At 37.3% G+C, this 72,089-nt stretch overlaps 1 protein-coding gene and 1 non-coding gene across 2 annotated transcripts; both read left to right on the forward strand.

Annotated features, from left to right (window-relative positions):
- Positions 1-2,316: 2,316 nt before the first annotated feature.
- On the forward strand, positions 2,317-5,469 carry LOC112733114 (probable pectinesterase/pectinesterase inhibitor 51). Its single transcript, XM_025781987.2, has 2 exons — positions 2,317-3,829; positions 4,705-5,469. Exons 1-2 carry the CDS (start codon positions 2,794-2,796, stop codon positions 5,379-5,381), a joined length of 1,713 nt encoding a protein of 570 aa, XP_025637772.1. The 5' UTR covers positions 2,317-2,793; the 3' UTR covers positions 5,382-5,469.
- Positions 5,470-42,734: 37,265 nt separating this feature from the next.
- On the forward strand, positions 42,735-42,842 carry LOC112738453 (small nucleolar RNA R71). The gene has a single exon (XR_003169413.1). It is a non-coding gene; the product is annotated as a small nucleolar RNA R71 (small nucleolar RNA).
- The last annotated feature ends 29,247 nt before the right edge of the window (positions 42,843-72,089 follow it).

Genomic DNA, 72,089 nt, shown 5'->3' on the forward strand with positions numbered 1-72,089 from the left:
TAAAGTTTTAATGAGGCATATTCATAATGGACATTCAAAGGGGAATGTTGTAATATGAATGTCCAATCAAATGAATTTGGGCGGTGCAAAATATTAATTGTGAATGGTGCTTAATTTTTTCAGGATGAACTCTACATTAATACAATTTGAAAAAGGGACTCTTGAACAAGTATAAATAGGGTATAATTTGTAATAATACCTGCCTAGTTATAACAATAATAAACATTCTTATTTCTCTCAATTTGTACACTATAATATTATAAATTCTCTTTTCTTCTCTCCCTCCGTGAGTGTTAATATATAGGCGTTAATATATATAATATTAATATATAATTTATATTATTGTAAAATATTAATTGCGATAAATGTATATTTTATATATATATATATATAATTTTACAATCAAAATATGTCACATATCATTTTTTTATTGCAATTAAAATCAAATTTTTTCCTTCAAAATTAAAGAATTTTATCATCATTTCTACTAATTTTATAACCAAAATATATCACATGTCATATGTCACATGTCACTCTCTCGTTACAATTAAAATCAAATCTTTCCCTCCAAAATTAAAGAATTCTTCCCTCATCCCTACTAATTTTACAACCAAAATGTGCCACATGTCATTCCCTCATTGCAATTGAAATCAAATCTGTTCCTTCAAAATTAAAGAGTTCTCTCTCCTCCCTCTCCCTTTATCTACCTTTTTCATTCCTTGAATCATTCTATCTCTTTTATATATCATTATCAATGAATAATTATAAATTTGATAATCAAAATGTGTAACATGACATTCTTTAATTATATTAAAATTAAAATTAAAATATTGAAATTGAAATTAAAATATAACTATATTATATATTGTATTATATTATATATTATCAAAATATGTCACATGACACTCTTATTAAATTTGGGAGAAAATATTTTCTTCTAAAATTAATAAACTCCCTTCCTAAATTTTTTCGTATACCCCTTTTTCTTTTTTCTATTTCTCTCTACCCTTCTCACTCTATATATAAATCTGATATATTTATATATTATTACCTAATTTAATAACTAAATGTGTCACATGACATTCTTTTATTCAAATTGAAAAAAAAAATATTTCCTTCCAAAATTAATAAACTCCCTTTTAAAATTCTCTCAGCTATCTCTCTCCCTTTTTTTATTTTTCTCTACTCTTCCCACTCTATATATAATTTGTAATTTATATTTTATATTAGTAATTTAACAAATCAAAATATATCATCAGATATTTTTTATTATAATTAAAATAAAATTTTTTCTTTCAAAATTAACAAACTCCCTCTCTCAGTCTTCATCTTTATCTTTTTCTCTCTTTTCTCTTATTTTCTATTTTTTCTATCTTTTTATTCTGCAAAAAATAAAAGTAACAAAATAGTATAATTCAAATAAAAAATATTATTATTATATAATAATTTTTTTTAGTTTTTTTATTTAGTTTTAAATTTTCACTGTTTATCTTTCTAGTCTATATTTTTATTTTTCTTCTTTCAAATATTTATTAAATATAACTTAGAGAGAATGCTAATGTTATGATTAAAAGTTAAAATCAAGATTCAATTGTTTAAAAAAAATTTAATTTTTGGGTTTATTTTATAACTATCAATATAATTTTTTTCATGCTAATATCTAATAATATTTTTATATATATAGAGAAAAAATATTATTTTTAAATAGCAAGCATAAAAATTAATTATTTCTATTTGTGCAACAAACTTAACACCTAATCATAAGTATACAAGTTAAATCATTTCAAATTTTAGATAACGAATATTAAAATTAATTATTAGTAATAAATCAAACTCTTTCACGCCAATGAGTAATAGCTCAAATGGCATAGTCTCCCCATACTCAATTAAGAGGTTGCGGATTTGAGTCTCCTATCTTTGGTAAAAAAAAAAAAATCTTTCACATGAAAATAATAACTAAAAATCTTATTATTTGATTTTTTATTCACGGAGATCCTGATCTTCTTAGCTAAGGAGGATTTTTATCCCCTACGATCTTTTTGTAAAAGTAGTTTGATTTTATAAATCTTTTGTGCTATAATCTATAATGTCAAAACAAAACCGACATAATTTTAAAAGATTTATATTCCTGTAATGTACGGATAAAAATACTAGTTACTACTAAAATTATCTAATTATACTTTTTTATTTTATATTTATTATCTCTACCTTATTTATTTATTTATTTATTTTACAACAAGAATGAATTTAATTGTGTCTATTTGATTTGACTCAGTCGGATCCATGTTAATGGCATAATTGGATTACCTTGCTTGTAAACACCTCTAATAACTAGTCACCCAAAAAAAAAAAAAAAAAAACCTCTAATAACCGATGAGTGAAATTGAAGTGGGTGCTGTGTGCTCGTGACTACCATTTCAGCATTTCTGGCCGACACTCGCATTGCAGCGCCTGAGCCTGAGGCTGATCGTTGATGAATAAATGATTCACCGAACCCCAAGTATGGCCGAAATTTCCACACCAAATACCACCCACTCGTGACTCCCACTGCACTTTGTACTGTGGTGCGAGCCACGTCTACATTCCTCCATCCCCAATTCCCCATCTCCCAATCAAACCCGTGAATCCCTTTCTCAACTCATCAATAATATTAATCACTCATCACCACCCCACCCCATCCAATCCAAAAAAATCAAATTACATTATGGATTACTCCATATTTGGAATAAATTAATAACAAATCTAAAAATGTATTAAGTGACCAAGACCTCCCACTTACTTATAAGCAGCATCATGTCCACAACCAAATCTAAACCCATATTCTTGTTCTTCACAACCCCAACTTGTGCCATGGCCTCCCTCATTTCCCTTCTCTCCCTCTCCCTCCTACTCTTCTTCACCCTCTCCTCCGCCACGCGCCACCACCACAACAACAACAACCACAATTCCCACACTCCCTCCACCCCCACACCCACCCCCATTGCCGCCGTCTCACCCGCAATCCAACAAGCCTGCAAGGGCACGCGATTTCCCCCGCAATGCGAGTCCACTCTCTCCCAATCCACCACTCTCCCGCCCAACCCAACCTCACTCCAGCTCCTCCAATCTGCCATCTCCGCCTCCTCCAACAACCTTAAAACCGCCCAGTCCATGGTCAAGTCCATCCTCGACACCTCTTCCGACAGCCGCAACCGCACCGTCGCCGCCACCACATGCCTCGAGGAACTCGCCAACTCCGACCACCGCCTATCCCAAGCCGACGATGCCCTGACACGTGACAAGACCAAGGACGCCCGCGCCTGGCTTACCGCCGCCCTTGTCTACCAGTACGACTGCTGGAATGGCCTCAAGTACGCCAACGACACATCCAAGGTCGGCGAAACGATGTCGTTTATCGACAACCTCACCCAACTCTCAAGCAACGCGCTCTCCATGGCCTTCTCCTACGACGCCTACGGGAAAGACCTGGCGACGTGGAAACCTCCGGCGACAGAGCGCGACGGGTTCTGGGAAGCCACAGGATCTTCGGGCGGAGGTTCCGTACCAGGGTTCCCGACGGGCCTGAAGCCGGACGCTACGGTGTGCAAGGATGGCAGCAATGGGTGTTACAAGACGGTACAGGAAGCGGTTAACGCGGCGCCGAGTAACGGTAACGGCGGAAAGAGGTTCGTGATATACATTAAGGAAGGGGTATATGAAGAGACCGTTAGAGTTCCGTTAGAGAAGACGAATTTGGTGTTCTTGGGCGACGGCATGGGGAAAACGGTAATTACTGGCTCTGCTAACGCTGGCCAGCCCGGCATGACCACTTACAACTCTGCTACAGTCGGTAAGATTTTCCTTTTCCAAAATAATTATTATTAAACTTATATTTTTTTTCCAAATAAATTACTCTATATTTAAAAATATGATTCTCTCTCTCTTTTTTTTTTGTATTTGTATAATCCTCAATAGTCAATATAATAAATCTGTTAGAAAGAATTTGAATCTTTTGAATGGTTTTTCTCCCATATTTATTTTTGATTATACTTATAAAATAAATAGTAAGAAATTACAGTTTATTCTTTAAAGTGAAATTCAAACTTTAGATAATTCAGATTCTTTTTTGAATATATTATATGTAATTATAAATATTAAATTAAATGAGATAAGTGTTAGTCACAATGAAAAAAAAAAAGTGTTGTATTTCTTAATTATGGTTTCTATTTTAATTGATTCCATTTCATGATGGATAATTGGATATTGGTTGCTGAACATATCCTTAGCATTAATTGTTTCACTTCGAGGGGTTTTCCGTTTTCTTGATTTACTAAGGAATTTAACGTGAATAGATTTGGTTTATGTTTGTGTAACTACTAGCTAGGTGGTATACTGGTGGTGGTGAGTCATCTTCATATTTGGTTTATTTTTCTTAGTCCATAACAAACAAAAACGGAAAAACCCCACACTCTTGAATCTTGATCATGTGATTGTGGGCCATTCTGTGCTGCTTAAGTTCACGCACCGGCTTTTGTTTGATTTGGAGGATTCATGTGCATAAATGCTTTCGCTGGCTTAAATATCAATTATTTGTTACGAACTACATTTCAGAATCCTTTTTTCTGGCATGATTTATAAAGTTGAAAGTTTCCTTTGCTTTGTCAAGCCTTTTTTAACATGTTCAGTAAACATTAACTTTCATTTGATGTGAATCATGTATGGCAGCGGTTCTTGGGGATGGGTTCATGGCGAAGGATCTCACAATACAGAACACTGCTGGGCCTGATGCTCACCAAGCAGTGGCCTTCAGACTAGACAGCGATCTCTCAATCATTGAGAACTGTGAATTCATAGGCAACCAAGACACACTCTATGCTCATTCCCTGCGCCAGTTCTACAAATCGTGCCGGATTATCGGCAACGTAGATTTCATCTTCGGCAACTCGGCCGCCATCTTCCAAGACAGCCAAGTCTTGGTGGCTCCAAGGCAAGTGAAGCCGGAGAAGGGGGAGAACAACGCTGTGACGGCGCACGGCAGGACAGATCCTGCACAGTCAACGGGGTTTGTGTTCCAGAACTGCCTGATCAATGGCACCGAGGAATACATGAAGTTGTATCATAGCAATCCCAAAGTGCATAAGAACTACTTGGGTAGGCCTTGGAAAGAGTACTCTAGAACAGTTTTCCTGAATTGCTTCTTGGAAGCATTGATCACACCCCAGGGTTGGATGCCATGGACTGGTGACTTTGCTCTCAAGACACTCTACTATGGAGAATTTGAGAATAAGGGACCTGGTTCTGATTTGTCTCAGAGGGTATCCTGGAGTAGCAAGGTCCCCTCGGAGCATGTTTTTGCTTATTCAGTGCAGAATTTCATCCAAGGAGATGAGTATATTCAATAAGGAGCCAACACTCCTAAATTGTAATTTAATAATTAGCTTGTTACTTCATATATAAACTATTACAATACAATAACGAAATATAGTTTTATTCGGCCGGTCCTACATTTGAAAGATCGATCTATATATAATATTCTTCTGGCATATTTAAGAGATCAAGTAATAGCTATTATATGATCGGACTAAAAGAAAAGTCAGTCATGTGGGGATGAATATAACGCGTTATGGGCTCCACCGTTATCAGCTATCACAATAGATGGTATGATATGATACTACTATCTTTCAAGTTTCAACAAAGTAGCACTTGTAACCCTTCTTTCTTCCACGATACAAGCGAGATGGTAGAAACTAAAATGTGAAAACAGTAAGGTATGATTGTCCATTGAGATTTGATAAGAGACATGATGATGAATGGTTTGAGTAATAGATAAAAAGAAGCCCGTTTGCTTGTACGTTATTTATATATGATGAAGTTTTAACAGCGGCCTTTGCCGCTTTGGGTAGAGCGGCCCCATCACCCTCTCTTCATAGGAATAATGTTGTCTTTCGTCCCATCCTGCCTATGTCCCTTTCCAATTGTTAATTAACTTATGTAGAATGACAGAACCATTTTCTTAATTAACTATAGAGTCTAGACGCTAGTCCAATGATCCTAACATACATTAAATAATTGGTGGCGCTTCACCCTCCAGTGGTAGTATGGTTAGTTCTTTTTAATAATAAATTATTATTCAACAACAAATTTGACTCTCCCTCTCTCCCAGGCCACTCTGAAAATTGACGGTACATAGTGAATGAGTGGTCATTCCACTACATTTGACAATGCGATTGGGTGTACAATAATTAATTACTAATTATTCGGAATATTGTAGCTGGTAATCACGCACAGTGTAGTAGTTATCAGGTAACCACCCCACTGTAGAAATTTTCTCGCTGTTAATCATGATTGCTCTTCAAAAAATAGTATATGGTTGAATTAACATGTGTTTGTTCAACCAGCTATTGCTCTGTCCCCTTTTACATTGTGTTTCGTGACCTTTTAGACTTTAGTCAAATGTCTTTGTATCTAATTTTGAAATCCATTCCATATTATCATATGCTAATTTTAAATTTACATGGCTCAATGGAAATCAAATTAAAGTTTGGTGCTGACTTCAGTAACCAGCTAATCACATGGGTATGTTTGGTCTACAGTCTACACTATTGATCTATTTTACCCCGTTTCCCACTATTCTGGTAGTAACTAATTCCCTTTCAAAACCCTTTCCATACGCATTCTCATAAATCAATCAAATTATTGATCAAGTGTTTGTTTGAAGTTCAAACGGCTTACCTTCTTTCTTTCTTTTCTACTTTGGTTTGACGAAGACCTACTATCTACTTACCTTCTAAACCAGTGCTGCAAATTAGGGAGGAAGACGGCTAAATAACAAAAGGATTTTTTGTTGTGATATGGATGGATGTTTGTTTAATGACTTGTGAGATTTTTTTGGTAAAATGGACAGCTCAGATTTTTTTATAGTGAATGGTTCAAGTTTTTAATATGAACTGAATTTACTGAAGTTTCAAAAAGTAAATTTTATATCTATATAAAAGAAAAGCATAATCAAAGATACATACATATCACAACAATAATGTATAAAACATTCCTCAGTCTTTGAAGTAAATTACCGTTTCTATTTACGAAAGTTAAAAATGCTCAGACATCGAAGAAAGAAATTACCATTATACATATAAAATATGGGTTCTGCACAATAAAATTATCCAAACACTAAAAAATCACTTCCAAATTATCCTTATCATTATCACATTACTCTCTCCCTCTCCCTCTCCCTCTCCCTCTCCCTCTCCCTCTCTTTCTCTCTCTCTCTCTCTCTCTCAAACATACGTGTTGTTATAATAAAGACACCAACAACAGTAACAGAACACATCAAATAGAGAAGAACCTGAAAACAATTGAGCTGGCACAACTACATCATCGCAGAAGAAATAGATCTAAGGACATAAATTCAATCCGTAAGGTGCAAGTCTACCATTTCGTCTTTGCTCTTTTCTACATTCTCCAACAACAACAACAGCACCAGCAACAATGATAAAGGGATAACAGAAAATGAGAGAAGAGATGAAGGGTCTCAAGGGTACCATTGCAGAACTAGGCATTGAAGTCATCGGTGATGGTCCTCAGCAAACTTCCCACCTTCTGGTTCTCTAGCAACAACAACCACCAGTGGATGAAATTCTCCTCCAATCTTCTTGTGAAGCCACGAAGTCCAGTTTTAGTCGGAGACCGCGTCATCGTGCTCTGCAATGTCAGCTCATCGTGGTTGATGGAGGTCGCGCGATGGTGCTGATAGTTGGTGAATTGAAGTCACTGTGGCTGATGGAGGTCGCACGATAGTGCTTCAAGGAGTTCAGCAAGTTCAAGAGTTTTGGAGGCAGAGATAGGGTTTACTTCTCGGCGAAGCAGATCGGGAGTGGGAGGGTATCAGAGACCTTGGAAAGTGGAGGAGAAGGCGTAGTGGTAGTGATTGTGGGTCACTTGGCCGTTGTGGTAGCGTTGGGGGAGGTCAGCAGCGGAAGTTTATTGTGAAGAGAGTTGGGAATGAGAAAAATAGGGAATGGGAAAAATAAAGAAAGGGAATGCGAAGAGAGAGAGTGGGGATCATGGTAGTAGTGGTGAAGAGAATGGTAATTTGGGATTTTTAGGTAATTTTTTAGTGTTTGGTTACTTTTGTTTTATAGAACCCATGTTTCATGGGTACAAATGGTAATTTCTTTCTTTTATGAGTAGATGTGTTAGCGTTTTCAACTTTCGTGAGTAGAAATGATAGTTTACTTCTCTCTTTATATATATGTATGCAACAACATATAATATTAGTGAATATTAATACTAGAGTTCTATATTTATACTTTATTTTATATTTATTCTATCTTTTTTATTTATTTATTTTACAACACGTTATCAGCATGGGACTCTGATCAAAATTAAGGAAGACACATGTAATAAATTTTTATTATGTCAAAACTCCCTCATCTTAAATTTAATGCTCTTGATATATTTAGAAACAACTACTTATCATAGATATTGGATGTCGAAATTCATCTTGATTCAATGGATCATGGAGATACCATTAAGGTTGAAAATAAAGCATCACAGAAAGATAAAATCAAAGCCATAATTTTCCTTTATCATCGTCTTGACGAAGAATTGAAAAATGAATATCTCACACTAAAGGATCCTGCAGATCTGTGGAAGAACCTTGAAGAAAGGTATAATCGTCAAAAGACAATGATACTTTCTCAAACTTGATATGAGTGGACACATTTGCGTCTATAGGATTTTAAATCTATAAATGAATATAATTCAGCAATGTTCCGAATTACCTCACGAATGAAATTTTGTGGGGAAAAGATAATTGATAATGACATGTTAGAGAAAACTTTTTTGACCTTCCATGCCTCGAATGTGCTCCTGCAGCAGCAGTATCGAGAGAAAAAATTTAAAAAATATTTTGAGCTAATTTCTTTTTTTTTTGAATGAGAAGCTCAACACAACAAGTGGAGCAAGGAAAGTATCAAGGAAAAAGCAAAGCAAAGCAAAAGACCAGAATAAAAGCCAACATAGAAATCCCTTTGTCATCTCCGGCATTGCCATCAACAACAGAAAGGGTCAGCACCTAGCCACTCCTTATAATTCAGAAAGGATAAGTTGATAATCTCCTCAACCCCTTTCCCTTTGTTCTGAAAAATTCTCCGGTTGCGTTCCAGCCATATGTTCCAAATGATCGCACAGAAGCACACCATCCATCGCTTGCACTCTTGTTTTGTTTTTGAGTTCTCAGTCCAACTTTGAAAGTGCTCCTTTACTACACCTGGACACACCCATTGCATTCCAACATATGATAACCAAGCACACCATACCTGCCAAGAAAAACTGCAACCAAGAAATATATGGTGGCCATATTCCACACCATTGTTACATAAAACACATAAATTATCTCCTTGGTGTATGACTCCAAGTCGACTCAGCCTCTCCTTGGTGTTGACTCTGCCAATCAGGACAAACCAGACAAACAACTCTACTCTGGGTGGGACAAGGCCTTTCCAAATGGTCCTTGTAAAACTGTAGCTTGATATATCCTCCGGGGCTATTTCCACCTGCAACACCTGCACAAATGAGTTAGTAGAAAAAATTCCTTGTTTATCATACTTCAATACAATTCTATCCTCTCTTCCAGGATCAAGTTTAACCAGCCTCAGAGTGTGGTGAAGCTGGTTCACTAAATCCAACTCCCATTGGAATAATTCTCTCCTCCACTGAAAATTCCAAATCCAAGCTAACCCATCCCAAAAACCACAATCCCCTATCATTGACCCTGTTTGGTTTGAAACTGAGAAGAGCCTTGGAAAGCGGTCTTTCAAAGAACCTCCCTGAATCCAGACATCCTCCCATAACCGAGTTTGTCTTCCGTCACCCACCTCCATGGACAACCCAGTAATCATCTTCTGCCTGACTTCTTGATTCTTAAACTGTAGCTGACAAATATCCTTCCACGGGCCTCCTCGGATAGGTAGCTCTTGGGATGATAGGAGCTCATTTGGATTCAGGTTGTTACAGGAACAGACAACCTTCTTCCACAACGGACACTCCTCCCTAGAGAACCTCCACCACCATTTAAACAGAAGGGCTGAGTTCCGAATCATGGCATCCCCAACCCCCAATCCGCCCAGCTTTTTAGGAGCCTGAACCACTTCCCATTTAACCAACGCCATACTACTCTTTCCATCCTCTTTACTCCATAGAAATCTCCTTTGCAAGGAAATTAATTTCTCTGCAACAGCCTTCGGCATCTTATACAGGCTCAAATAATAAACCGGTAGACTATTTAACACAGCTTTAATAAGTACCAACTTACTGGCCTTATTGAGGATCATGGCCTTCCAGAGGCTGAGCTTCTCCTCCACCTTGTCTATTACAGGCTTCCACGTCTTAGCCAACCTTGGGTTTGCTCCTAACAAGATGCCCAGATATTTAACTGGTAGATTGGCTTGCTTGCAACCCAACACTCTGCACATACGTTGTACCCACTCCTCATCACAGTTAATAGGAATTAAGCTTGATTTATCAAAGTTGATACTTAGACCTGACATCAACTGAAAGCACCGAAGCAACCTTTTGTAGTTCTTGATTGTCTCTTCCTCAGGAGGGCAGAATAAGACAGTATCATCTGCAAACTGTAGATGCGACAGTTCAACATGATCTCTCCCAATCAATAACGGTGAAATGCGACTGTTTCTCACAGCCTCTCCAATCATCCTATGTAGGACATCAACCACAAGTACGAAGAGAAAAGGGGACAAAGGATCCCCTTGCCGCAGGCCCCTCTCCATCTTAAAAGGCTTGGATGGCGAGCCATTTATCAGAACTGACATAGAGGATGTGCTTACACACTCCATAACCCACCCCCTCCATCTTTGACCAAAGCCCATCTTCTGTAATACAAGGTCTACAAAACTCCACTTGACTCTGTCATATGCTTTCTGGAAATCAAGCTTTATTACTACCGCTTCCTTCTTCCTCTGTTTGATCCACCGAACCGTTTCACATGCGATTAGAGCCCCATCATAAATCTTCCGACCCTTCACAAAAGCACTCTGTGTCTCACCTACTAAACCTGGCATCACACCTCTCATTCTCTGAACCAGCATCTTCGAAATTACCTTGTATACACACCCCACCATGCTAATCGGACGCAGATCTTTGATTTTCTTAGCACCAGTAAACTTGGGGGCCAACGCCACCCACGTGACATTAACATTAGGCGGCAACCGTGAAGATTGGAAAAATGCCAGAACCGCTGTCGTGAAATCCGAACCTATATCAGACCAACACTTCTTTATGAAATTCATGTTGTATCCATCACATCCTGGAGCCTTAGACGATTCACAATCCCACACTGCCTCTTTAACCTCCTCAGGTGACGGTAGCATCTCTAAAGCAATAGAATCCTCCTCGCTTATCCTTTCCACCAGCCCATCTCTGAACCCCACCTCAGGAGACCTCTCTTGATGATATAAGTCTTTATAAAACTCCCTGATGGCGAGCTTAATTCTGGCTTGATTCCTTATCATTCTACCATTAATAAGTAAAGAATCAATCCTGTTATTTCTCCGCCTAGTAGAAGCTAAGTTGTGGAAGTACCTCGTATTTTTATCCATGTCCCTCGCATGCCTCGACCATGACATTTGCTTCCAATGGAGTTCTTTCCTCACATACCATTTCTCACAACAAGTAACTAGCGCCTTCCGTCTTGCTTCCACTGTCCCATCATAGCTCCCATTGCCGACCATGTCATCAATCTTCTGAATCTCTTCCTCAAACCTCAAAATTTTCTTGTCCATATCACCAAAAACTTCTCTATGCCATCTCCCCAAAGGAACCGTAAACGCCCTTAGTTTATCGGTGAATGGTATCTCTCCTAACCCTCTCCATTCCTCCTTGACCAACCTTAAAAATCCCTCATGAGTAAACCACGAATCCAGACTTCTGAATAGCCTCGCACCGTCTCTCAGCCTCTTCTCTTCCACTATGATAGGGCAATGATCTGACAAACCCCGAGGACCTCCTCTCAAGCGAGTCTCCGGAAATGCCTCAAGCCATTCCAAACTAACCAAGGCTCTGTCAATACGGCTGCAAGACTGTCCCCTGAACTATGTAAACTTACGGTCAGAGATCGGTAGGTCCACCAAGCCCATGTCATGCACCCAATTCTTGTAGTCATGTGCCGACAAAGGTAAGCTTTCTAATCCTCGCCTTTCTTCCACCTATCCAATCTCATTAAAGTCTCCAAAAAAACAACAGGCGTCAGGGCATAAACCAGCCATGTAACTCATCTCCTCCCACACAGCAAGTTTCTCACCTCTAGTGTGAGCACCATAAACCAAGAAAAAAGTACAATTAATATTATTCTCTGACAGGACCCCTTCAACACATAGCCATCGCTCACTTTTATAGCAATTTCTCATTTTAAAGAACCCATCATCCCACATTAATAACAACCCGCCAGATGCACCCACGGACTCCACATACTCCCATCCCACACAACCGTTTCCCCATATTTTCACAACATCAAACCTTGTTACTAGCTGTCGTTTAGTCTCAACCAACCCTAGCATATCCAACCTATACTTCCTCTTAAGTTCTTTCACCATCCTTAACTTCCCATCACCCCTTAACCCCCTAATATTCCATGAGCTAATAAATTATGAAGTGCGACCAGCAGGTGCCCCCTATTTCTTGAAGCAAATGCGGCAAATTATAACCCCAAAAGAGGCAAATAAAAAGGTTTTGATAAAAAAAAAGTTATGGAAGAAAGAAAAATTATTTTCACAAGAAAGAATTTCACCAGAAGTGGGATAAAAAAAAGAAATAATGGGCAAAATAAATCAACAGAGAATAAATATTTTCGTTGTGGTGAAAAGGGTCATTGGTCGCGTACCTGTCATACCCCAATGCACTTAGTTGATCTTTATCAAGTATCCTTGAAAAAGGATGATAAAGAAAAGGAAACAAATTTTGTTTAAAAAAATGTTGCTGCCGATCACACCACTCATTATGAAATATCTAATTTCTTTAAAGATTCTGAAAGAAATATTGGTCATTTGATCAATGATAAAAAAGTTTAATATTTGGATTCGTTAAGTTCATGTCAATAAATAATATAAGAAACTTCTTATTAAGTTTTATCTCCTATGTATTTGAATCAAATATAATGTATATAAATAATGTTTAATAAAATATTATTGTTTGTGATTAAGAATTTCAAAATCACTAAATATATTAAGTTTTATAATAATAATAATAATAATAATAATAATAATAATAATAATAATAATAATAATAATAATAATTAAATTTTTATTATATGATACTATTTTTATATACAATAACAAACAGTTCCAATCAAGAATACAATTTTATCGCGCATGTACCTGTATTTATTTTATGATATGATCTTATTATTATTATTATTATTATTATTATTATTATTATTATTATTATTATTATTATTTGTTTTTAAAAAAATGGTAAGGACATATGATGAAGATATTTGTCTTGTTGATAGTGCAAGTTCGCATACCATTCTTAAAAGTAACATATATTTTACTCATATTGTACCAAAAAAAGAATTTGCTAATACAATTATTGGCTTAAGCAATGTGATAGAAGGCTCTCGAAGAGCTATAATTTTATTTTCTGAAAAAAAAAATTATAATAAATAATACACTGTTGTCTACTAAATTTCTAAAAAATTTGTTGAGCTTAAATATATTCACAGAAATGGATATTATATTGAAATAATAAACGAGAAAAATCAAGAGTATTTATATATCACAACTCATGATTCAAATAAAAGAGGTTATATTAGAAAGAATTAAGTACAATTTTGATCCCTAAAATATAACCAAAAAATTTTATTTGTCTCTAATATTTTTTTTTATATAAGATCTTTCCTAAGGTCCAGTTTGATTTTAAAATCATCCTTGAAACAATTATATTCTCCCCTTACCCTATCACCATCTCACTCACTTGACTTCGTCCTCTCCCTCTCGATCCTGCTCTACTTTTTTTTTTTTTTTTCTAAATGGAACGAAAATATTTTCGACAAAACTCGGCAACACCAGCACCGTGACCCACGTCGCTATGATGGCTCGGAGAGCCCACACCATCATGATGCCACAGTGGCAGCCACCGTCACATGCGCAAGAGACCGTGGAGTGCATGTGGTTCAAGTAGTGTTGGGTAATAAGTGATGTAGTAGTATAACATTTGTAGTTGTATGAAGCACTACTGGAGTTATATAATATATAAAGAATGTAAAAGGTAATGTAGCCAATGTGCGTCCAACCTCAGAAGAAACATTTTTTTCTATCACAGCTTGAAATTCTTCCAATTAAACACCATCAAGATTGCAACCGCTTTATAAAGGGACTTGAACAAAATATTATAAAGGGCATGGTGGTTTGGTCGAGGCTGAGGGCGATGGACTCAAGTTTGGCAACGGCGATGGAGTGAGTATCTTGATCGGAGAGCTTGGTGAGGCACTCAAGGACCCTCTGCTTTACGCTCTGCAGTGAAGGCATTGGTTTTGACAATGCCGGAGTTGACGGTTGCGTTGGTTGCCATTCTTCTCGTTGTTCTTCTCTTCTCCCTTCTTCCCTTATGCGATCCCCTCTACTCTCCTTTTTCTCGTTCTCTTTCTCTTCTCTCTTTCTCTTATTTTTTTATTTTTTAATTTTATAATTTTTTTAATTAGAGATAGTTTGGTGATAAAATTTGAAATTTAAGTAAAAAGAACGATTTTAAAATTAAGTTAAATTTTAGGGACGATTTTGTATGTAAAAAAAAGTTGGGGATGAAAAAATTTTCAGCCTATACCTTAAGGACCAAAATTGTACTTAACCCTGTTAGAAAAGTTACCTTCACTTTCTTCTAGGTTATATTATACTAAAATTAGTGTAATTCAATCACATGCCTTTATAAATCAGAAGTTTATTAGTCCAAATGATTTCATAATTTGACATGATCGATTGAGTCATCCTGAAACAACCATGATACGGAGAATTATTGAAAATTTCCATAAACATTTACTAAAGAACCAGAAAATTCTTAGATTTAGTAAATTTTGTTGTGCTGCATGTTCTCAAGGAAAACTAATTTTAAGGTTATCACCAGTGAAAATTGGATTTGAGTCTCCTGAATTCTTAAAAAGGATTCGAGATGATATACGTGGACCTATTCATCCACCATGTAGATCTTTTAGATATTTTATGATCCTATTAGACGCATCTTCGAGATGATAACATATGTGCTTATTGTCTTCTCGCAACTTGGCGTTTGCGAGATTACTTGCTCAAATTATTCGATTAAAAGCAAAATTTTCAGAAAATCTAATCAAAATAAATTGTCTTGATAATATTGGTAAATTCACCTCTCAAGCTTTCAATGCTTATTGTATGACCAATGGTATAAGTGTTGAACATCCAGTAACTCATGTTCATACACAAAATGAATTAGCAGAGTCACTTATTAAACGATTAAATGAATATTCGCAAGGGTTATACTCAGTCAAATTACAAAGATCTTTATATGGTCTAAAGCAATATAGACAAATGTGGTATAATCGTCTTACTGAGTATTTGGCCAAAAACGGATTCAAGAATAATGATATCTGTCCATGTGATTTTATAAAAAAATCTGCATCTGAATTCATTATAATTGCTATATACATTGACGATTTAAATATCATTGGAACCTTTGAAGAGATTCCAAGAATTATAAAAAGCTCTAAAAAAAGATTTTGAGACGAAAGATCTTGAAAAGACTAAATTTTATCTCGATCTGCAGATTGAGCATATAAACAATGGGATCTTTATTCACCAAATAACATACACAGAAAAGATCTTGAAGAGATTTTTTTATGGATAAGTCATATCCATTTAGTACCACAATGATCGTAAAGTCTTTGGATATGAAAAATGATCAATTCCATCCTAAAGAAGAAAATAAAGATATTTTTGGTTCTGAAGTACCATATCTCAGTGTCATTGGAGCACTAATGTATCTTACTAATAATACACGACCTGATATATCATTTCCTGCAAATTTACTAGCAAGATACAGTTCCTCTCAAACTAGAAGACATTGGAATGAAATCAAACAAATCTTTTGATATTTTCATGGAATAGTTAATATGGACTGTTTTATCCATGTGAATCCAAGTCACAATTAGTTGGCTATGCAGATGCAAGATACTTGTCTGATCTACACAAAGAAAAATCTTAGATAGGATACTTATTCACATATGGTAATACAGTTATGTCATGGAGGTCTACAAAACAGACGATAGCAACAACATGCTCTAATCATGCTAAAATACTTGCAATACATGAAGCAAGTTGCGAGTGTTTTTGGCTCAGGAGTTTAATTCAATATATTCTGTCATCATGTGGACTGACTGATTATAAAATAGCTTTAACTATTCTTTTTGAAGATAATACAGCATGCATTACTCAACTTAAAGGTGGATAGATCAAAGGAGATAGAACAAAGCATATTTCTCTTAAATTTTTCTTCATTCATGACCTTCAAAATCAAGGAACAATTAATATCCAATAGATCTGATCAAGCGATAATCTGACAGATTTATTTACAAAGTCACTTCCAAAATCCTCCTTTGAAAGATTGGTACATCAGATTGGGATGCGCCAATTTCGAAATATTAAATAATGTCGACAAGAGAGGGAGGCTGTACTCTTTTTTCCTTGGTCAGGTTTTTATCTCTATTGGATTTTTCTTGACAAGGTTTTTAACGAAGCAGTTCTCATCACAAAAGATATTATACTCTTTTTCCTTCACTGAAGTTTTTTTCCATTGGATTTTTTTTAGTAAGGTTTTAATGAGGGATAATCCTAAATTAACATCCAAGGAAGAGTGTTACGATATAGATGGATGCTCATTTATTGACTTGTGACTTTTTTCATAAAATGGGCGGCTCAGTTTTTCTATAGTGAATAGTTCAAGTTCTCAATATGAACTGAATTTAATGAAGTTTGAAAAAATAAACATTTAACCATATAAATAGAAAAGCATAGTTTGAGATACATACACAACACAACAACAATATATAAAACACTCATCTTTCTTTATATATATATATATATATATATACACGCTGCAACATATAATATTAGTGAATATATATGAATCATTTCTATTATATTGAGATAATAATATAGTGAATATTAATATTAGAGTTTTCTAATTATATTTTTTATTTTATTTATTTATTTTACAATATCTTTTACTTTTTTAACTTCCATTGTTTTTTGGTTCAACAATATTTCATAAGGATAAAATTACCGAAAATTATTAAGAATGCAAAGAAAATTGTCCCATATAAAATGCAAGTGGTAGTTGAAGAGGAAAGGCGCTATCAGTTGACCGCACCTTGGGCTTTTCATTGTTTAGGCCTGATTAACAGACCATTTCTATTTACAAGCCTTGCTTGAGTTTTATTTTATTATTGGGCTTTGGATTATCAAATCATTTGTCAGACTAAAAATAAAACTTGTCGAAGCAAACGGTTTGTAATTAGTGTTACTGTGAGGGTTTGTGTATTTCTTTGAAAAAGAAAGGAGGGGGGATTTGTATCTAGGGGTGTACGTAAATCGGATTGGATATGATATCTACGTTGACAGAGGATAAATATCGGTAAAGAATTTCTCAATAAAATCGCGTTACAAGTATAGTTCTAAACTGACATATAATCATCGGTCAACGTTTAAATTGTTTGTCACAATACAAACAAATAAAAATAATCGAAGTATTTAAACCTCGGATCGTCTCTCAAAGGAATTGCAGGGAAGTGTACTTATTATTGGTTGTGAGAAAGTATTTTTGGGGTTTTTGAATGATGAACAAAGAGAGTAAATAACGAGAAAATAAACTAATAACTAAGAAAAGTCCTAGCAAGGGTTGAGAATTGGAATTCTTATCCTCATTATCATCATCAATTGTGATCGTAATTACCTTTTGCTCTCACTTAGTTAACCTCTAACAATGGAAGGAAAGTCAAGTGAGCAAAATCAACTTAAGTTCACAAGTCCTAATCAAAGACTAGATTTAGTGAAGTTTAAGCCAATTAGCAACTTTCAATCACCAATCAACAAGAGACTCTGACAATTCAAGAGTCTCCAAATTACTCAATCCAAGCCAATAACACAAAAATCTATTTTAAAATCCAACCAAGTATTTTATCAAACACTTGGAAGGCACAAAATAAAAATATAGAAAATTAACAAGAAATAGTAAATTCTAAGACTAACAATTGCAAGGAAACAATAACAACAAATTAAAGAAAGCGACAATAAATATAAAATACCTTAAAATGCATTAAAAAGGAAATTAGAATCAACAAGGAGTGATGAACAATAAAGCAACAAGGTAAAGGAAACAACATATAAAACTAAGAAAGCAAAGAAGTAATAACAAGGAATTAAAAGAGGAACTTGAATCAAGATAAGAAGTAAAATCTAAACCTAGATGAAACTGAAAATAAAAGAAGAAACCCTAAACCTAGAGAGAGGTCTCTAGTATTCTACATCTATAACTAAAGTGTATGAATAGTGAAAAGTGTCTGTCCCAACTCCATTCCCGGCCTCTTGTCTTCATTTTCGGGCTTGAAACTGGGCCAAAATCAGCCCAAAAATCGCCCCAGCGTATTCCCTTAATTGCAGTATGTGACGCTTGTCACACGTATGCGTCAGCCACGTGTACGCATCAGCCATGCGTACGTGTCGTTTGAACTCTACACTGGCACGCGCATCAGCCACGCGTTCGTGTCATTTGGACTATGGCTTGGTCACGCGTACGCGTCATCCATGCGTATGCATCGTGACCAGCTTCTCAAATCTCAAAATTCTTGTGTTCCTTCCACTTTTGCATGCTTCCTTCCCATCCTCTAAGCCATTCCTGCCCTATAAACCTTAGATCACTTAACGCACATATCACAGTATCGAATGATAATGAAAGAGGATTAAAAATTAATGATTTTAAGGTCTAGGAAGCATGTTTTCAATCATAGTACAAAATTAGGAAGGAAACTTAAAAACATGCAATTTACATGAATAAGTGTGAGAATAGTTGACAAAATCCACTTAATTCAATCTAAAATATACCATAAAATAGTGGTTTATCAATCTCCCCAAACTTGAACATTAGCATGTTCGCATGCTAAACTCAAGAGAAGCTATAAAGGGATGACGAGGAATGGTAGGATTTATTAAATGCAAACTATCTATATGAATGCAACTAAATGCAAAATGCTTCTACCTACTTGGTTAAAAGTAAATCAATCTTCCAAGAACAAATATGAACTGAATTCCATTAATTTAAATCTCAAAATGAAGTACAAATAAACTTGTAATAAGAAAGCTCATGAAACCACGGAACAAGGAATTGAGCATCAAACCCTCGTCGGAAGTGTATCCGCTCTAGTCACTCTAGTGTTTGAGGGTTGATTCTCTCAATTCTCTACTAATCTTGCTTTCTAAGGTTTGCCCTTATTCTACCAATAAAAAATATTTAATGCATGAATACACATATCAAGAGGTCTTTTCATGAGTTGTAATGGGGTTAAGGCCAAGGTAGGAATGTATTTGGTTAAGTGGACTAAAATCTGAATCCTTGATTAACCTAAACTTCCCACCTAACCTAAGACAATCCGTGTAATCAAAATAGAAAACCTAACTACCCATTAGCTATGTTTCCACATATTCATGCTTTCCAAATTTGAGTACAATGCATATGCATTGCTACCACCATTTACTTTGGGACATTTTGTCCCCTTTTTATTGTTTTCTTTTTCTCTTTTTTTTCTTTAGTTTTTTCTTTCTTTTTTTTTTCTTTTTATTCTTTTTATATATGTGGTGGTTAATATACATATACGAGAAATCAATGCATATGATTAAGGTATTGAATGCAAGAATATGTGCTCAGCTATCTTTTTCACATTTTCACAAAAATATACAATACCCAATTTCTAAACCAGATGTTCCCATACCCAATTTTCTCACACTTAAATTGTGCACACTCTCACTAGTCTAAGATTACCAAGGATTCAAATTAAGGACATTCATTATTTTTTGCTTAGTGTTAGTGATGTGCTAAAATAAAGAACAAATGGGGTAAAATAGGCTCAACATTGGTTTGCAAAGGATGATGAGAGGTTAAGGCCATATGGGTATGTGAGCTTTAGTGAAACAAAGGCCCCAATCACATAAAGACATTCATACGTCAAACTATAGAAATATAGAATCAAGCAAGACAAAGATCACAATCTTAGAGAGAACAACACACACCAAATCAAAATATTGGTTGATAAAATGTAACCAATTAAATAGGCTTAAAATCTCACTAGGCTTGTGTAAAACCATGTTCCAAAATAAATTTCTTCAAGCAAGTTCAACAAAAAATTTAATTTAAATTAGTGAAATGCCCTAAAATGGTTTCTTGGAAAAGAAATCATCACTTCAACCAAGTAGTACTTAAATGCAAGCAACTAACTACACATGCAATCTATCATGCAATGCAACAACAAACTAATAAAGAAGATTAAGAATTGATGTTGGAAAAGGAAGTAGTTACCCACGGAAGTCAGTCTCGATCTTCCCACACTTAAAGATTGCACCGTCCTCGGTGCATGCAAAGATGAGCAAGGTAGATTAGGGTGGGTCGCTACAACTGATGAGCTTCTTTAAAGAATTGTGCACAGGGACTTGTTGTGCACCCCATTTAGAAGCTTTTCCCTTCCCTTCTTGGTAGCTAGCCTGAAATGGGAGAAAAAGATGGATGATTAAGCCTAAAAATAAAACAAATAGAATATAGGTAGGAGCTAATGCCAAATAAGAGTGGAATTCTCAACTACATGGTAGCTACAACATGTAAGTGAGAAAATAATGTGAGCAAAGGCATATCAACGGTGCAAGAATTGCAACAATGAGTAAGAAAAAGTGGGCCATGAAAGACAATGTGAGTTCATATCAATGCACAAAGAAAGTAAGTATCAGTAGAGATTAAGCATTGACCTAAAAAGTTCATCACCCAAATCAATATGAAACAAGTCATGAGGAACCAAAACAGTGCAAGAAATATTCAATAGTTGAGTAAGAAAATTCAACACTAATGGAAAGAGAGCAAACTTAGAAAAGAAAATAAAAACAAGCAACAAATTTAAAATGCAATAAATGAAAGGATGCGAATGCACTAGATAAAAGGAAATGAAAGGGGATAGAAGAAAGTAAGAAAGGAAGAAGAAAGAAGAAGAAAAGAGAGAAGAAAGAAGAAAGAAATGGAAAGAAATAGGGCAGGAAGGCGAAGCGCGTGCATGGGTCACACGTGCGCGTGACTGGTGCACGAAATTGTGATGTCCAGGCTCGAACAATCCCTGGCAACGTGAGCAACTTAGTACGCGTAATCGTGATTACACTTTAATTACATAAAATTCATGGCTCTTTCTTTCCCTGGCAATGGCGCTAAGAACATGGTGCCAATACCATGGTTCACAACTTCGATACAACTAACCAGCAAGTGCACTGGGTCGTCCAAGTAATACCTTACGTGAGTAAGGGTCGAATCCCACGGAGATTGTTTGTATGAAGCAAGCTATGGTCACCTTGCAAATCTCAGTTAGGCAGATATAAATTGATAATGGTGTTTTCGAATAATAAATAATAAAATAGGGATAGAAATACTTATGTAAATCACTGGTGAGAATTTCAGATAAGCGAATAGAGATGCTTCTCATGCCTCTAAACCTCTGCTTTCCTGCTATCTTCATCCAATCAGTCTTACTCCTTTCCATGGCTGGCTTTATGCAAGGGCATCACCGTTGTCAGTGGCTACATCCCCTCCTCTCAGTGAAAAATATGCTCACATGCTCTGTCACAGCACGACTAATCATCTGTCGGTTCTCGATCATGCTGGAATAGGATTCACCCTCCTTTTGCGTCTGTCACTAACGCCCAGCACTCGCGAGTTTGAAGCTTGTCACAGTCATTCAATCATTGAATCCTACTCGGAATACCACAGACAAGGTTTAGACTTTCCGGATTCTCTTGAATGCCGCCATCATTCTAGCTTACGCCACGAAGATTCCGGTTAAGAGATCTAAGAGATATTCATTCTAGCTTATTTCATGTAGAACGGAAGTGTTTGTCAGGCACGTGTTCATAGGGGAGAATGGTGATGAGCGTCACACATAATCATCACCTTCATCACGTTCTTGGGTGCGAATGGATATCTTAGAAGCGAAATAAGATGAATTGAATAGAAAACAGTAGTACTTTGCATTAATCTTTGAGGAACAGCAGAGCTCCACACCTTAATCTATGGAGTGTAGAAACTCTACCGTTGAAAATACATAAGTGAAGGTCCAGGCATGGCCGTGTGGCCAGCCCCCAAAACATGATCACAGGATCAAAATACAATCCAGGATGTCTAATACAATAGTAAAAGGTCCTATTTATAATAAACTAGCTACTAGGGTTTACAGAAGTAAGTAATTGATGCATAAATCCACTTCCGGGGCCCACTTGGTGTGTGTTTGGGCTGAGCTTTAGCTTTCCACGTGCAGAGGCCATTTGTGGAGTTGAACGCCAGTTTTTGTGCCAGTTTGGGCGTTCAACTCTGGTTTTGGATCCTTTTCTGGCGCTGGACGCCAGATTTGGGCAGAAAGCTGGCGTTGAATGCTAGTTTACGTCATCTATTTTTGGCCAAAGTATGGACTATTATATATTGCTGGAAAGCCCTGGATGTCTACTTTCCAACGCAATTGGAAGCGTGCATTTCGAGTTTTGTAGTTCTAGAAAATCAACTTTGAGTGTAGGGAGGTCAGAATCCAACAGCATCAGCAGTCCTTCTTCAACCTCTGAATCTGATTTTTGCTCAAGTCCCTCAATTTCAGCCAGAAAATACCTGCAATCACAAAAAAACACACAAACTCATAGTAAAGTCCAGAAATGTGAATTTAACATAAAAACTAATGAAAACATCCCTAAAAGTAACTAGATCCCACTAAAAACATACTAAAAACAATGTCAAAAAGCGTATAAATTATCCGCTCATCACAACACCAAACTTAAATTGTTGCTTGTCCCCAAGCAACTGAAAATCAAATAGGATAAAAAGAAGAAAATATACTATAAATTCCAAACTATCAATGAAACATAGCTTCAATCAAATGAGCGGGACTTATAGCTTTTTGCCTCTTGAATAGTTTTGGCATCTCACTTTATTCATTGAGGTTTAGAATGATTGGCATCTATAGGAACTTCAGATTTCGAATAGTGTTATTGACTCTCCTAGTTCAGTATGATGATTCTTGAACACAGCTTCTTTATGATTCTTGGCCGTGGCCCTAAGCACTTTGTTTTCCAGTATTACCACCGGATACATAAATGCCACAGACACATAATTGGGTGAACCTTTTCAGATTGTGACTCAGCTTTGCTAAAGTCCCCAATTAGAGGTGTCCAGGGTTCTTAAGCACACTCTTCTTTTGCTTTGGACCTTGACTTTAACCGCTCAGTCTCAAGTTTTCACTTGACACCTACACGCCACAAGCACATGGTTAGGGACAGCTTGGTTTAGCCGCTTAGACCAGGATTTTATTCCTTTAGGCCCTCCTATCCACTGATGCTCAAAGCCTTGGGATCCTTTTTATTTACCCTTGCCTTTTGGTTTTAAGGGTTATTGGCTTTTTACTCTTGCCTCTTGGTTTTAAGAGCTTTTGGCTTTTTCTGCTTGCTTTTTCTTTTTATTTTTTTTTTCGCCTATTTTTTTTCTTTCTTTTTTTTCCCCTGCAAGCTTTGTTTTTTGCTGCTTTTTCTTGCTTCAAGAATCATTTTTATGACTTTTCAGATTATCAAATAACATGTCTCCTAGTCATCATTCTTTCAAGAACCAACATATTTAACATTCTTAAACAACAACTTCAAAAGACATATGCACTGTTCAAGCATACATTCAGAAAACAAGAAGCATTGTCACCACATCAATATAATTAAACTAAGTTCAAGGATAAATTCGAAACTCATGTACTTCTTGTTCTTTTGAATTAAAACATTTTTCATTTAAGAGAGGTGATGGATTCATAGGACATTCATAACTTTTAAGACATAGTTACTAACTACTAATGATCATGTAATGAAGACACAAACACAGTTAAGCACATAACATAGAAAATGAAAAACAGAAGAAATAAGAACAAGGAATGAATCCACCTTAGTGATGGTGGCGTTTCCTTCTTGAGGAACCAATGATGTCCTTGAGCTCTTCTATGTCTCTTCCTTGTCTTTGTTGCTCCTCCTTCATTGCTTTTAGATCTTCTCTTATTTCATGGAGCATGATGGAGTGCTCTTGATGTTCCACCCTTAGTTGCTTCCAATAATTGTGTGGAAGAAAATGTATCCCCTGAGGTATCTCAGGGATCTCTTGATTTGTAGTCAAATATTCTACCACTGAGCTATAGACCCTTGATGGAAGCTTTTGTCTTCCCTTTCCTCTTTCTAGAGGTTTCTCTGGCCTTAGGTGCCATCAATGGTTATGGAAAAAACAAAAAAGCTATGCTTTTACCATACCAAACTTAGAATGTTGCTCGCCCTCGAGCAAAAGAAGAAAGAATGAAGAAGATTTGGAGGAGATGGATGGGAGTGTGTATTCGGCCATATGGGTGGGATTGGGTGGAGGAGAGATGTTGAATTTTGAAGGTAGTGAGTGTATGGATGTGAGTGGTAAATGGAAAACAGAAGGGATGATCATGAATGGAAAGAGAGATGATGAGGTAGGTGGGGATCCTGTGGGGTCCACAGATCCTGAGATGATCCTGTGGGGTCCACAGATCCTGAGGTGTCAAGGCATTTACATTCCTGCACCAATTTAGGCATGTAAAATGCCCTTGCATACAACTCTGGGCGTTCAGCGCCAGGTTGGTGCCCATTTTGGGCGTTCAACGCCCATTTGCTGCCATTTCTGGCGTTGAACGCCAGAACCATGCTTGTTCTGGGCGTTTAGCGCCAGGATGCTGCCCATTCTGGGCGTTCAGCGCCAGAACCATGCTCTGTTCTGGCGTTTGAACGCCAGACAGATGCTCCTCCAGGGTGTGATTTTTCTTCTGCTGTTTTTGATTCCGTTTTTGATTTTTTTGTTTGTTTTGTGACTCCACATGATCATGAACCTATAAAGACATATAACTAAGAAAAATATAGTTAGATAAATAAAAATTGGGTTGCCTCCCAACAAGCGCTTCTTTAATGTCAATAGCTTGACAGTGGGCTCTCATGGAGCCTCACAGATGTGCAGAGCTTTGTTGAGACTCTCCAACACCAAACTTAGAGTTTGGATATGGGAGTTCAACACCAAACTTAGAGTTTGGTTGTGGCCTCCCAACACCAAACTTAGAGTTTGACTGTGGGGGCTCTGGTTGACTCTGCTTTGAGAGAAGCTTTTTCTGCTTCCTCTCCATGGTTGCAGAGGGAGATCCTTGAGTTTTAAACACAAGGGAATCCTCATTCCATTGAAGGATTATTTCACCTCTGTCAACATCAATCACATCTCTTGCTGTGGCCAGGAAAGGTCTTCCTAGGATGATGAATTCATCCTCTTCCTTTCCAGTATCCAGGACTATGAAATCAGTAGGGATGTAAAGGCCTTCAACCTTTACTAACACGTCCTCTACTTGTCCATAAGCCTGTTTTCTTGAACTGTCTGCCATCTCTAATGAGATTTTAGCAGCTTGCACCCCATAAATTCCCAGTTTCTCTATTACAGAGAGGGGCATGAGGTTTATCCCTGAACCAAGGTCACACAGAGCCTTAAAGATCATGGTGCCTATAGTACAAGGTATTATAAACTTTCCAGGATCCTGTCTCTTCTGAGGCAATGTCAATTGATCCAGATCACTTAGTTCATTGATGAACAAGGGATGTTCAACTTCCCAAGTATCAATGCCAAATAATTTGGCATTCAGCTTCATGATTGCACCAAGAAACTTGGCAGTTTGCTCTTCAGTAACATCCTCATTCTCTTCAGAAGAGGAGTACTCATCAGAGCTCATGAAGGGCATAAGGAGGTTCAATGGAATCTCTATGGTCTCTAGATGAGCCTCAGAGTCCTTTGGTTCCTCAGAGGGAAGCTCCTTATTGATCACTGGACGTCCCACGAGGTCTTCCTCCTTGGGATTCACGTCCTCTCCTTCCCTTACAGGTTCGGCCATGGTGCTTATGTCAATGGCCTTGCACTCTCCTTTTGGATTCTCTTCTGTATTGCTTGGGAGAGTACTAGGAGAGATTTCAGTGATTCTTTTACTCAGCTGGCCCACTTGTGCTTCCAAATTTCTAATGGAAGACCTTGTTTCATTCATGAAACTCACAGTGGCCTTAGATAGATCAGAGACTAGATTTACTAAATTAGAAGCATTTTGTTTAGAGTTCTCTGTCTGTTGCTGAGTGGATGATGAAAAAGGTTTATTATTGTTAAACCTGTTTCTTCCACCATTATTGAAGCCTTGTTGAGGCTTTTGATCCTTCCATGAGAAATTTGGATGATTTCTCCATGATGAGTTATAGGTGTTTCCATAAGGTTCACCTAAGTAATTCACCTCTGCTATTGCAGGGTTCTCAGGATCATAAGCTTCTTCTTCATAAGAAGCCTCTTGAGTACTGTTGGATGCAGCTTGCATTCCATTCAGACTCTGAGAGATCATATTGACTTGCTGAGTCAATATTTTATTCTGAGCCAATATGGCATTCAGAGTATCAACTTCAAGAACTCCCTTCTTCATAGGCGTCCCATTGCTCACAGGATTCCTTTCAGAAGTGTACATGAACTGGTTATTAGCTACCATGTCAATGAGTTCTTGAGCTTCTGCAGGCGTTTTCTATAGGTGAATGGATCCACCTGCAGAAGTGTCCAGTGACATCTTTGATAGCTCAGATAAACCATCATAGAATATATCTAGGATGGTCCATTCTGAAAGCATGTCAGAAGGACACTTTTTGGTCAACTGTTTGTATCTTTCCGAAGTTTCATAGAGGGATTCACCTTCTTTCTGTCTGAAGGTTTGAACATCAGCTCTAAGCTTGCTCAGCTTTTGAGGAGGAAAGTACTTGGCTAAGAAAGCCGTGACCAGCTTATCCCAAGAGTTCAGGCTGTCTTTGGGTTGAGAATCCAACCATAATCTAGCTCTGTCTCTTACAGCAAAAGGGAAAAGCATGAGCCTGTAGACTTCAGGATCTACTCCATTAGTCTTAACAGTATCACATATCTGCAAGAATTCAGTTAAGAACTGAAAAGGATCTTCAGATGGAAGTCCATGAAACTTGCAGTTCTGCTGCATCAGAGAAACTAATTGAGGTTTCAGCTCAAAGTTGTTTGCTCCAATGGCAGGAATGGAGATGATTCTTCCATGTAAATTGGAATTAGGTGCAGTAAAGTCACCAAGCATCCTCCTTGCATTATTATTATTTTCGGCTGCCATCTCCTCTTCCTGTTCGAAAATTTCTGAAAGGTTATCTCTGGATTGTTGTATTTTAGCTTCTCTTAGTTTCCTTTTCAGAGTCCTTTCAGGTTCTGGATCTGCTTCCACAAGAATGTTCTTATCCTTGCTCCTGCTCATATGACAAAGAAGAAAGCACAGAAAAATAATAATAATAATAGAGATCCTTTATACCACAGTATAGGGATCCCTGTGTGAGTAGAAGAAGAGGGGGAGATAAAGAATGTAATGTAATGGAAGAAACACAGCTGTGAGGATGGTAGAGATGTGAGATGAGATGTTAGTAGATGAATAAATAAATAGAATAGGATGGGAGAGAGAGAATTTTCGAAAAATATTTTTGAAAAAGAGTTAGTGATTTTCGAAAATGGTTTTTGAAAAGTGTTAGTAATTTTCGAAAAATTTTGAAATCAAAAATAAAAATAATTAGTTAATTAAAAAGAAATTTTTGAAAAAAGGGGGAAGATATTTTCGAAAATTAGAGAGAGAGAGAGTTAGTTAGGTAGTTTTGAAAAAGTTAAGAAACAAACAAAAAGTTAGTTAGTTAGTTGAAACAAATTTTTGAAAAGATAAGAAGTTAGGAGGTTAGAAAAGATATTTTGGAAAAGATAAGATGAGAAGATATTTTTGAAAAGTAGTTTTGAAAAAGATTTTATTTTTAAAATCATAATTAATGACTTGATTCACAAGAAATCACAAGATATGATTCTAGAACTTAAAGTTTGAATCTTTCTTAACAAGCAAGTAACAAACTTGAAATTTTTGAATCAAAACATTAATTGTTATTGTTATTTTCGAAAATTTGGTATAAAAATAAGAAAAAGATTTTTGAAAAATATTTTTAGAATTTTCGAAAATAACTAAGAATTTTGAAAAAGATTTGATTTTTGAAAAAGATTTTGAAAAAGATAAGATTTTCAAATTGAAAATTTGATTTGACTCATAAGAAACAATTTGATTTTTAAAAATTTTTGAAAAAGTCAATCCAAATTTTCGAATTTGATGAGAGAAAAAGGGAAAGATATTTTTTTTATTTTTGAATTTTTATGATGAGAGAGAAAAACATAAAAATTATGCAATGCATGAATTTTTTAGATCAAAACAATGAATGCATGCAAGAATGCTATGAGTGTCAAGATGAACACCAAGAATACTATGAATGTCAGGATGAACATCATAGACACAATTTTGAAAAGTCTTTAATGCAACGAAAACATTCAAGACACCAAACTTAGAATTCTTTAACGCTTACGCACTAAGAATTCAAGAATGCATATGAAAAACACCATACAACACAAAACAAATAATCATCAAGATCAAACAAGAAGACTTACCAAGAACAACTTGAAGATCATGAAGAACACTATGAATGCATGAAATTTTCGAAAAATGCAAGATGCATATGCAAGTGACACCAAACTTATGATATGACTCAAGACTCAAACAAGAAACACAAAAATATTTTTGATTTTTATGATTTTCTAATTTTTTGGATTTTTATTTTATATTTTTCGAAAAATTATTTTGAAAAAGAAAATAAGGATTCCAAAATTTTTAATATGAATTCCAGGAATCTTATGCTCTAAAGCTCCAATCAAAGGGTCAGGCATGGCTTAATAGCCAGCCAAGCTTTAGTATGTAACTCAGACATGACACGCCTGACATACTCATTCCCAAAGGAATTAGACATGGCTTTACAGCCAGCCAGGCTTCAACATGCTCCATGAAACATTAGAATTCATTCTTAAAAATTCTGAAAAGAAAATATATTTTTGAAAACATTTTTATTTTAAAACCCTCTTTTTTTTTTTTTCGAAAACAAGTGAGAAAATTTTGAAATATTTTTGAAAAATTTTTGAAAAGAAAACAAAAAGAAAATTACCTAATCTGAGCAACAAGATGAACCGTCAGTTGTCCAAACTCGAACAATCCCCGGTAACGGCGCCAAAAACTTGGTGCACGAAATTGTGATGTCCAGGCTCGAACAATCCCTGGCAACGTGAGCAACTTGGTACGCGTAATCGTGATTACACTTTAATTACATAAAATTCATGGCTCTTTCTTTCCCTGGAAATGGCGCCAAGAACATGGTGCCAATACCATAGTTCACAACTTCGATACAACTAACCAGCAAGTGCATTGGGTCGTCCAAGTAATACCTTACGTGAGTAAAGGTCGAATCCCACGGAGATTATTGGTATGAAGCAAGCTATGGTCACCTTGCAAATCTCAGTTAGGCAGATATAAATTGATAATGGTGTTTTCGAATAATAAATAATAAAATAGGGATAGAAATACTTATGTAAATCACTGGTGAGAATTTCAGATAAGCGAATAGAGATGCTTCTCATTCCTCTAAACCTCTGCTTTCCTGCTATCTTCATCCAATCAGTCTTACTCCTTTCCATGACTGGCTTTATGCAAGGGCATCACCGTTGTCAGTGGCTACATCCCCTCCTCTCAGTGAAAAATATGCTCACATGCTCTGTCACAGCACGACTAATCATCTGTCGGTTCTCGATCATGCTGGAATAGGATTCACCCTCCTTTTGCGTCTGTCACTAACGCCCAGCACTCGCGAGTTTGAAGCTTGTCACAGTCATTCAATCATTGAATCCTACTCGGAATACCACAGACAAGGTTTAGACTTTCCGGATTCTCTTGAATGCCGCCATCATTCTAGCTTACGCCACGAAGATTCCGGTTAAGAGATCTAAGAGATATTCATTCTAGCTTATTTCATGTAGAACGGAAGTGTTTGTCAGGCACGTGTTCATAGGGGAGAATGGTGATGAGCATCACACATAATCATCACCTTCATCACGTTCTTGGGTGCGAATGGATATCTTAGAAGCGAAATAAGATGAATTGAATAGAAAACAGTAGTACTTTGCATTAATCTTTGAGGAACAGCAGAGCTCCACACCTTAATCTATGGAGTGTAGAAACTCTACCGTTGAAAATACATAAGTGAAGGTCCAGGCATGGCCGTGTGGCCAGCCCCCAAAACGTGATCACAGGATCAAAATACAATCCAGGATGTCTAATACAATAGTAAAAGGTCCTATTTATAATAAACTAGCTACTAGGGTTTACAGAAGTAAGTAATTGATGCATAAATCCACTTCCGGGGCCCACTTGGTGTGTGTTTGGGCTGAGATTTAGCTTTTCACGTGTAGAGGCCATTTGTGGAGTTGAACGCAAGTTTTTGTGCCAGTTTGGGCGTTCAACTCTGGTTTTGGATCCTTTTCTGGCGCTGGACGCCAGATTTGGGCAGAAAGCTGGCGTTAAATGCCAGTTTACATCGTCTATTTTTGGCCAAAGTATGGACTATTATATATTGCTAGAAAGCCCTGGATGTCTAATTTCCAACGCAATTGGAAGCGCGCCATTTTGAGTTCTGTAGCTCCAGAAAATCCACTTTGAGTGCAGGGAGGTCAGAATCCAACAGCATCAGCAGTCCTTCTTCAACCTCTGAATCTGATTTTTGCTCAAGTCCCTCAATTTCAGTCAGAAAATACCTGAAATCACAGAAAAACACAAAAACTCATAGTAAAGTCCAGAAATGTGAATTTAACATAAAAACTAATGAAAACATCCCTAAAAGTAACTAGATCCTACTAAAAACATACTAAAAACAATGTCAAAAAGCGTATAAATTATCCGCTCATCAGTGACCAAGAATTGTTTGTCACAATGCAAACCAATAAAAATAACCGAAATATTTAAACCTCAGGTCGTCACTCAAAGGAATTGCAGGAAATTGTACTTATTATTGGTTGTGGAAAAGTATTTTTTGGGTTTTTTAATGATGAATAAGGAATGTAAATAACGAGAAAATAAACTAATAACTAAGAAAAGTCCTAGCAAAGGTTGAGAATTAGAATTCCTATCCTCATTATCATCGTCAATTGTGATAGTAATTGCCTTTTACTCTCACTTAGTTAACCTCTAACAATGGAAGGAAAGTCAAGTGAGCAAAATCAACTTAAGTTCACAAGTCCTAATCAAAGACTAGATTTAGTGATGCTTAAGCCAATTAGCAACTTTCAATCACCAATCAACAAGAGACTTTGACAATTCAAGAGCCTCCAAATTACTCAATCCAAGCCAAGAACACAAAAATCTATTTTAAAATCCAACCAAGTATTTTATCAAACACTTGGAAGGCAGAAAATAAAAACATAGAAAATTAACACGAAATAGTAAATTCTAAGACTAACAATTGCAAGGAAACAATAACAACAAATTAAAGAAAGCGACAATAAATATAAAATACCTCAAAATGCATAAGAAAGGAAATTAGTATTAACAAGGAGTCATGAACAATAAAGTAACAAGGTAAAGAAAATAACATATAAAACTAAGAAAGCAAAGAAGTAATAACAAGGAATTAAAAGAGGAACTTAAATCAAGATAAGAAGTAAAATCTAAACCTAGATGAAACTGAAAATAAAAGAAGAAACCCTAAACCTAGAGAGAGGAGAGAGCCTCTCTCTCTAGAATTCTACATCTATAACTAAAGTGTGTGAGTAGTAAAAAGTGTCTGTTCTAGCTCCATCCCCAGCCTTTTGTCTTCATTTTTGGGCTTGAAACTGGGAAAAAATCAGCCTAGAAATCACCCCCAGTGTATTCCCTTAATTGCAGCACGTAACGCTCGTCACGCGTACGCGTCAGTCACGCGTACGCATTGTTTGAACTCTGCACTGGCCACGCGTGTGCATCAGCCACGCGTTCGCATCATTTGGACTATTGCTTGGTCACGCGTACGCGTTATCCATGCGTACGCGTCGAGACCAGCTTCTCAAATCTCCAAATTCTTGTGTTCTTTCCACTTTTGCATGCTTCCTTCCCATCCTCTAAGCTATTTCTGCCCTATAAACCTGATATCACTTAACGCACATATCACAGCATCGAATGGTAATGAAAGAGGATTAAAAATTAATGATTTTAAGGCCTAGGAAGCATATTTTTAATCATAGCACAAAATTAGGAAGGAAACTTAAAAACATGCAATTTACATGAATAAGTGTGAGAATAGTTGACAAAATCCACTCAATTCAATCCAAAATATACCATAAAATAGTGGTTTATCAATCTCCCCACACTTAAACATTAGCATGTCCTCATGCTAAGCTCAAGAGAAGCTATAAAGGGATGAAGAGGAATGGCAGGATTTATTAAATGTAGCCTATCTATATGAATGCAACTAAATGCAAAATGATTTCACCTACTTGGTTAAAAGTAAATCAATCTTCTAAGAACAAATATGAACTGAATTCCACTAATTCAAATCTCAAAAATAAGTACAAATAGACTTGCAAGAAGAAAGCTCATGAAAGCAGGGAATAAGGATTTGAGCATCGAACCCTCGCCGGAAGTGTATCCGCTCTAGTCACTCTAGTGTTTGAGGGTCGATTCTGTCAATTTTCTGCTAATCTTGCTTTCTAAGGCTTGCTCTTCTTCTACCAGTCAACAAAAATTTAATGCATGGATACACATATCAAGAGGTCTTTTCATGGGTTGTAATGGGGTTAAGGCTAAGGTAGGAATGTATTTGGTTAAGTGGACTAAAATCTGAATCCTTGATTAACCTAAACTTTCCACCTAACATAAGACAATCTATGTAATCAAAATACAAAACCTAAATAGCCATTAACTATGTTTTCCACATATTCATGCATCCCAAATTTGAGTACAATGCATATGCATTGCTACCACCATTTACTTTGAGGTATTTTGTTCCCTTTTTATTGTTTTCTTTTTCTCTTTTTTTTTTTTTCTTTCTTTTTTTTCTTTTTATTCTTTTTATATATGTGGTGGTTAATATACATATACTAGAAATCAATGTATATGATTAAGGTATTGAATGCAAGAATATGTGCTCAACTATCTTTTACACATTTTCACAAAAATATACAATACACAATTCCCAAACCAGATGTTCTCATACCCAATTTTCACACACTTAAATTGTGCATACTCTCACTAGTCTAAGCTAACCAAGGATTCAAATTAAGAACATTCATTGTTTTTCGCTTAGTGTTAGTGATGTGCTAAAATAAAGAACAAATGGGGTAAAATAGGCTCAATATTGGTTTGCAAAGGATGATGAGAGATTAAGGCTATATGGGTATGTGAGCTTTAGTGATTGTAAAAAAATTCAATAAAAATGTTTCTTTTACACTTTTAAACTTATTTATTCTTAAAATAATTTTAATCAAACTTTTCTTAAATAACAAATAAAATGATACAATATATGAAAAATAACTACTAACTAAAACATACAACTATAAATAAAATAATACGACTATGACATTGTAACCATTTCAAGCAATGTTTATATTGAGCTTTAGTTTTCTCCGTATTTTTTTAAAGTGATTCCAAACAATAGAAAGGGCCTGTTAGTCTTTCTTTTACCTAGCTGGCGTGTTTGTGTCTCTGTCCCGGCAGTAGGAGCATCACTTGAGGCTGGATTAGTCACTGATTCCCCTCCCTTTGCTGACTCAGAAGGTGTCGATGCAGCAACATTTGGTGGAGTAGGGATGCTTCCTACCTTAGACCCACTTGTATTGTTTGTAACTGCTTGCTTATTAGCCATTTCAAGCAACACAATCCTACAAGCAAACAAACCATACCAGCACCTCAGATTTAAAACCATCATAAGTCAGAACAACAACACCTCACATAAATTATATAAACAATAACAGGAGCAGAATTCTTTAAAAAAATAATAACAGTAAGAGCATTATTCACAAAATTCAAATAATGTTCATTAAAAAATTACCTAAAGTCTTGAATAGTGATTCAATAAAGCAGAGAATGTTAATTCCGGAAATAAAGGATGGAGATCAGGAGATGTGGCAGGAACTGAAAATAGAAGAGGTCAAGAACAGAGAACGGAGGTTGTCAAGCTGAGAGAGCCAGGGGACGAGAACGCCAACGAGAACCATGAATCACGAAGCACGAATTACAATCACAGAAGAAGCAACGGTGACTGGAAAGAACACGACGAAGGAGACGAACCTGACTACACGTCTTCGCGAGGAACAACTCCTACAGGAAGCACGCCATGAAGAGGAAAAAACATCAAGAGATCTCTGACGAGCAGCTTTTGATGGTGATCAGGAAGACAAAGTGACCGATGGGTGGCTTAGTGTCTCTAACTCTGAGGATGGGTGAGAGATTGGGGTGAATGGTTGCAGTTATGGGTGAATGGGTGAGAGATTAGGGGTGAATGGTAGAATGGGTACAACTAGGGGCGAATGGGTGAGAGATTGGGGGGGAATGGGTGAGAGATTGGGGTTGCAGCACCGTGAAGGGTGAAGTGCGCGATAAGTGAGGGTTAGGTTAAGGTGGCTGAGAAACTAACAATCTAACATATATATATATATATATATATATATATATATATATATATATATATATATATATATATATATTATTGTGCGGATCTACAGATTCGCAGATCGGATACGTGGATGCAAAGCAGATATTTACGATCCGATCCTTAAAGGGTGCGGATCGGATCATATCCACAATTTTCGGATCAGATGCAGATATTTATCGCGGATATATATGATCTGATCTATGAACACTCCTAGTTGTATCAGGCCAGGTATGGCTTTGGAAGAGAGAGAGAGAGAGAGAGAGAGAGAGAGAGAGAGAGAGAGAGAGAGAGAGAGAGAGAGAGAGAGAGAGGAGAACTTTGGTGAATCTGAGAAAAGTGTGGAATGATTCTCAATGAGCTACTTCATTAGAATGATATATACAGTATGTAACGATGGCAATAGATACCTAATATGTAAAATCTCGAGTTTTTGGAATTCAAATAATAAATTATTTATGATTTATTATATTTTCTTAAGATTTATTTTTTTAAATTTTTTTATTGAGATAATTATTTATGATTTATTATATTTATTTATGATTTTATTTTTTTTGAATTTTTATTGCGATACTTAGAACCTAATTTTTTTAATAATTTGAGTTTAAATTAATTAATACTTAGAATTTTTTTAATAATTGAGTATTTTCTTATTTAGAATTTAAAATTTTAGTAATTAAAAAATAATGAGAATTTTATATACTTTAATTTGAATATTTAGATTCTGAACCTTATTTTATGAATAAAAGAGAATTAATTTGATTATCTCCAATTTTTATTGAATTAGCATTTATTTGAAAATAATTTATAAGTTGATAATTAAATGGTACTTCAAAGATAATTATTTTATATTTAATTTGATTTTAAATTATTACTCTACCTTTTTATTTTTATTAAAATTCCTACACTGACTTAATCCTAAAATCTCTAATTTCATATACAAACCCTAATCCTAACTTCATCACACACATACACTAACCTTAACTCCTTCACTTGCAGCTGCCACCCTCACCTCCTTACCCCCTCACACCCGTGACACATACACACAACACCACACACACGCGCAGAGATGGAGAAAGGGAGAAGAGAGGGAGAAACGAAGGAGGAAGAAAAAGAGAAGGGGGAGGAGAAGAAGAGGACGGCGTTGGAGGGATGGGTGCACTGTTGGTGCACAAAATTGTGATGTCCAGGCTCGAACAATCCCTGGCAACGTGAGCAACTTGGTACGCGTAATCGTGATTACACTTTAATGATGTAAAATTCATGGCTCTTTCTTTCCCTGGCAATGGCGCCAAGAGCATGGTGCCAATACCATGGTTTACAACTTCGATACAACTAACCAGCAAGTGCACTGGGTCGTCCAAGTAATACCTTATGTGAGTAAGGGTCGAATCCCACGGAGTATGAAGCAAGCTATGGTCACCTTGCAAATCTTAGTCAGGCAGATATAAAGTGATAATGGTGTTTTTGAATATTATATAATAAAATAGGGATAGAGATACTTATGTAAATCATTGGTAGGAATTTCAGATAAGCGAATGGAGATGCTTTTCGTTCCTCTGAACCTCTGCTTTCCTGCTATCTTCATCCAATCAGTCTTACTCCTTTCCATGGCTGGCTTTATGTGATACATCACCACTGTCAATGGCTACTTTCGGTCATCTCTCGGGAAAATGATCCAATGCCCTGTCACGGCACGGCTAATCGTCTGGAGGCATCACCCTTGCCAATGGCTTCATCTTATCCTCTCAGTGAATAATATGCTCACGCACCCTGTCACGGCACGACTATTCATCTGTCGGTTCTCGATCATGCTGGAATAGGATTTACTATCCTTTTGCGTCTGTCACTAACGCCCTGCAATCGCGAGTTAGGAGCTCGTCACAGTCATTCATTCATCGAATCCTACTCGGAATACCACAGACAAGGTTTAGACTTTCCGGATTCTCTTGAATGCCGCCATCATTCTAGCTTACGCCACGAAGATTCTGGTTAGGAGATCTAAGAGATATTCATTCTAGCTTATTTCATGTAGAACAGAAGTGTTTGTCAGGCACGCGTTCATAAAGGAGAAGGATGATGAGCGTCACACATAATCATCACCTTCATCACGTTCTTGGGTGCGAATGGATATCTTAGAAGTGAAATAAGATGAATTGAATAGAAAACAGTAGTACTTTGCATTAATCTTTGAGGAACAGCAGAGCTCCACACCTTAATCTATGGAGTGTAGAAACTCTACCGTATGAAAATACATAAGTGAAGGTCCAGGCATTGCCGTGATGGCCAGCCCCCTAAAATGTGATCAATAGTCTCCTAAGATGAACAATGGATTAAAACTGAGACCAAAGATGTCTAATACAATAGTAAGAGGTCCTATTTATAATAAACTAGTCACTAGGGTTTATATGAGTAGGTAATTGATGCATAAATCCACTTCCTGGGCCCACTTGGTGTGTGCTTGGGCTGGGCTTGAGTGTTGCACGTGTAGAAGTCCTTCTTGGAGTTGAATGCCAGTTTTTGTGCCAGTTTGGGCGTTCAACTCTGGTTTTGGCTCCTTTTCTGGCGCTGGACGCCAGGTTTGGGTAGAAGGCTGGCGTTGAACGCCTGTTTACGTCGTCTATTTTTGGTCATGGTATGGACTATTATATATTGCTGGAAAGTATTGGATGTCTACTTTCCAACGCAATTGGAAGCGCGCCATTTCGAGTTTTGTAGCTCCAGAAAATCCACTTTGAGTGCAGGGAGGTCAGAATCCAACAGCATCAGCAGTCCTTCTTCAACCTCTGAATCTGATTTTTGCTCAAGTCCCTCAATTTCAGCCAGAAAATACATGAAATCACAGAAAAACACACAAACTCATAGTAAAGTCCAGAAATGTGAATTTAACATAAAAACTAATGAAAACATCCCTAAAAGTAACTAGATCCTACTAAAAACATACTAAAAACAATGTCAAAAAGCGTATAAATTATCCGCTCATCACAACACCAAACTTAAATTGTTGCTTGTCCCCAAGCAACTGAAAATAAAATAGGATAAAAAGAAGAGAATATACTATAAATTCCAAACTATCAATGAAACAGAGCTTCAATCAAATGAGCGGGACTTATAGCTTTTTGCCTCTTGAATAGTTTTGGCATCTCACTTTATCCATTGAGGTTCAGAATGATTGGCATCTATAGGAACTCAGAGTTTAGATAGTGTTATTGATTCTCCTAGTTCAGTATGATGATTCTTGAACACAGCTTCTTTATGAGTCTTGGCCGTGGCCCTAAGCACTTTGTTTTCCAGTATTACCACCGGATACATAAATGCCACAGACACATAACTGGGTGAACCTTTTCAGATTGTGACTCAACTTTGCTAAAGTTCCCAATTAGAGGTGTCCAGGGTTCTTAAGCACACTCTTTTTTTTTTTGCTTTGGACCTTGACTTTAACCGCTCAGTCTCAAGTTTTCACTTGACACCTACACGCCACAAGCACATGGTTAGGGACAGCTTGGTTTAGCCGCTTAGACCAGGATTTTATTCCTTTAGGCCCTCCTATCCACTGATGCTCAAAGCCTTGGGATCCTTTTTATTTGCCCTTGCCTTTTGGTTTTAAGGGTTATTGGCTTTTTCTGCTTGCTTTTTCTTCTTCTTTCTATTTTTTTTTATTTTTTCGCCCTTTTTTTTTTCTTTTTTTTTCTGCAAGCTTTGTTCTTTGCTGCTTTTTCTTGCTTCAAGAATCATTTTTATGATTTTTCAGATTATCAAATAACATGTCTCCTAGTCATCATTCTTTCAAGAGCCAACATATTTAACATTCTTAAACAACAACTTCAAAAGACATATGCACTGTTCAAGCATACATTCAGAAAACAAGAAGCATTGTCACCACATCAATATAATTAAACTAAGTTCAAGGATAAATTCGAAACTCATGTACTTCTTGTTCTTTTGAATTAAAACATTTTTCATTTAAGAGAGGTGATGGATTCATAGGACATTCATAACTTTTAAGACATAGTTACTAACTACTAATGATCATGTAATGAAGACACAAACACAGTTAAGCACATAACATAGAAAATGAAAAACAGAAGAAATAAGAACAAGGAATGAATCCACCTTAGTGATGGTGGCGTTTCCTTCTTGAGGAACCAATGATGTCCTTGAGCTCTTCTATGTCTCTTCCTTGTCTTTGTTGCTCCTCCTTCATTGCTTTTAGATCTTCTCTTATTTCACGAAGCATGATGGAGTGCTCTTGATGTTCCACCCTTAGTTGTCCCATATTGGAACTCAATTCTCCTAGGGAGGTGTTGATTTGCTCCCAATAGTTTTGTGGAGGAAAGTGCATTTGAGGCATTTCCGGGATCTCATGGTGATGAGCTTCATACGCCTCTTGAGCTCCATGAATGAGCTCTCTTGTTTGCTCTATCTTTTTCTTAGTGATGGGTTTGTCCTCTTTAATGAGGATATCTCCCTCTATGTCAATCCCAGCTGAATTGCATAGGTGGCAAATGAGATGAGGAAAGGCTAACCTTGCCATAGTGGAGGACTTGTCAGCCACCTTGTAGAGTTCTTGAGATATAATCTCATGAACTTCCACCTCTTCTCCAATCATGATGCTATGGATCATGATGGCCCGGTCTATAGTAACTTCAGACCGGTTGCTAGTGGGAATGATTGAGCATTGAATGAACTCCAACCATCCTCTAGCTATAGGCTTGAGGTCCAATCTTCTTAGTTGAACCGGCTTGCCTTTGGAGTCAACCTTCCATTGAGTTCCTTCTACGCATATGTCCATAAGGACTTGGTCCAACCTTTGATCAAAGTTGACTCTCCTTGTGTAGGGACGTGCGTTCTCTTCCATGTTTGGCAAGTTGAACGCCAACCTCACATTTTCCGGACTAAAATCTAAGTATTTCCCCCGAACCATTGTAACATAGTTCTTTGGATCCGGGTTCTTACTTTGATCATGGTTCTTGGTGATCCATGCATTGGCATAGAACTCTTGAACCATTAGGATGCCGACTTGTTGGATGGGATTTGTTAGAACTTCCCAACCTCTTCTTTGAATTTCATGTCGGATCTCCGGATACTCATTTCTTTTGAGTTTGAAAGGGACCTCAGGGATCACCTTCTTCTTGGCCACAACATCATAGAAGTGGTCTTGATGGGCTTTGGAGATGAACCTTTCCATCTCCCATGACTCGGATGTGGAAGCTTTTGTCTTCCCTTTCCCTCTTCTAAAGGATTCTCCGGTCTTAGATGCCATCAATGGTAATGGAAAAACAAAAAAGCTATGCTTTTACCACACCAAACTTAGAATATTGCTCGCCCTCGAGCAATAAACAAAAGAATAGAAGAAGAAGAAGAAGAAATATGGAGAGGGAGAGGGAGATGTGGTTTCGGCCAAGAGGAGTGTAGAGGGGTGTGTTGTGTGAATTTGAAGAAGAATGGAGGGCTTTATATAGGGTAGGTAGGTGGGGTATTGGTTCGGCCATATGGGTGGGTTTGGGTGGGAAATTGGTTTTGAATTTTGAAGGTAGGTGGAGTTTATGAGGTAGGTTTATGGGGAAGAGTGGATGGATGTGAGTGGTGAAGAGGTGATGGGGAAGAGAGTTTGAGGTGATTGGTGAAGGGTTTTTGGGGGAAGAGTGTTTAGGGGGTTGTGTGAAAGAGAGTGATGAGAAGAAGTGAGTGGAGGTAGGTGGGGATCCTGTGGGGTCCACAGATCCTGAGGTGTTCAAGGATTTACATCCCTGCACCCATTAGGCATGTAAAAATGCCATTGTACCCAACTCTGGGCGTTCAGCGCCAGGTTGGTGGCCATTTTGGGCGTTCAGCGCCCATTTGTGTGCCATTTCTGGCGTTGAACGCCAGAACCATGCCTGTTCTGGCGTTCAGCGCCCAGAAGCTGCCCATTTTGGGCGTTCAGCGCCAGAACCATGCTCTGTTCTGGCGCTGAACGCCAGACAGATGCTCCTCCAGGGTGTGATTTTTCTTCTGCTGTTTTTGATTCCGTTTTCAATTTTTATATTTATTTTGTGACTCCACATGATCATGAACCTACAAAGACATATAACTAAGAAGAATATAGTTAGATAAATAAAGATTGGGTTGCCTCCCAACAAGCGCTTCTTTAGTGTCAATAGCTTGACAGTGGGCTCTCATGGAGCCTCACAGATGTGCAGAGCTTTGTTGAGACTCTCCAACACCAAACTTAGAGTTTGGATATGGGAGTTCAACACCAAACTTAGAGTTTGGTTGTGGCCTCCCAACACCAAACTTAGAGTTTGACTGTGGGGGCTCTGGTTGACTCTGCTTTGAGAGAAGCTTTTTCTGCTTCCTCTCCATGGTTGCAGAGGGAGATTCTTGAGTTTTAAACACAAGGGAGTCCTCATTCCATTGAAGGACTATTTCACCTCTGTCAACATCAATCACAGCTCTTGCTGTGGCCAGGAAAGGTCTTCCTAGGATGATGGATTCATCCTCTTCCTTTCCAGTATCCAGGACTATGAAATCAGTAGGGATGTAAAGGCCCTCAACCTTTACTAGCACATCCTCTACTTGTCCATAAGCCTATTTTCTTGAGTTGTCTGCCATCTCTAATGAGATTCTAGCAGCTTGCACCCCATAGATTCCCAGTTTCTCTATTACAGAGAGGGGCATGAGGTTTATCCCTGAACCAAGGTCACACAGGGCCTTAAAGATCATGGTGCCTATGGTACAGGGTATTATGAACTTTCCAGGATCCTGTCTCTTCTGAGGCAATGTCAGTTGATCCAGATCACTCAGTTCATTAATGAACAAGGGAGGTTCAACTTCCCAAGTATCAATGCTAAATAATTTGGCATTCAGCTTCATGATTGCACCAAGAAACTTGGCAGTTTGCTCTTCAGTAACATCCTCATTCTCTTCAGAAGAGGAATACTCATCAGAGCTCATGAAGGGCATAAGGAGGTTCAATGGAATCTCTATGGTCTCTAGATGAGCCTCAGAGTCCTTTAGTTCCTCAGAGGGAAGCTCCTTATTGATCACTGGACGTCCCAGGAGGTCTTCCTCCTTGGGATTCACGCCCTCCTCTCCTTCTTTGGGTTCGGCCATGGTGCTTATGTCAATGGCCTTGCACTCTCCTTTTGGATTCTCTTCTGTATTACTTGGGAGAGTACTAGGAGGGATTTCAGTGATCCTTTTACTCAGCTGGCCCACTTGTGCTTCCAAATTTCTAATGGAAGACCTTGTTTCATTCATGAAACTCACAGTGGCCTTAGATAGATCAGAGACTAAATTTGCTAGATTAGAAGTATTTTGTTCAGAGTTCTCTGTCTGTTGCTGAGTGGATGATGGAAAAGGCTTGCTATTGCTAAACCTGTTTCTTCCACCATTATTAAAGCCTTGTTGAGGCTTTTGATCCTTCCATGAGAAATTTGGATGATTTCTCCATGATGAGTTATAGGTGTTTCCATAAGGTTCACCTAAGTAATTTACCTCTGCTATTGCAGGGTTCTCAGGATCATAAGCTTCTTCTGCATAAGAAGCCTCTTGAGTACTGTTGGATGCAGCTTGCATTCCATGCAGACTCTGAGAAATCATATTGACTTGCTGAGTCAATATTTTGTTCTGAGCCAATATGGCATTCAGAGTATCAACTTCAAGAACTCCCTTCTTCATAGGCGTCCCATTACTCACAGGATTCCTTTCAGAAGTGTACATGAACTGGTTATTAGCAACCATGTCAATGAGTCCTTGAGCTTCTGCAGGCGTTTTCTTTAGGTGAATGGATCCACCTGCAGAAGTATCCAATGACATCTTTGATAGCTCAGATAAACCATCATAGAATATATCCAGGATGGTCCGTTCTGAAAGCATGTCAGAAGGACACTTTTTGGTCAACTGCTTGTATCTTTCCCAAGCTTCATAGAGGGATTCACCTTCTTTCTGTCTGAAGGTTTGAACATCAGCTCTAAGCTTGCTCAGCTTTTGAGGAGGAAAGTACTTGGCTAAGAAAGCCGTGACCAGCTTATCCCAAGAGTTCAGGCTGTCTTTGGGTTGAGAATCCAACCATAGTCTAGCTCTGTCTCTTACAGCAAAAGGGAAAAGCATGAGCCTGTAGACTTCTGGATCTACTCCATTAGTCTTAACAGTATCACATATCTGCAAGAATTCAGTTAAGAACTGAAAAGGATCTTCAGATGGAAGTCCATGAAACTTGCAGTTTTGCTGCATCAGAGAAACTAATTGAGGTTTCAGCTCAAAGTTGTTTGCTCCAATGGCAGGAATGGAGATGCTTCTTCCATGTAAATTGGAATTAGGTGCAGTGAAGTCACCGAGCATCTTCCTTACATTATTATTATTTTCGGCTGCCATCTCCTCTTCCTGTTCGAAAATTTCTGAAAGGTTTTCTCTGGATTGTTGTAATTTAGCTTCTCTTAATTTTCTCTTCAGAGTCCTTTCAGGTTCTGGATCTGCTTCCACAAGAATGTTCTTATCCTTGCTCCTGCTCATATGACAAAGAAGAAAGCACAGAATAATAATAATAATAATAGAGATCCTTTATACCACAGTATAGGGATCCCTGTGTGGGTAGAAGAAGAGGGGGAGACAAAGAATGTAATATAATGGAGAAAACACAACTGTGAGGATGGCAGAGATGTGAGATGAGATGTTAGGATATGAATGAATAAGTAGAATAAGATGGGGGAGGGATAATTTTCGAAAATTATTTTGAAAAAGTGTTAGTGATTTTCGAAAAATGGTTTTTGAAAATTGTTAGTATTTTTTTCGAAAAATTTTTAAAATTAAAAATAAAAAAATAAGAATAATTAGTTAATTAAAAAGAAATTTTTGAAAAAGAGGGAAGATATTTTCGAAAATTAGAGAGAGAGAGTTAGTTAGGTAGTTTTGAAAAAGTTAAGGAACAAATAAAAAGTTAGTTAGTTAGTTGAAACAAATTTTGAAAAGATAAGAAGTTAGAAGGTTAGGAAAGATATTTTGAAAAGATATTTTTGAAAAAGATAAGATAAGAAGATATTTTTGAAAAGATATGTTAGGAATTAGTTTTTGAAAAAGATTTGATTTTTAAAATCTCAATTAATGACTTGATTCACAAGAAATCACAAGATATGATTCTAGAACTTAAAGTTTGAATCTTTCTTAACAAGTAAGTAACAAACTTGAAATTTTTGAATCAAAACATTAATTGATTATGTTATTTTCGAAAATTTGATATAGAAATAAGAAAAAGATTTTTGAAAAATATTTTTGGAATTTTCGAAGATAACTAAGAATTTTGAAAAAGATTTGATTTTTGAAAAAGATTTTGAAAAAGATAAGATTTTCAAATTGAAAATTTGATTTGACTCATGAGAAACAACTTGATTTTAAAAATTTTTGAAAAAGTCAACTCAATTTTCGAATTTGATGAGAGAAAAAGGGAAAGATATTTTTTTTTTTATTTTTGAAATTTTTATGAAAAACATGAAAATTATGCAATGCATGAAATTTTTAGATCAAAACAATGAATGCATGCAAGAATGCTATGAATGTCAAGATGACCACCAAGAACACTATGAATGTCAAGATGAACATCATAGACACAATTTTGAAAAATTTTAATGCAAAAAAAACATGCAAGACACCAAACTTAGAATTCTTTAATGCTTAGACACTAAGAATTCAAGAATGCATATGATAAACATGAAAAGACACAAAACAAAAAATCATCAAGATCAAACAAGAAGACTTACCAAGAACAACTTGAAGATCATGAAGAACCTATGAATGCATGATATTTTCGAAAAAATGCAAGATGCATATGCAATTGACACCAAACTTATAACATGACTCAAGACTCAAACAAGAAACACAAAAATATTTTTGATTTTTTTGATTTTCTAATTTTTTTTGAATTTTTCGAAAATTAATAGAAAAAGGAAAATAAGGATTCCAAAATTTTTAATATGAATTCCAGGAATCTTGCATTCTTAGTCTAAAGCTTCAGTCCAGGAATTAGACATGGCTCACTAGCCAGCCAAGCTTTCAATGAAAGCTCCGGTCCAAAACTCTAGACATGGCCAATGGCCAGCCAAGCTTCAGCATGTAACACCAAAGTATATTGCTCTTGATAACAAATTGCTGCTCATTACTTATCAAATATGTAACTTGCCTCTGATGGTTTGGAAGCCTCAGTCCAAGAGAATTTAGACATGGCTTTACAGCCAGCCAGGCTTCACATGCTTCATGAAACACTAGAATTCATTCTTAAAAATCTTGAATAAAATTTTTTGAAAACATTTTTATTTTTTTCGAAAACAGATGAGAAAGTTTTGAAAGATTTTTGAAAAATTTTTGAAAACAAAACAAAAAAGAAAATTACCTAATCTGAGCAACAGGATGAACCGTCAGTTGTCCAAACTCAAACAATCCCCGGCAACGGCGCCAAAAACTTGGTGTTGTTGCCGGGATTGGGATCTCAGACGATTCTTGGCGCCAAACAGGAACAATTAAGTCCCCGGCAACGGCGCCAAAAACTTGGTGCACGAAATTGTGATGTCCAGGCTCGAACAATCCCTGGCAACGTGAGCAACTTGGTACGCGTAATCGTGATTACACTTTAATGATGTAAAATCCATGGCTCTTTCTTTCCCTGGCAATGGCGCCAAGAGCATGGTGCCAATACCATGGTTCACAACTTCGATACAACTAACCAGCAAGTGCACTGGGTCGTCCAAGTAATACCTTACGTGAGTAAGGGTCGAATCCCACGGAGATTGTTGGTATGAAGCAAGCTATGGTCACCTTGCAAATCTCAGTCAGGCAGATATAAAGTGATAATGGTGTTTTCGAATATTATATAATAAAATAGGGATAGAGATACTTATGTAAATCATTGGTAGGAATTTCAGATAAGCAAATGGAGATGCTTTTCGTTCCTCTGAACCTCTGCTTTCCTGCTATCTTCATCCAATCAGTCTTACTCCTTTCCATGGCTGGCTTTATGTGATACATCACCACTGTCAATGGCTACTTTCGGTCATCTCTCGGGAAAATGATCCAATGCCCTGTCACGGCACGGCTAATCGTCTGGAGGCATCACCCTTGCCAATGGCTTCATCTTATCCTCTCAGTGAATAATATGCTCACGCACCCTGTCACGGCACAGCTATTCATCTGTCGGTTCTCGATCATGCTGGAATAGGATTTACTATCCTTTTGCGTCTGTCACTAACGCCCTGCAATCGCGAGTTAGGAGCTCGTCACAGTCATTCATTCATCGAATCCTACTCGGAATACCACAGACAAGGTTTAGACTTTCCGGATTCTCTTGAATGCCGCCATCATTCTAGCTTACGCCACGAAGATTCTGGTTAGGAGATCTAAGAGATATTCATTCTAGCTTATTTCATGTAGAACAGAAGTGTTTGTCAGGCACGCGTTCATAAAGGAGAAGGATGATGAGCGTCACACATAATCATCACCTTCATCACGTTCTTGGGTGCGAATGGATATCTTAGAAGTGAAATAAGATGAATTGAATAGAAAACAGTAGTACTTTACATTAATCTTTGAGGAACAGCAGAGCTCCACACCTTAATCTATGGAGTGTAGAAACTCTACCGTATGAAAATACATAAGTGAAGGTCCAGGCATGGCCGAGATGGCCAGCCCCCTAAAATGTGATCAATAGTCTCTTAAGATGAACAATGGATTAAAACTGAGACCAAAGATGTCTAATACAATAGTAAGAGGTCCTATTTATAATAAACTAGTCACTAGGGTTTACATGAGTAGGTAATTGATGCATAAATCCACTTCCTGAGCCCACTTGGTGTGTGCTTGGGCTGGGCTTGAGTGTTGCACGTGTAGAGGTCCTTCTTGGAGTTGAATGCCAGTTTTTGTGCCAGTTTGGGCGTTCAACTCTGGTTTTGGCTCCTTTTCTGGCGCTGGACGCCAGGTTTGGGTAGAAGGCTGGCGTTGAATACCAGTTTACGTCATCTATTTTTGGCTAAAGTATGGACTATTATATATTGCTGGAAAGCTCTGGATGTCTACTTTCCAAAGTAATTGGAAGTGCGCCATTTCGAGTTCTGTAGCTCCAGAAAATCCACTTTGAGTGCAGGGAGGTCAGAATCCAACAGCATCAGCAGTCCTTCTTCAACCTCTGAATCTGATTTTTGCTCAAGTCCCTCAATTTCAGCCAGAAAATACCTGAAATCACAGAAAAACACACAAACTCATAGTAAAGTCCAGAAATGTGAATTTAACATAAAAACTAATGAAAACATCCCTAAAAGTAACTAGATCCTACTAAAAACATACTAAAAACAATGTCAAAAAGCGTATAAATTATCCGCTCATCAACTGTCACTGTCGCTGTCACTGTTGAACCAGAGGAGGAAGAGAGACATGCACGGCGTTCAGAGAGAGAGGAGGAGCTGCCGCCGTCGATCATGCTCCTCGCGCCGTCGCGAAAGTCACCACGCGTCGCTGCCGTTGGAGCTGAGAGGAGCTGCCGTCGTTGAGGTTTTTGTCGTCGCCATCATCGTGGTTGGAGGCATAGAGGTTCGCAAAGAGAGAGAAGATGCGCGAGAAGAGAGAGAGCTCACGCTGCCATTCATCGTCGCCATCGAGCTCGCCGTCGAAGGCTGCCATCGCCGCTGTCTGGGTCGCGGTGGTCAAAGCCGCCGCCGTTGGAGTTCGCCGGAGTTGTTCAGGGGTAGCTATTGCTTCTTTTGGTTCTATTCTAGTTGTGCCGCCATGCCTGGTCGCTGAAAAATAGCATTGATGTCGTCGGATGTCGCTACAGGAGCCGTTGCTACTCCATTCTCAGTTCTTTTTTGTGTAATAAGTTGTTTTGCTCTGAAAACTCTTTTAGTCGCTGTTCTGTTATGTGTTTTTGAGATTTTTGCGGCATTATTGCCATAGGGTTGAGTTCTGGTTATTGCATGTCGCGATTAAAGTTGCTGCTGTTGTTGCAAAAGTAGTATGGAGCGGCTGTCGCTGTTGCGGGCCAAGAGAAAAATAGTCTTTATGTATTTTGTGGCTTACGAGTTTTGACTATTCGAGGTAGGGGGATTTTTCTTAAACCCATTTTATTTCCAAAAATTATTATAAATTGATATTGATATGAAAAATATATTTTTGTGATTATGTGAATCTTATGGATTACTTTGAGCTATTCGGATAAATAGATAATCGCATAACTTTTAAATAAAGATTGAGGTTAAGGAATTAATGAGTAAGAGATTGGATGGATTCAAGAATGAAATAAGTTAAATTAGAGATAAGGATTCATAAGACGAGCAATGATCACTGTTGTTAAACGAATTTTTATTATATATGTATATCCTTCTATAACAATTCTAAAACTTTTCTGGCGAAACTGTGTTGTTAGGTTTTCACCTCCTTACAGACTTCTCTTTATATGACGGATGAGGTAGCTTATGAAGTTTTCTTCTGCGAATCTGGTTGTATATATAGTTACAGTTTTCCCCTCACCTTTATTCTTATATTTTTGTAAGAGGGATATGAGTCGTGATTGTAATAATATATACGTATATAATATTTGTAGTTATTTGTATAAGAAGTCTTGTATATGTGTGTGTGTGTAAGTGCTGTGGTTTGTATCTATGTATGTTTGTAAAAGGAAAAAGTATTTTCGATTTTTCAAAGAAAACAACGATATAGTTTCGAGTTAAAGACTCCTGTTTTATTACTAAATATATGGATGTTGTCGTAATATTCTCGCTATCAGAGTGGCACAACCAGAAGTGTGACATTCTGGTAGTAAGAGTGTTACATATTATGACCTCTAGGTTGTTTTTTTTTTTTTTACTAAAATTCAATTTTATTCTATTTATGGGTTTATAAAAGGTCAATTCTAACTTTACTCATTCTCAAGTATTCGACTCTAACAGCAGCCTGTAGGTCATAAAAAAAAATATAATATTCAATAATTTGATGAGATTTTAGGGTTGTAATTTGGTATTTATATATTACTAAATAGATTTGATTTTTATATAAACAAAAGTGTTAAATTTTTAATTGAAGATTTGGCTTAATGGATAAATGTTTTTATATGAATAAAACGTTCTTGATTTGACACTGACTTCTCTTCTGCTTTATTGGTGTCTGTTTAAATTTACTTTAAAATTCAAAATTAATAGAGTAGTGAAAAAAATTTTTCAACACAAACAAATTAAAAAAAAGAAAAAATACCATAGATAAAAAAATATTTTTTTTTATTTTTCATTTTTTTATTTTCAAAAAAAGAGATTATTTTTTGTTTTTTAGTAAGATACTAAAATCGTTTAAAATATGTTTTGAAATATGGGTTCATTTTGGATGTGTTCATAATTTATTTTGTATATAATTATATTATTTTAGATGTTTTATAGATATTTGATGTAGTATCTTAAATGTGTTCAATACACATCTAAAATCATAAATAATAAATATAATGCTCTTAAAACACATCCAGAACTCATTCTTTGTTCACACAAATCTTGTACAAAAATGTATAGAAACACAAATACATCTACAATTAAATAAACAATATAAACACATTTAAAATTAAGTATTGGCACATCTAAACTACATTAATATTACAAATTTCAAATCATGTAGAATAGTGCAAAAAAAAAAAATTATCAACACAAATATATAAAAAAATACCACAAATACATCAAACATTATGCATAGATTAAAAGGATAGAATCTTTTATTAAATAAAAAAAAAGAAGGAATAGGAGACTAATTCTAATAACCTAGAGAATATAAAAGAGATAACAAATCTCAAATCAAATAGAGTAGTGCATCAAAATATTATCAACACAAACGCATCCAAATAAAATACCAGAGACACATTTAACATTATGCACAAATTAAAAAGATAGAATATAATCTTTTACAATATTAGAAAAAAGCACGTTGCTAAGACGGCGAGCCATAGTGAAGAGACGCAGAAGAGGTGGAAAAGAAGAAGAGCGCGTTGCTAAGACGCAGCGCTGATAAAGCTGACAGAGGGGGCGCGACGATAGAGGAGGAGTGCGGTGACGAAAAAGGAGTGTGAGGTGCTGCAAGTCTAAATTTTACGGGGGTAAAAGGTTTTATTGGGGCAAAACCTATTTTGGGATATTTAGGGGTTCGTTTTGGAATGTGTTAGTGGTTAAATCTAAAAGATTAAAACATTTAAAATAACTACTATATTTATTGAAATACAGTAGTTATTTAAAAAAAAAAACTATATTAAAATATTAAGATTTAACAAGTGATCCCATAAATCGGTTTTTTAATTATTGAGTTTTACCATATAAAATTAAATAATAATAAAAATTATAATTTTAAAAAATTTAAAAAATTTAAATTTTAAAATAATTAGTAAATTATTTAGTGAGATTTAAAATATTAAATTTTTAAATATATAATCAACAATAATTTGATAAAATTATTTAAATAAAAAAATTTATTATAAAACATTACAATTTAAAAATGTAAAATTTTAAAATACAAATGAAAAAATAATTTTATAATAATTTAATTATTTTTATTATTTTATGTAAAGAAAATTTTGTTTATTAAGATCGAAAAAATAATATTAAAATTAGTACTATCAAAAAATATTTAAAATTTAATATTATGAAGAAAAAATAAAAAAAATTTATCTAAGAACTAAGTTGATTAATTTTTAAAATTTTAGGGATGAAAATGACTTACATCTGGATTTTTAGGTACTATTTTGATTATAAATAACTTTTTTTACATGTCAATTGACACGTGGCATGCTAGGTGTCACACTTGAGTCGTCAACTAATCATCTTGTGACACATGGTATTAACATACCATATCATCATGCCACGTGGTACTTAACGTGATACGTCATCATCTAACCAACGGAAAGACCAATTTGACTTACGTTTTATCTTTTAAGGACTAATATGACTAAAAAAAATATTTGAGGACTAATTTAAAAAATAAATGATCTTTCAAAAATGAATTTAACTATTAATCCATAATAATAATAATTATAATAATAAAAAATAAAAAACTAATAATATAAACATAACACTAATAAACATAATATAAGACCCCGGGGCCACGGTCCAGCACACCCCTGTCTCTCCGCCGGCGCAAGTGCTCAACCTTGGTTAAGTGGTACTTACGAGTTACGACTTACGAGTTTAGAAATGATTATTATATAATAAAGCGTCCAAAAATTACACTCAAGTTAGTAGAAGATCGAACACAAGTGTTATTTTATGTAATAATAATATTTTGAGTGTCCTGATTTTCATTTTTAAATATTTGTAATAATAATACTGCTAGTACTATGTTTGAAGACCAACCAAAAAATTAACAATGATTAATAAATTCTGCCGGATTATTATAGACATATTTTTCGCAATCGGAAACCACTGTTCAACATTTGCTGTTTAGAATTTTAGACTTTAACTACGTATAACTATATATCCAGGTCCATGCATAAGAATCACGTTAATAATGAAATTATTATTTAATATTTTATAACATTGTCTCGTACTATCTCTATTTTAAAATATATATTTTTTTAAATTTACTAAAAATTAATATATCTAGACAATGTTAAATAGTACTTTTTTTAGATTTATTAAAAGATTAACGTATCTAGATAATTTATTTTACTTGTTTAATAAGTATAAATTAATTTTTTAATAAATTTAAAAATAAAAGACACTTATTTTAAAATAGAGAGAATAATTAATAATAATAATAATTAAAGAATGAATATTATTATTATTCTTATTTTGATAATTTTTTTTATAAATTTATACAAATATACAATTGTTAGTAAAAAAATAATTGAATTCGAAGGAGAAGTGATGAGCGGATAATTTATATGTTTTTTGGCATTGTTTTTAGGTAGTTTTTAGTATGATTTAGTTAGTTTTTACTATGTTTTTATTAGTTTTTATGCAAAATTCACATTTCTGGACTTTACTATGAGTTTGTGTGTTTTTCTGTGATTTCAGATATTTTCTGGCTGAAATTGAGGGACCTGAGCAAAAATCTGATTCAGAGGCTGAAAAAGGACTGCAGATGCTGTTGGATTCTGACCTCCCTGCACTCGAAATGGATTTTATGGAGCTACAGAAACCCAATTGGCGCGCTCTTAATTGCGTTGGAAAGTAGACATCCAGGGCTTTCCAGAAATATATAATAGTCCATACTTTGCTCAAGTTTTGATGACGCAAACTGGCGTTCAAACGCCAACTTCTTGCCCTATTCTGAAGTTAAACGCCAGAAACAGGTTACAAACTAGAGCTAAACGCCACAAACAGGCTGCAACCTGGCGTTTAACTCCAACAGAAGCCTCTACACGTGTAAAGCTCAATGTTCAGCCCAAGTACACACCAAGTGGGCCCCGGAAGTGGATTTCTGCACTATCTATCTTAGTTTACTCATTTTCTATAAACCTAGGTCACTAGTTTAGTATAAAAACTACTTTTAGAGACTTACTATGTACCTCATGAAATTTTTACACTTTACATTGTATTTTTGACGGCATGAGTTTCTAAATCCCATGGTTGGGGGTGAGGAGCTCTGCTGTGTTTCGATGAATTAATGCAATTACTACTGTTTTTCATTCAATCACGCTTGTTTCTATTCTAAGATATTCACTCGCACTTCACCCTGATGAATATGATGATCCGTGACACTCATCATCATTCTCACCTAGGAACGCGTGCCTGACAACCACCTCCGTTCTATCTGCACTAGCTTGAGTGTGCATCTCTTAGCCCCCTGGTTCATGATCAGAGTCTTCGTGGTATAGGCTAGAATTATTGGCGGCCATTCCTGAGATCCGGAAAGTCTAAACCTTGTCTGTGGTATTCCGAGTAGGATCTGGGAAGGGATGACTGTGATGAGCTTCAAACTCGCGAGTGTTGGGCGTAGTGACAGACGCAAAAGAATCAACGGATTCTATTCCAACATGAGTGAGAACCGACAGATGATTAGTCGTGCGGTGACAGCGCATTTGGACCATTTTCACTGAGAGGATGGATGGTAGCCATTGACAACGGTGATCCACTAACATACAGCTTGCCATGGAAGGAGACCTGCGTGCGTGAAGAAGAAGACAGTAGGAAAGCAGAGATTCAGAAGACAGAGCATCTCCAAAACCTCAATCTATTCTCCATTACTGCATAACAAGTATTATTTATTTTATGTTAATTACTTTTCATAAACCCAACCATTTTTATTATTAATTTCCTGACTAAGAATTACAAAATAACCATAGCTTGCTTCAAGCCGACAATCTCCGTGGGATCGACCCTTACTCACGTAAGGTATTACTTGGACGACCCAGTGCACTTGCTGGTTAGTGGTACGAGTTGTGAAAAGTGTGATTTACAATTCGTGCACCAAGTTTTTGGCGCCGTTGCCGGGGATTGTTTGAGTTTAGACAACTGACGGTTTATTTTGTTGCTTAGATTAGGAAAAATTTATCTTTTTAGTTCAGAGTCACTAAAATTGTGTTTTCTATTATTGTTTTTGGTTGAAACTTTTTTTAAATCCTTATTTTCTTTTTCAATTTTTTTTCGAAAATTTTTATAAACTAATAATTGAGTTTTTCTGTTTGAGTTTAGTTTCATATTTTAAGTTTGGTGTCAATTGCATGATTTTATTTTTCTTTTAATTTTTTTCAAATTATTAGTGCTCAGAATATAAAAAATTTTTAAGTTTGGTGTCCTTTGTGTTTCTGTTTTCTAAAATTTTTTTTTCAAAAGTTGTTCTTAGCGTTCATCGTGATATTCAAAGTTTTCCTGTTTGTTTCCCTTGTTTTGATCTAAAAATTTAAGTTTGGTGTCATTCTTACTGTTTTTCTCTTTCTTCATTAAATTCAAAATATATTTTCTCTTTATTTTAATTAATTTTTGAATTTTCCTTTAAAAATTCAGATTTTTATTTTAAAACTTTCTATTCTATCTTATCTTAGTTTTGAAATTTCAAAATTCAAAATCTTTTTCAAAAATCATATCCAAAGTTTTTCAAATCTTCTTAATTAAGTAATTATTTTCGTTTTCAAATTTATTTCTCTCTTAGTTTTCAAAATTTATATTTTAATTTCTAATTATTTTATTTTATCTTATTATTTTTATTTATTCTTAATAATTCGGTTTGTTTCTACTTAAATAAAATAAAAACAAAAATATATTTTATTTACAATTCATATCAATTCCATTTTATCCATCATAGACCTAAATGGAAATGAACAGTCCAGAAGGACTCTGGGGTCATATGCTAACCCCATTACTGCTGCATATGGGAGTAGCATCTGTATACCTCCCATCAAAGCAAGCAGTTTTGAGCTAAATTCTCAGCTCATTGTCATGGTGCAGCAAAATTGCCAGTATTCCGGTCTTCCACAGGAAGAACCTACTGAGTTTCTGGCACAGTTCTTGCAAATTGCTGACACAGTGCGTGACAAGGAGGTAGATCAGGATGTATACAGGCTGTTATTGTTTCTGTTTGCTGTAAAAGATCAAGCTAAGAGGTGGTTAAATAACCAACCCACAGTAAGCATAAGAACATGGAAACCGTTATCAGACAAATTCCTGAATCAATATTTCCCTCCAAAAAGGATGACACAGCTAAAGCTGGACATCCAAGGCTTTAAACAAGAGGATGATGAATCCTTTTATAATGCCTGGGAGAGGTACAAAGGGATGCTAAGGAAATGTCCCTCTGAAATGTTTTCAGAGTGGGTGCAGTTAGACATCTTCTACAACGGACTTACAGAAAAAGCTCAGGTATCTCTAGACCACTCAGCTGGTGGATCTATACACATGAGAAAGACTATTGAAGAGGCTCAAGAGCTTATCGATATAGTTGCTAGAAACTAGCATCTGTACATAAGTAATGAGTCCTCCATGAAAGAAGAAGCTAAGGCAGTATCAACTGACTTTAGTCCTCAGGAACAAGTTGCTGAACTAAATCAGCAACTATCTTCTATAACAAGGCAGTTGGCAGAATTTAAGGAGATGCTACAAGAAACCAAAAATGCTAACAAGGATATGGAATCACAATTGAATCAGACAAAACAGCAGTTATCAAAACAGATAACAGAAGAGTGCCAAGCAGTTCAATTAAGAAGTGGAAAAATGTTAAATACCTCAACTCAAAGTAGCAGAAAGCCAAAAAAAGAACAGCTGACAGAGAATGAGCAACCTGCTACCCAAAATCCCTCTGAGGATAGTAAAAGCCCAGAGAGGAACAAGTCTGGCGTTCAAACGCCAGAAAAGGGTGAAAAACTGGCGTTAAACGCCCAATCCATGTCCAGTTCTGGCGTTCAAATGCCAGTGAGGGATTAGACACCTGCAAGTGCTGATAATAACTCCCTCAAGAAGGTTTCTCAACCTGCCTTTGTAGAAAATAAACCTGCAGAAACTAAGGTTGAAGAATATAAAGCCAAAATACCTTATCCTCAGAAACTCCGCCAAGTGGAACAGGATAAATAATTTGCCCGCTTTGCAGACTATCTCAGGACTCTTAAAATAAAAATTCCGTTTGCAGAGGCACTTGAGCAAATACCCTCTTATGCTAAGTTCATGAAAGAGATCTTAAGTCATAAGAAGGATTGGAGAGAAACAGAAAAAGTTTTTCTCACTGAAGAATGCAGTGCAGTCATTCTAACAAGCTTACCAGAAAAGCTTAAGGATCCCGAAAGCTTTATGATATGATGAGATATTTTGGAGGAAAAATAAATCTCTCCCAAAACATACAAATCCAACCGGCAAGTGTACCGGGTCGTATCAAGTAATAAAAACTCACGGGAGTGAGGTCGATCCCACAGGGATTGAAGGATTGAGCAATTTTAGTTTAGTGGTTGATTTAGTCAAGCGAATCAAGATTTGGTTGATGGGTTTGTGACTTGCAGAAATAAATTGCATTGAAGTAAAGAGAACACGAAATAAATGGCTGAAACTTAAAGAACAAGAAATTAAATGACAGAAACTTAGAGTGCAAGAAATGTAAATTGCGGAATCTTAAAGTGCAAGGAATGTAAATTACTGGAAATGTAAAGGGGATTGGGATGTGGATTTGCAGAAATTAAACAAGGAAAAGTTAAATTGCATCAAACGGAAGAGTAAAAGGGAATTGGGGTTGAACCGGATATGAAGCAGAAAAGTAAATGAACATAAAAAGCAGTAAATAGAGAATTGAAATGGGAATTTAGATCTCAGGACCCAGAGACTAGAAAACCAAGTCTAGATCTCAATGCCTTCCTAGATCCAACAAGAACAATTGCTAGGGAGTTGTAAATTGCAAAGAGAATAGATGAAGAGCAATGAACCGGAAATGAAATTCAATTAACAGTAAAGAAACAGAGAGATCCAAGATTGAGATTGAAATAGAATTTCTTCAATTCTCCAATCCAAGATCCAAGACAAAAGTAAAATGAAATTGAAAGCAATGAAAACAAGAAATTAAAGTTCACTCAAGTTCAAAAACTCTCCGAAAACTATTATGAAAATTCTAAAAGGAAAGCTCCTGAATAACTTGAATTCTATCCTATTTATACACTTTCAAAAATGATCTTCAAGCCTTGAGTTGGGCCTTTGCTCTTGGTGGAATTGGGTTGAAAGAGGCCTTGGTTGATTGCTCTTGAAGTTTGAAGAAGAACCAAAGTGAACCAATTGAACCGGGTTTGAGGTTAGCCAAAGTTGGACCTAAAGTTTGAGCCAAAGTTAGGGGTCTAACTTTGGCTCTAACTTTTCATATCAGTTGGCACATTCTTCTGGTTTGGACGTTGGTGCCAACGTTAGGGGTCTAACTTTGACCCTAACGTTGGCAATGCCTTGGTGCTAGTGGCGCCAACGTTAGCCTCCAAGTTAGGGGGCTAACGTTGGCGCAAACGTTGGTGCCCAGGGGAGATCTTCTCAAGTTCCAACGTTATCCTCCAAGTTAGGGGGCTAACGTTGGGGCTAACGTTGGCCCTTCTCCCTTTGTAATTCATGTGCCAACGTTAGCCTCCAAGTTAGGGGGCTAACGTTGGCGCAAACGTGGGATGGCCAGGGAGGAAATTTCAAGTTCCAACGTTAGCCTCCAAGTTAGGGGGCTAACGTTGGGGCTAACGTTGGCCCTTCTCCCTTTGTAATTCATGTGCCAACGTTAGCCTCCAAGTTAGGGGGCTAACGTTGGCGCAAACGTGGGATGGCCAGGGAGGAAATTTCAAGTTCCAACGTTAGCCTCCAAGTTAGGGGGCTAACGTTGGGGCTAACTTCTTGCTTCCTGGTTCAATTTCACTTATTCCTTTGTCCTCTCTTCACTCCTAGCTATTCCTCTTTGCTTCAACCTTTCTCCAAGCTTTCTTCACCTATCATTAATCAACCAAACTCATCAAAGCTATGCTCAAAATCATGAGATATTCATTCTTTCATAATATGCAACAAATATAGCATAAAACCTCATGAAATGGCATAAATTCATATATGGTTGGTTCAATCAAGGGAAACATGAAAATCTACTCAATTAGCTTGCTTGTAGCTCAAGAAAGTGCATAATTCTAATGAAAACAAAAGAAAAAGACTAGTTAAAATAGGCTAGGATGACTTGTCATCACAACACCAAACTTAAAGCTTGCTTGTCCCCAAGCAAGAAATGAATTATTGAGAAGAAAGAATGAAATGGAAGAGGAAGTTCATGCTAGCAGAGTATTATTGATAGTTCATGGGGTTTTGTGTGGATATGCAAATACTCACTTCTTATTGACTTCTAGGCCTAGAAAGTCTCCTTCAAGCTTTAAGTGACATACTGCTATGACCTCTCATTATTCCTTTATCCTTGGTTATTACTTTGTTCATAAGCTTTATTTGAGTGTCATGTGTAGCAAGTTCATTTTCTTTTCTTTATACTTGACACATTATTCACCATAGACACTTGGCTCACATTCCTTCTTAAAACATTGATGCCCAGCACCTCTTTGGGTTACTAAATGCCTTGTAGTTAGGTTGCTCTTGATAGTGGACTTTCAGCTGATGATCCCGGATTAGTTAACCCAAGTCACCAAGTGTTGAGGCACTCCTAAGAGCTTACTAATCCAAGCAGATCCTAGTACAAAGACATCACAGGCATATATTTTAAGGTTCAAGCTATTGGTGTCCAGCTTTGTTTCTTTTTGTTTTTCTTTTGTTTTGCCACTTTTTGGCTATCTTTGTTCTTTCCTTCTTTTTGTTTTTCTTTCTAACCAAGGAATTTAATTCAATTGAGATTCATAGACAGTAGGCCACTATTTACTTAGAAGGAGATATCCTAGCTCTTTATTCACTAAAAGTGAGCTATTGTACAATCACACATATACCACCACTTACTTTTATTTCACTTCTAACTAACAGAGACTATCTTGCTTCACATTCAAACTGTTCTTTTATTGAATTAAAAGATGCAGGGGATAACACATGCTTCTTGTTAAGTGAAAATGAACACACAAGCAAACACAAAAACTAGCCTACTTATTTTGAAAGAAACAAACATAATGCAAAGACTTTTAATTAAAGAGGACTACTTAGAAATGCAAAGACAACTTGGAACAGATAGAATGCATGCTTTTTTCTTTGAACAAGGAGCAAGTCCACCTTTCATTTGTCATGCCTCTTCTTTCTCCTTTCATACACTTGGCTGCTAGTGTTCCCACCATCCTTGTTTGGTTCCTGTTGATCTTGCCAAAAGCCAGCATTATTCATAGCCTCCTCCACTCTATCTTCAAGTCTCATAGCCCTGTTCACTTCTACCTCACTTCTCATTTTGAAGAATTCATCAAAAGTTGGGAACGCCGGATCCATGTTGTGCAAATGTTCTCCAATATAGTTCAGTTTGATTTGGCTATTGACATTGTAATCGGCTTGCACTTCATACCTTGCATCTTGGAGTGTTGTGAACTCCTTGAAAGCCTTCAAACTTTCAGCTTGCATTTGTTCCAACTTCCCAAAAGATTCATGAGATTGAAAGGCATGTTCTTCTTGCATCACAAGAAATCTTGACTCGAATTCATTTTGTTTGTTTATTATTCTTAGCTCTCTTTCTTCTTGTGCTTGTTGGTTTTGCATGTACAGAGAATGGTATTCCTCTTGCCTCTCTTGGATTCTCGTGTACTGTTGAGACAATCTCCCTATTGCTTCTTGCATTTGAGTCATATCCATATTGCCATGTGGGAAAAAGTGTGGCTGCTCCTCCTCCTCTTGTGGCTCTTCTTCTATGTGTGGCTCATCTTCTTCCATTGGTTCTTCTACTTCCCTTCCTCCATGTGGCCTTCGGCCTTGGTGTGCTTCAAGGGGCATCATCATTCGTTCAATGGTTATGGGCATGCCTTGGCTTAACCACATTGGATTCTCCTCTTCCAATAGAACTTTAGCCTTTGCACACAACCTCCAAATGGTGCTCGGATAGTACAACCAAGATCCGGCCGAATTCTTTTCAGCTATCTTTTGAATGTCTCTTGCAAGGATTTCATGAACTCTTATCTCTCCACCCACCATGATACAATGCAGCATTAAGGCTCTCTCCCTGTTAACTTCTGAGGTGTTCACTATCCCCAGAATTGACCTTTTCATCAACTCATACCATCCTTTTGCTTCCGGAGTGAGGTTACATCTCTTCAGGAACTTGTATCTGTTTTTGTTATCTCCTTCCCATTCTGAGTTCTCAAAACAAATATCTCTCGTAATCTCCTCATAATCTTGATCTTCAGTCAATCTCTGTTGGTATCCCGGTTCATCAAAGCGGACTGATTTTAGTTTCAAGACTTTTTTGATTGCATCCGGGCTAAAGTCTACTTCCACCCCACGCACATAGCTCTTGTACGTTGGGGGTTCACGCATGTCAATCCTTGGGACATTTGCATAGAACTCTCTTATGATATTGGTATTAATTCGGGTGGCTGGTGATATAAGTTCCTCCCATCTCCTCTTCCGGATTTTGTTCTTCATTTCTTGACATCCATCATCCGGCAACATGAATGGAATTTCAGGATAGATTTTTTTCTCGTTCATCCATTGAATTTGCAATTGATGAGACCAAGACTTGAACCTCCATTGGTCATATTCATGTGTTTCTTCCTCCACTATTGGATCTTTTCCTTTTCGTCGTTTGGTTCTTGAGGAGGATGCCATGATCACTTGGTTGGTTGAGAGGGAATGTGAAGAATGTTGGAGAGTTTGATGTGTGTTTGGAGGAAAAAGAGATTAGGACCGAACTTGTTATGGCAAGAAATTATGAAGAGAAGTTTAAGTGGTTGGAGTTTAAAGTAGAAGAAAGGTTGCACAAGGCTTGTTATGTTGAGGAGTGATTCGGTTATGTGCATGGCTTGAAGGTGGTATGCTTTTAAATGAGCAATGAAGGGCTAGGATGCAACTAGACACTATGGAGATCAAAGGTATGCATGTAAGGATGAATGAAGACAAAATTTGCTCCTTCCCTTGCCTTTGCCGTGATCATTCTCAAGGAGTGGCAGATTTCTTCCTTGAAGCATGTGATAGGATTTTGTCCTTATGCTATGCTTTCCTTTGTCTTGCCTTTTTCATTGAATATTCTTTGACCTCCTAGTCATCACAACAAGACAACATACATTAGTCTTATCCAACCGTAGCAATATTGTTCTTTTTAGTAAAAATATGTGAACCATCAATTCTTATCTCATGTGAACCGTGACACTTCCTTTGGAGGACACCAAACTTGATGTTTGGTAATGTATAAAGAAAATGAGTTTCTTCCTGCAATTAGTGAAGTTCAAATGTTAAATGTTCATAAGAATTGTTTTCATCATACTTTCTTTTTCTCTTTTTTTTTTCATGAAGGATTAATTGTATCCTTGAATCGGTGCATCAAGGTTTGATGAACACCAAATTTGTTTCTTGTCAAAGGGTACATCACAATTAATGCCTTCATTACCAAATGAGAATTTTTCTATTTACAAGGTTTTGGAAAATAACAAATGTATGATTATTGATGCATGAGTTTCAAATTTTCATGAAGCTATGTGGACACCAAACTTAGTGTTCGGCCATATGCTCTATCAAAACATTTTAAGCATGTGAAACAAAATCCTTTGTAATATTGGTTAAGTGTGCTTGAAGATACACCAAACGTAGCATATGTTTCAAAATAGTGCATGCAATAAATGGACATGTTCATGAAAAGAGAAAAGAATTCATGCATCAAGTGATCATAATTTATTGAATGTAAAATGACATGAATCTTAAAGCATGGGTTGCCTCCCATGGAGCGCTCTTTTATTGTCACTAGCTTGACATTGAGGCTTTCTTTTATGGTGGTTGGTGCTTGTAGGGCCTCAATTTGTCTCCCCTGACCATGATCCTCTTCTTTGTTCTCTGGTGTTCAATTTCAGCATGCTCTAATGATAATATGTTGCTGACAGTGTAGTAATCCTCGGTTTGTTGATTTGCCCCCAGCTGTTGATATATCAGTTGCACTTTGTCACCTTTAGAAAGCCCCTCTGTTGGAATCTTTCTATTCTTCCAGCCCCTTTTTGCTTTGTTTCTGCGCTTCATCTTTCCTTTTGTTGATCTTTCTTTTCTGGCTGTAGGCTTTCCTTGAGGACCTCTCTTCTCAGTGGCCAGTACTCTAAAATCCTCTTGGGCTTTTTCATCAGTCTGCACAATCCTTAGCATTGGGATGTTGCTGTGACTTTCCTGGTCATTTTTCATATAGTCTTTCTTTTCCTTGCTAATTTGTGCCTCTGGTAAAACCTTCAGAGTAACACTCTGGTCATGCATCCTGAGAGTTAATTCCCCTTCCTCTACGTCTATGATAGCTCTAGCAGTGGCCAAGAATGGCCTTCCCAGTATAATAGAGTCACCATCATCATTGTTTGATTCTAGAACCACAAAATCAGCAGGGTATATAAAACTGTCCACCTTGACCAAAAGATTTTCAATTATACCCCTGGGGTATACCATTGACTTGTCCACCAGCTCCAAAGACATTTGTACTGGTTTGACCTCCTCTATATGCAGCTTTTTCACCAAGGAGGATGATATTAAGTTAATACTTGCTCCGAGATCACACATTGCTTTAGTGATTGTCAATTTCCCAATGGTGCAAGGCAACAGGAAGCTTCCTGGGTCCTCAAGCTTGGGAGGAAGCCCCTTTTGAATCAAGGCCCTGCATTCCTCAGCAATCATTATGGTTTCTTTCTCATCCCAGCTTCTTTTCTTGTTGATGAGATCCTTCAGAAACTTGGAATATAGAGACATTTGTTCAAGTGCTTCAGCCAAGGGAATATTGATTTCCAGCTTCTTAAAAGTCTCAAGGAATTTGTGAAAATGCTGGTCTTTAACCTCTTTGTTGAACCTCTGAGGGTAAGGCAGTGGAGGTGTGATGCTTTTTCCTATTTGCTGCTGCCCCTGAGCTACTTCCTTTGAGCTATGTGGCTTGTTGTCCTTCTCTTTGAGTTTCTCAGTGCCTTTATTTGGCATCACAACTTGCTCCTTATCCTCTTCTGTCTTTGTTTGATTCTCATCCTCTGTTGGGTTTTTGACGTTCTCTGCTTGCTTCGTTGTAGAGTCAGTGTTGCTTATCAATGTTCTCCCACTCCTCAATTGTACTGCCTTGCATTCCTCCTTGGGATTTGGGATTGTGTCACTGGGCAGTGAGTTTGAAGGTCTCTCAATAGATACTTGCTTGGAGAGTTGCCCCATCTGTCTCTCTAGGCTCTTCATAGAGGCTTCCTGATTCTTGGCTACCATTTCTTGGTGTTTCAACATTTTGTCTATCATGGCCTCCAAGTGAGTGATTCTTTGGGCTTCAGGTGATATTTGAGGTGGGTTATGAGATGTGGGTGGTGGATGGTAGGCATTTTGGTTGGTGGGTTGGTTATTAGATTGGTATTGGTTGATGTTGGGGTAGTTGTTTTGAGGTTTTCTGTAGGGGTTTTGGTTAGTCTGCTGCTAGTTGTGATTTTGGTTGCTTCTTGGGTTGTGTTGGTTTGAGTTCCTCTGCCATGGTTGTTGGTTTTGGGTATGGTTATCTCCCCATCTGAGGTTTGGGTGGTTTTTCCAGGATGGATTGTATGTATCACCATACACTTCATTTGGTCCTTGGTTGTGCATATACTGTACTTGCTCTTGTTGTTGTTCTTCTTGAGTTTCTTCACTCTGTCCCCATGTGGTTGATGGTTGGCCAGTGTTGACTGCTGCAACTTGGAGACTATCAATCCTCTTGGCCATTTGCTCAAATTGTTGCTGAATTTGCTGCTGCATCATCTTGTTTTGAGCTAGGATTGAATCTACTCCTTCTAGCTCCATTACTCCTCTCCTTTGTGATGGTTGGCGGCCTCTTTGATGAGCAAAGAAATATTGGTTGTTGGACACCATATCGATGAGTTCTTGAGCCTCTTCTGCAGTTTTCATGAGTTGCAAGGAACCTCCAGCTGAATGATCCAAAGCTTCCTGGGATTTCAGTGTTAAGCCTTCATAGAAGTTTTGAAGCTTCTCCCACTCATTAAACATGGTAGGGGGACATTTCCTTATCAGAGCCTTGTACCTCTCCCATGCCTCATAGATAGGTTCGGCCTCCATTTGTGTAAATGTTTGAACCTCAGCCTTTAACCTTATAATCCTCTGAGGTGGATAAAATTTTGCAAGGAACTTAGTTACCAAATCATCCCAGTTGTTGATGCTGTCTCTTGGAAAGGATTCCAACCATTGAGTGGCCTTATCCCTGAGAGAAAATGGGAATAGCATCAGCTTGTAGCTGTCAGGGGGCACTCCATTAGTCTTGACAGTGTTGCATATCCTCAAGAAAGTGGATAAATGTTGGTGTGGGTCCTCAAGTGGTCCTCCACCAAAAGAGCAGTTGTTCTGAACCAGAGTGATGAGTTGTGGCTTGAGTTCAAAATTGTTAGCATTGACATTTGGAGCCAAGATGCTACTTCCACAATGTCTAGGATTTGCAAAGGTATAGGAAGCCAGAACTCTCCTCTGGGGTGGGTTGCCATTGTTGTTGTCTTCTCCACCTGGTGGATTGGTCAAATGTTCCTCCATCTCTTGGAATTCTTCGTCTGATTCTTCTTCTCCAACAATATTTTTCCCTCTTTCAGCTCTTCTTAACCTCCTGAGAGTTCTTTCGTCTTGTTCATGAAAATTGGGTATGGTTCGTCTTGTACCTGACATACAAGCAGAACATAAGAGCACAGAAACCAGTGACACTTCAATCTACTGCTAGAATGAAGTTTTAGTTAGCTTAAGCAAAAATTCAAACAGTTAGTGGGTTAGTCAAAATTAGAGAAAAATAAAGAAAAAAGTGCTTGATCTAGATCACCACCTTGCTTAATCATTGTCAATCTAATCAATCCCCGGCAACGGCGCCAAAAACTTGATGAGATATTTTGGAGGAAAAATAAATCTCTCCCAAAACATACAAATCCAACCGGCAAGTGTACCGGGTCGTATCAAGTAATAAAAACTCACGGGAGTGAGGTCGATCCCACAGGGATTGAAGGATTGAGCAATTTTAGTTTAGTGGTTGATTTAGTCAAGCGAATCAAGATTTGGTTGATGGGTTTGTGACTTGCAGAAATAAATTGCATTGAAGTAAAGAGAACACGAAATAAATGGACATGTTCATGAAAAGAGAAAAGAATTCATGCATCAAGTGATCATAATTTATTGAATGTAAAATGACATGAATCTTAAAGCATGGGTTGCCTCCCATGGAGCGCTCTTTTATTGTCACTAGCTTGACATTGAGGCTTTCTTTTATGGTGGTTGGTGCTTGTAGGGCCTCAATTTGTCTCCCCTGACCATGATCCTCTTCTTTGTTCTCTGGTGTTCAATTTCAGCATGCTCTAATGATAATATGTTGCTGACAGTGTAGTAATCCTCGGTTTGTTGATTTGCCCCCAGCTGTTGATATATCAGTTGCACTTTGTCACCTTTAGAAAGCCCCTCTGTTGGAATCTTTCTATTCTTCCAGCCCCTTTTTGCTTTGTTTCTGCGCTTCATCTTTCCTTTTGTTGATCTTTCTTTTCTGGCTGTAGGCTTTCCTTGAGGACCTCTCTTCTCAGTGGCCAGTACTCTAAAATCCTCTTGGGCTTTTTCATCAGTCTGCACAATCCTTAGCATTGGGATGTTGCTGTGACTTTCCTGGTCATTTTTCATATAGTCTTTCTTTTCCTTGCTAATTTGTGCCTCTGGTAAAACCTTCAGAGTACTCTGGTCATGCATCCTGAGAGTTAATTCCCCTTCCTCTACGTCTATGATAGCTCTAGCAGTGGCCAAGAATGGCCTTCCCAGTATAATAGAGTCACCATCATCATTGTTTGATTCTAGAACCACAAAATCAGCAGGGTATATAAAACTGTCCACCTTGACCAAAAGATTTTCAATTATACCCCTGGGGTATACCATTGACTTGTCCACCAGCTCCAGAGACATTTGTACTGGTTTGACCTCCTCTATATGCAGCTTTTTCACCAAGGAGGATGATATTAAGTTAATACTTGCTCCGAGATCACACATTGCTTTAGTGATTGTCAATTTCCCAATGGTGCAAGGCAACAGGAAGCTTCCTGGGTCCTCAAGCTTGGGAGGAAGCCCCTTTTGAATCAAGGCCCTGCATTCCTCAGCAATCATTATGGTTTCTTTCTCATCCCAGCTTCTTTTCTTGTTGATGAGATCCTTCAGAAACTTGGAATATAGAGACATTTGTTCAAGTGCTTCAGCCAAGGGAATATTGATTTCCAGCTTCTTAAAAGTCTCAAGGAATTTGTGAAAATGCTGGTCTTTAACCTCTTTGTTGAACCTCTGAGGGTAAGGCAGTGGAGGTGTGATGCTTTTTCCTATTTGCTGCTGCCCCTGAGCTACTTCCTTTGAGCTATGTGGCTTGTTGTCCTTCTCTTTGAGTTTCTCAGTGCCTTTATTTGGCATCACAACTTGCTCCTTATCCTCTTCTGTCTTTGTTTGATTCTCATCCTCTGTTGGGTTTTTGACGTTCTCTGCTTGCTTCGTTGTAGAGTCAGTGTTGCTTATCAATGTTCTCCCACTCCTCAATTGTACTGCCTTGCATTCCTCCTTGGGATTTGGGATTGTGTCACTGGGCAGTGAGTTTGAAGGTCTCTCAATAGATACTTGCTTGGAGAGTTGCCCCATCTGTCTCTCTAGGCTCTTCATAGAGGCTTCCTGATTCTTGGCTACCATTTCTTGGTGTTTCAACATTTTGTCTATCATGGCCTCCAAGTGAGTGATTCTTTGGGCTTCAGGTGATATTTGAGGTGGGTTATGAGATGTGGGTGGTGGATGGTAGGCATTTTGGTTGGTGGGTTGGTTATTAGATTGGTATTGGTTGATGTTGGGGTAGTTGTTTTGAGGTTTTCTGTAGGGGTTTTGGTTAGTCTGCTGCTGGTTGTGATTTTGGTTGCTTCTTGGGTTGTGTTGGTTTGAGTTCCTCTGCCATGGTTGTTGGTTTTGGGTATGGTTATCTCCCCATCTGAGGTTTGGGTGGTTTTTCCAGGATGGATTGTATGTATCACCATACACTTCATTTGGTCCTTGGTTGTGCATATACTGTACTTGCTCTTGTTGTTGTTCTTCTTGAGTTTCTTCACTCTGTCCCCATGTGGTTGATGGTTGGCCAGTGTTGACTGCTGCAACTTGGAGACTATCAATCCTCTTGGCCATTTGCTCAAATTGTTGCTGAATTTGCTGCTGCATCATCTTGTTTTGAGCTAGGATTGAATCTACTCCTTCTAGCTCCATTACTCCTCTCCTTTGTGATGGTTGGCGGCCTCTTTGATGAGCAAAGAAATATTGGTTGTTGGACACCATATCGATGAGTTCTTGAGCCTCTTCTGCAGTTTTCATGAGTTGCAAGGAACCTCCAGCTGAATGATCCAAAGCTTCCTGGGATTTCAGTGTTAAGCCTTCATAGAAGTTTTGAAGCTTCTCCCACTCATTAAACATGGCAGGGGGACATTTCCTTATCAGAGCCTTGTACCTCTCCCATGCCTCATAGATAGGTTTGGCCTCCATTTGTGTAAATGTTTGAACCTCAGCCTTTAACCTTATAATCCTCTGAGGTGGATAAAATTTTGCAAGGAACTTAGTTACCAAATCATCCCAGTTGTTGATGCTGTCTCTTGGAAAGGATTCCAACCATTGAGTGGCCTTATCCCTGAGAGAAAATGGGAATAGCATCAGCTTGTAGCTGTCAGGGGGCACTCCATTAGTCTTGACAGTGTTGCATATCCTCAAGAAAGTGGATAAATGTTGGTGTGGGTCCTCAAGTGGTCCTCCACCAAAAGAGCAGTTGTTCTGAACCAGAGTGATGAGTTGTGGCTTGAGTTCAAAATTGTTAGCATTGACATTTGGAGCCAAGATGCTACTTCCACAATGTCTAGGATTTGCAAAGGTATAGGAAGCCAGAACTCTCCTCTGGGGTGGGTTGCCATTGTTGTTGTCTTCTCCACCTGGTGGATTGGTCAAATGTTCCTCCATCTCTTGGAATTCTTCGTCTGATTCTTCTTCTCCAACAATATTTTTCCCTCTTTCAGCTCTTCTTAACCTCCTGAGAGTTCTTTCGTCTTGTTCATGAAAATTGGGTATGGTTCGTCTTGTACCTGACATACAAGCAGAACATAAGAGCACAGAAACCAGTGACACTTCAATCTACTGCTAGAATGAAGTTTTAGTTAGCTTAAGCAAAAATTCAAACAGTTAGTGGGTTAGTCAAAATTAGAGAAAAATAAAGAAAAAGTGCTTGATCTAGATCACCACCTTGCTTAATCATTATCAATCTAATCAATCCCCGGCAACGGCGCCAAAAACTTGATGAGATATTTTGGAGGAAAAATAAATCTCTCCCAAAACATACAAATCCAACCGGCAAGTGTACCGGGTCGTATCAAGTAATAAAAACTCACGGGAGTGAGGTCGATCCCACAGGGATTGAAGGATTGAGCAATTTTAGTTTAGTGGTTGATTTAGTCAAGCGAATCAAGATTTGGTTGATGGGTTTGTGACTTGCAGAAATAAATTGCATTGAAGTAAAGAGAACACGAAATAAATGGCTGAAACTTAAAGAACAAGAAATTAAATGACAGAAACTTAGAGTGCAAGAAATGTAAATTGCGGAATCTTAAAGTGCAAGGAATGTAAATTACTGGAAATGTAAAGGGGATTGGGATGTGGATTTGCAGAAATTAAACAAGGAAAATTTAAATTGCATCAAACGGAAGAGTAAAAGGGAATTGGGGTTGAACCGGATATGAAGCAGAAAAGTAAATGAACATAAAAAGCAGTAAATAGAGAATTGAAATGGGAATTTAGATCTCAGGACCCAGAGACTAGAAAACCAAGTCTAGATCTCAATGCCTTCCTAGATCCAACAAGAACAATTGCCAGGGAATTGTAAATTGCAAAGAGAATAGATGAAGAGCAATGAACCGGAAATGAAATTCAATTAACAGTAAAGAAACAGAGAGATCCAAGATTGAGATTGAAACAGAATTTCTTCAATTCTCCAATCCAAGATCCAAGACAAAAGTAAAATGAAATTGAAAGCAATGAAAACAAGAAATTAAAGTTCACTCAAGTTCAAAAACTCTCCGAAAACTATTATGAAAATTCTAAAAGGAAAGCTCCTGAATAACTTGAATTCTATCCTATTTATACACTTTCAAAAATGATCTTCAAGCCTTGAGTTGGGCCTTTGCTCTTGGTGGAATTAGGTTGAAAGAGGCCTTGGTTGATTGCTCTTGAAGTTTGAAGAAGAACCAAAGTGAACCAATTGAACCGGGTTTGAGGTTAGCCAAAGTTGGACCTAAAGTTTGAGCCAAAGTTAGGGGCTCCAACTTTTCATATCAGTTGGCACATTCTTCTGGTTTGGACGTTGGTGCCAACGTTAGGGGTCTAACTTTGACCCTAACGTTGGCAATGCCTTGGTGCTAGTGGCGCCAACGTTAGCCTCCAAGTTAGGGGGCTAACGTTGGCGCAAACGTTGGCCCTTCTCCCTTTGTAATTCATGTGCCAACGTTAGCCTCCAAGTTAGGGGGCTAACGTTGGCGCAAACGTTGGTGCCCAGGGGAGATCTTCTCAAGTTCCAACGTTAGCCTCCAAGTTAGGGGGCTAACGTTGGGGCTAACGTTGGCCCTTCTCCCTTTGTAATTCATGTGCCAACGTTAGCCTCCAAGTTAGGGGGCTAACGTTGGCGCAAACGTGGGATGGCCAGGGAGGAAATTTCAAGTTCCAACGTTAGCCTCCAAGTTAGGGGGCTAACGTTGGGGCTAACGTTGGCCCTTCTCCCTTTGTAATTCATGTGCCAACGTTAGCCTCCAAGTTAGGGGGCTAACGTTGGCGCAAACGTGGGATGGCCAGGGAGGAAATTTCAAGTTCCAACGTTAGCCTCCAAGTTAGGGGGCTAACGTTGGGGCTAACTTCTTGCTTCCTGGTTCAATTTCACTTATTCCTTTGTCCTCTCTTCGCTCCTAGCTATTCCTCTTTGCTTCAACCTTTCTCCAAGCTTTCTTCACCTATCATTAATCAACCAAACTCATCAAAGCTATGCTCAAAATCATGAAATATTCATTCTTTCATAATATGCAATAAATATAGCATAAAACCTCATAAAATGGCATAAATTCATATATGGTTGGTTCAATCAAGGGAAACATGAAAATCTACTCAATTAGCTTGCTTGTAGCTCAAGAAAGTGCATAATTCTAATGAAAACAAAAGAAAAAGACTAGTTAAAATAGGCTAGGATGACTTGTCATCATGATACCATGCACATTAGAGGGTACTTGTACCAAGACAGCTCTATGTGACCTTGGGGCAAGTATCAATCTAATCACTGCATCCACTATCAGAAAGCTTGGCTTGACTGAAGAGGTCAAACCAACCCGGATATGTCTTCAACTTGCTGATGGCTCCGTTAAATACCCATCAGGCATAATTGAGGACATGATTGTCAAGGTTGGGCTATTTGTTTTTCCCATTGACTTTATAGTGCTGGAAATAGAGGAGCACAAGAGTGCAACTCTCATTCTAGGAAGACCTTTCCTAGCAACTGGACGAACCCTCATTGATGTCCAAAAAGGGGAAGTGACCTTGAGAGTTAATGAGGAGGAGTTCAGGCTGAATGCTGTTGAGGCAATGAAGCATCCAGACACATCAAAAGACTGCATGCGTGTTGATATTATTGACTCCCTGGTAGAGGAGATCAACATGGCTGAGAGTCTCGAATCAGAGCTAGAAGACATCTTTAAAGATATTCAGCCTGATCTGGAGGAATCAAAGGAAATAAAAGAGCCTCTAAAAATTCCTCAGGAAGAGGAGAAACCTCTTAAACCCGAGCTCAAACCACTACCACCATCCCTGAAATATGCATTTCTGAGAGAAGGTGACACTTTTCCGGTAATCATAAGCTCTGCTTTAAATCCACAGGAAGAGAAAGCACTACTTTAAGTGCTAAGGACACACAAGACAGCTCTTGGGTGGTCCATAAATGATCTTAAGGACATCAGCCCAGTAAGATGCATGCACAAGATCCTATTGGAGGACGATGCTAAGCCAGTGGTTCAACCACAAAGGTGGCTAAATTCAGCCATGAAGGAGGTGGTGCAGAAAGAGGTCACCAAGTTACTAGAGGATGGGATTATTTATCCTATTTCTGATAGCTCCTGGGTGAGCCCTGTCCAAGTTATCCCCAAGAAGGGAGGCATGATAGTGGTTCATAATGAAAAGAATAAACTGGTTCCTACAAGAACATTTACAGGGTGGCGTATGTGTATTGATTACAGAAGGCTCAATACAGCCACCAGGAAGGATCACTTTCCTTTATCATTCATAGACCAGATGCTAGAGAGACTAGCAGGTCATGAATATTACTGATTTTTGGATGGCTATTCAGGTTACAACCAAATTGCAGTAGATCCTCAGGACCAAGAGAAAATAGCATTCACATGTCCTTCTGGAATGTTTGCCTACAGAAGGATGCCTTTTGGTCTGTGCAATGCACCTGCAAACTTTCAGAGGTGCATGCTCTCTATCTTCTCTGATATGGTAGAGAAATTTCTAGAAGTCTTCATGGATGACTTTTTAGTATTTGGAGACTCATTCAGCTCATGCCTTGACCATTTAGCACTTGTTCTGAAAAGATGCCAAGAGACCAACCTAGTTTTAAACTGGGAAAAATATCACTTTATGGTGACTGAAGGGATTATCCTTGGGCATAAAATTTCAAACAAGGAAATAGAGGTGGATCAAGCTAAAGTTGAAGTAATTGAAAAATTACCACCACCTGCCAATGTTAAGGCAATCAGAAGCTTTCTGGGGCATGCAGCATTCTATAGGAGGTTTATAAAGGATTTTTCAAAAATTGCAAAACCTCTGAGCAATCTGCTAGCTGCTGACACGCCATTTGTGTTTGACACAGAGTGTCTGCAGGCGTTTGAAACTCTAAAAGCTAAGCTGGTCATAGTACCAGTTATTTCTGCACCAGACTGGACATTACCATTCGAACTAATGTGTGATACCAGTGACCATGCCATTGGTGTAGTATTGGGACAAAGGCATAACAAGCTTCTGCATGTCATTTATTATGCTAGCCGTGTTTTAAATGATGCCCAGAAAAATTACACAACCACAGAAAAAGAATTACTTGCAGTGGTTTATACCATTGACAAGTTTAGATCATACTTAGTAGGATCAAAAGTGATTGTATACACTGACCATGCTGCTCTTAAATATCTACTCATAAAGCAGGATTAAAACCCAGGCTCATAAGATGGGTGTTGCTTCTGCAAGAGTTTGATATAGAAATAAGAGACAGAAAAGGGACAGAGAACCAAGTGGCTGATCATCTGTCCCGGATAGAACTAGTAGAAGGGGCACCCCCTTCTATTGAGATCTCTAAAACCTTTCCGGATGAGCAATTATTTGCCATTCAGTAAACACCATGGTTTGCAGGCATTGCAAACTATAAAGCTGTAAGATTCATACCCAAAGAGTACAGCAGGCAGCAAATAAAGATTGATTTCTGATGCAAAGTACTACCTATGGGATGAACCATGTCTCTTTAAGAGATGTGCAGACGGAATAATCCGTAGATGTGTGCCCAAGGAAGAGGCACAGAAGATCTTATGACATTGCCATGGGTCACAATATGGAGGCCATTTCGGAGGTGAGCGAACAGCCACCAAGGTCCTCTAATGTGGCTTCTACTGGC

This window comes from Arachis hypogaea, chromosome 13, assembly GCF_003086295.3.
Source record: "Arachis hypogaea cultivar Tifrunner chromosome 13, arahy.Tifrunner.gnm2.J5K5, whole genome shotgun sequence".
In the NCBI taxonomy this organism is placed as follows: Eukaryota; Viridiplantae; Streptophyta; class Magnoliopsida; order Fabales; family Fabaceae; genus Arachis; species Arachis hypogaea.

Coding starts and splice junctions, on each gene's coding strand:
- LOC112733114 (XM_025781987.2), top strand. CDS start 2,794: ATGTCCACAACCAAATCTAAACCCATATTCTTGTTCTTCACAACCCCA. Junction 3,830..4,704: donor TTACAACTCTGCTACAGTCG/GTAAGATTTTCC, acceptor CATGTATGGCAG/CGGTTCTTGGGGATGGGTTC.